Here is a 72089-nt window from a genome sequence, read left to right as displayed (position 1 = left end):
TTTGTGCGCACAAGAAGACTCAAATTTTACCTGCAATTGCAGTTAAAAATAATTCTTTCCAATATTTCTTTATGTAAATAAAAGTTACAATATATGTATCAAAAGGGTAAGTGCCCACCAGTAGCAAGTAGTACAACAAAAGAAACATCAGCTGCCTTGTGCTCAGAAACGGCTCCGCCAGCAGCAGGTTTTACACTCATAGTGACAGCTGCCTTGTGGTTGGAAGCAGCCACACCAGCAGCAGGCAGTACACTAATGGTGACAGCTGCCTTGTGCACGGAAGCAGCAGGCATTACCCTAAAGGTGACAGCTGCCTTGTGCTCGGAAGCAGCATGCAGTACACTAATGGTGACAGCTGCCTTGTGCTCGGAAGCAGCATGCAGTACACTAGTGGTGACAGCTGCCTTGTGCTCGGAAGCAGCAGGCAGTACACTAATGGTGACAGCTGCCTTGTGCTCGGAAGCAGCAGGCAGTACACTAATGGTGACAGCTGCCTTGTGCTCGGAAGCAGCATGCAGTACACTAATGGTGACAGCTGCCTTGTGCTCGGAAGCAGCATGCAGTACACTAATGGTGACAGCTGCCTTGTGCTCGGAAGCAGCAGGTAGTATACTAATGGTGACAGCTGCCTTGTGCTCGGAAGCAGCAGGCAACACACTGATGGCGACAGCTGCCTTGTGCTCGGAAGCAGCAGGCAGCACACTAAGGTGACAGCTGCCTTGAGTTCGGAAGCAGCAGGCAGTACACTAAGGTGACAGCTGCCTTGTGCTCGGAAGCAGCAGGCAACACACTGATGGCGACAGCTGCCTTGTGCTCGGAAGCAGCAGGCAGCACACTAAGGTGACAGCTGCCTTGAGTTCGGAAGCAGCAGGCAGTACACTAATGGTGACAGCTGCCTTGTGCTCGGAAGCAGCAGGCAGTACACTAATGGTGACAGCTGCCTTGTGCTCGGAAGCAGCAGGCAGCACACTAAGGTGACAGCTGCCTTAAGATCGGAAGCAGCAGGCAGTACACTAATGGTGACAGCTGCCTTGTGCTCGGAAGCAGCAGGCAGTACACTAATGGTGACAGCTGCCTTGTGCTCGGAAGCAGCATGCAGTACACTAATGGTGACAGCTGCCTTGTGCTCGGAAGCAGCAGGCAGGGCACTAATGGTGACAGCTGCCTTGTGCTCGGAAGCAGCAGGCAGTACACTAATGGTGACAGCTGCCTTGTGCTCGGAAGCAGCAGGCAGCACACTAAGGTGACAGCTGCCTTAAGATCGGAAGCAGCAGGCAGTACACTAATGGTGACAGCTGCCTTGTGCTCGGAAGCAGCAGGCAGTACACTAATGGTGACAGCTGCCTTGTGCTCGGAAGCAGCATGCAGTACACTAATGGTGACAGCTGCCTTGTGCTCGGAAGCAGCAGGCAGGGCACTAATGGTGACAGCTGCCTTGAGTTCGGAAGCAGCAGGCAGTACACTAAGGTGACAGCTGCCTTGTGCTCGGAAGCAGCAGGCAACACACTGATGGCGACAGCTGCCTTGTGCTCGGAAGCAGCAGGCAGCACACTAAGGTGACAGCTGCCTTGAGTTCGGAAGCAGCAGGCAGTACACTAATGGTGACAGCTGCCTTGTGCTCGGAAGCAGCAGGCAGTACACTAATGGTGACAGCTGCCTTGTGCTCGGAAGCAGCAGGCAGCACACTAAGGTGACAGCTGCCTTAAGATCGGAAGCAGCAGGCAGTACACTAATGGTGACAGCTGCCTTGTGCTCGGAAGCAGCAGGCAGTACACTAATGGTGACAGCTGCCTTGTGCTCGGAAGCAGCATGCAGTACACTAATGGTGACAGCTGCCTTGTGCTCGGAAGCAGCATGCAGTACACTAATGGTGACAGCTGCCTTGTGCTCGGAAGCAGCAGGCAGGGCACTAATGGTGACAGCTGCCTTGTGCTCGGAAGCAGCAGGCAGTACACTAATGGTGACAGCTGCCTTGTGCTCGGAAGCAGCATGCAGTACACTAATGGTGACAGCTGCCTTGTGCTCGGAAGCAGCATGCAGTACACTAATGGTGACAGCTGCCTTGTGCTCGGAAGCAGCAGGCAGGGCACTAATGGTGACAGCTGCCTTGTGCTCGGAAGCAGCAGGCAGTACACTAATGGTGACAGCTGCCTTGTGCTCGGAAGCAGCATGCAGTACACTAATGGTGACAGCTGCCTTGTGCTCGGAAGCAGCAGGTAGTATACTAATGGTGACAGCTGCCTTGTGCTCGGAAGCAGCAGGCAACACACTGATGGCGACAGCTGCCTTGTGCTCGGAAGCAGCAGGCAGCACACTAAGGTGACAGCTGCCTTGAGTTCGGAAGCAGCCGGTAGTACACTAATGGTGACAGCTGCCTTGTGCTCGGAAGCAGCAGGCAGTACACTAATGGTGACAGCTGCCTTGTGCTCGGAAGCAGCAGGTAGCTCACTAACGGTGACAGCTGCCTTGTGCTCGGAAGCAGCAGGCAGCACACACTAATGGTGACAGCTGCCTTGTGCTCGGAAGCAGCAGGCAGCGCACTAATGGTGACAGCTGCCTTGTGCTCGGAAGCAGCCACGCCAGCAGCAGGCGCCCAGGGGCTCTCACCAGTAGCGGGCGAACAGCTCGGCGAGCAGCGCTACGAGGGCCAGCGCCGCGCCGCCGGCCAGCAGCTTCAGGGTGGGCTGGAAGTCGGCGAGCGCGACGCTGCTGAAGCGACTGGTGGCCGCTGCGTCGGCTGCGCTGCAGGGGGGCTGCTCGCGCCACAGCCAGCGCCTCTTCTCCCGGGACACCAGCCCGTGCTCCAGCAGGCGCAGGAGGCTGCGTGGGAGAGGCAACCCCGTCCTCTGCTTCCCATGTGAGCGGGTGCTATCACTTTGCTTACAGTATTTGGTTTTTCTCAAATTATTTTAATAAAGTCATAAAATATCCTTTATCAATCGTTAAGTGTATTGTACCATAAACATATTAATATTTAAATGCCAATTTATGTGTCAACCCTTACATGAACTAAGATCTTTTATTCTAGTTGTATACAGTTTTGGATTAATGTTTGTGTGCAGCCTTTTTCGTGTAATACTTAATTTTTTTTTTTGGAAATCAATCATAATTGTATAAGAAATTGGTTTTACAACAATCATAAAAACACAGTGTTTTGGAAAACAATTTTTTTTTATAGATTTATGAATGATATGTACAACAAATTTAGTAATGCATGACATAGGTTGCAAACAAATGATTAGGTAATATAAAATAATATTAAACACGATTCTTGCTAGGGTTGACTTAAACGTTGACCTTTAAGTTTCTAAAAACCATTAAATAATTTTCTATTTAATTTATAAACCACTTTGTAAATAATAAAGAGTTGTTATATGATTTTATTTAAAATAATGAGCTAAAACACGAAATTATAGAAACAAATTAATATATGATACCACCTCCTAAGGTGGCCGCTTGGCTAGGCCCGTGAGCTCTAAGAGCGTGTGGTCAATAAGGGTGTCACTGGCTCGCACATCACACGCCTCCTCGTCTCTACTCTGTGAAAATTTTCACGTGAAATTTACGAAGAATGCAAATTAGCCAGGTGTCTTAGTAAATTTTTCTAAATTTGTCGTTATCTTTGTAAATTTACGGATACTGTGGTCACTTACTTTAAAAATGAATACACAAGAATAATATTGGTATACATGCAAAACATTCACAAACTAATAGAAGACTATTGCAGAAACACAATTATTTCATCCACGCGTATTTACACCGAAAAGCAGAACTCTGAAGTTCGAAATACGGCACTGTTTCTACGAAGACCCAGTTATGAGATGTTACGAAGAACTCTTTGTTTATTTGAGGTGAATACTTCGTTGATAAGTCCTTAAACTAACTGTAAGTTATTGCAGTGTATGCGCCAGGCACCGAACTATCGATAACGCGCCTCTATGAGTCTTTAAGTGGAGACCCTTTGATGTTAAGTTGGAATGTTAAAGATAAAAGGCTTCTTGCACATCCCGATTTTAATAGCAATACTGTGCTAATAATTTTTTTCATACCTGAAATCGCCCTTGAAAAAAACTGTTTGAGCGTTTTTCACTGACTGAAAAAATAAATGTTAAAGATGAAACCGTGAAACTAAACTTGTATAGACAGATGAAATTGCTCTTAAATGCTGTTCGAAGTCAGACAATGACAATAAATCTGGAGTGGTTTTAAAGGCATTTGGGGGCCTGGCCAGACGGACAACTTAAAATTTTTATTAAAAAAATAACAAAATCTAGTGTTTTATGACACGCACGTTTTATGGAAGGGACATGGAATCTAACAACTTATTGACTTCTGGGTCGAAGCCACGTCTGTAGAAATGGTGGTGCGCCCGGCGTTTCGCAATCCCTTCTTGCAGCTAACTTTAAGGGCACCATTGAAGATATAAGTAACAAGCCATTCCCTAAACATGTGACACAACTTCAAGCATACAGACGAGGCATAAGCTTAAAATCCAAAGAAGTAGGCTAGTTAGTGAATCACCCCACGAAAGACTACAATGCAAATTTAACTGACGTGGATGTTAGCGTTAATTCTGTACAAAAAAAATGGATCCGTGACCGCCACGCTGTGTTAGAAGTGAAACTTCACAGACATAGGGATAGGAAATTTGTTGAGTACTCAAATATTTGTATTTCATGTACAAGTGTGAATGAAAGTATACAAGAGTGCATGTGAGTTTACACGTATGCGACTATTCAAGAATGTGTTCCAAGTATCCGTGTGTGGAAGTGGGCGCGTGAGCAAGTATGCGCTTGATCAAGTATGCTATTACCCAAGTATGGAAGTACACAAGTGTGAAAGTATGCCAGCCCGACTAATTTATATAAACTTCCCGATTTAAGATAATTTTTTTAATATAAATATACATTTAATCAGCTAAGTATTTCTAAACACGTCAGCACCTAACCGTCTTCATATAATTAGGCCGTCAAGTGCAGTAAATTTGTGGTTTAATCTGATAGCAGTAGATTCAACATGGAAGTTAAATTTCACACTCACTTCTGTGTAACCATTGAGAAGAATTCATCAATAGTTTATTCCTTTTGTCATTACTGTTTGCAGTTAGATGTATTGAAATGTCACTGTAATACTTTCTAGGTTTAACAATTAAGAAAATGTGGAAACAAAGAACTTCCCTTTTAAACAATAAATCTTCAAGGAATGGTGTGAGTCAGTATATATATAATGTGCTCTTGAACTATGATACAAACATTGAACTTAAGAGTATTTAGCTGTATTTAATTAATAAGTGGCAAATTATCATTCTGAGCAGGTGCCTGGAATAATGTATATGTTTCTACATAATTCATGTAATTGTGGCTTAGGAACTTTGAACCATGACTTTTTTTTTTTGCCCTGGGTCCATGCTGTCGGAGGTCCCATTTTACCACTAAGTTAGAGAAGAAACTGTTGTAACAAATAATTTTTTTTTCTTTCTGAGGCTACGCTATTTTGCTGTCTCCGTTAGAAATTTTGCCTTATCTATGCATTTAGACATTATGACTCGCTATTTACATTGTCCATCGAACATAGTTTATGAGTAGCTGGTTTGTAAATACCTTAATTTTAAACATGGCTCCTGTGTATAGTTAAAAACGTATAGTTTTATTTTTGCAAAAAAAAATTGGTTGTCTATAAAGTCAGTTTACGGACGATAGTTTAACGTGACGTCATAACAAAACATTGATGAAATGATTGCATACATACTTTATGAATAAAATTGAATCATTTTTATTGAATTATCACTATTTTGTATGGATACAAAGGAGTGAATTAATTGATAAATTTACTTTTATTTGCACTCATTAATTCAAATATGTTTATTACTTTAACGAAGAGATAATTTTAACTATATCTTTTATACATGTTTGCTATTTAACTTTTTCCAATCTGTGTTATTCTGACGATGATAGGAAAAGTAGAAACCAATGGGAGTGTTTCTGGTTGAATGTGCCTCGAAAAAGTCAAATCGATGGTTGTTCCAATTGAGTGGAAGAGAGATAGAGGCGGCGCAAGCGTACAATGAGCGTAACGGGACACAGCGTAACGGGACAATGTGCGTAACGGGACAATGTGCGTAACGGGACACTTTTTCGTGTGTGCAGCCGGCGTTCATCGATTTATTAGACGTCACGTCAATAAAACTGTCTAGAATATTATTTTGAAAAAATGCAAGAGCTTTATCGTCACGACGAAGACTCGCTGCGTGGAATTATCGGATGGTTGAAACGTTTCGTCTACATCGAGATCTTTCGGGAAGATGAGAAGGGGGATGAGCTGAGAACGGAGCATCGACGGAATGATTGTGCGGTTGAGACGGGAGTAAGTAGGTACTCCGATGAAACCCACCAGCTCACAGCAACATCCGCTGCGTTACCAACTTGCGGAAAAAAAATCGAGTTTGACTACTCTGGAAATCGAGCCACATCGCTTTTGTGAGAGTCTAGTGATACGGACCTTTTTTTTTTTTATGTTTGACTCGTTTAAAATTTTTCATTATCATGACAACCACGCGTTCATTTATAACAAGGCTGATATCTATTTTTTTTTTTAAATTTGGAAATTTAATGGCCGTGAGAGAATTTTGACTTAATCACACCCGTGTTTTACCCGGACCTGAACCAGGAACTCCTCGCACTGAGGAGCTTTGGTCATAATAGTTCTGATAGTTTGGTCAAGCAATAATTTTACTAACCAGCTTAAAACAACTTAAGTACTGCTTAGTTCATGTGCACTGGATATGGAAAATTAAAGAGTGCCAATAACATTGTAACAGTAGACTACCATAACCACTGGTAGTCACGTCCTAAGAATTAAAGCTTTTGAAAAAGCTCTTTAAGGCTCGGTGTCACACGTCATGCTGATGTTGCACTTTCTCATAATCGCTTTTTCTGAAATTTCAACTGGATACATCACTTGAATTTGCTGTCCTGTCACAAATTTTCCCAACAGATATTCAATAAGTGTAATGCGATGATGAGTGTCGTTTCACCCATTACTGGGTGTGGCGAGCACATTCAGAGGTTTGGCATTTCTGCTGGATACAAGGGAAAGAGGAATCGGCAGACACGCAGTCCTGAACCCAGGGGAGAATGTTTGTTAAAAATAATTTCCCCGGATAGGAATCGAATCTTTTGACGTGATAACGTCTAATAAATCGATGAACGCCGGCTGCACGCACGAAAAAGTGTCCCGTTACGCACATTGTCCCGTTACGCTGTGTCCCGTTACGCTCATTGTACGCTTGCGCCCCATCTATCTCTCTTCCACTCGATTGGAACAACAATCGATTTTACTGTTTCGAGGCACATTAAACTTTAAACACTCCCATTCGTTTCCTACTTTTCCTAAAATCGTCCTATCCTTAACAGAATAACACGGATTGGAAGAAGTTAAATAGCAAACATGCATAAAAGTTATAGTTAAAATAATCTCTTCGTTAAAGTAATATATATTTGAATTAACGAGTGCAAATAAAAAGTAAATTTATTAATTAAATTGTAGACTTCATTTCACTCCTTCTTTGTATCCATAACAAAATAGTGATAGTTCAATAAAAATTGATTCAATTTTATTCATAAAAGTATGCAATCATTTCATCAATGTTTTGTTATGACCTTTGTCACGTTAAACTATCGTCCGTAAAACCGACTTTAGAGACTACCAATTTTGTTTTGTTTAAAACCCTTTGTTTCATAGTGGTATTTCTATGATACCACTTTTTATAAATATGTTAATATTTGCAATGTTCCAGCGTTATTGCCGAAATACCTCGCGTGAGTAAGCCTTGTGCTGCTATCTGGCGATCCTGACAAGAACAAGCGACATTGGCTGCTTTAATTTTTTCTTAAAAAGTTACACAATAGATTCTAATTTATTTTTAATATATTTATGTGTGCCTCAAAGGGTTATCGAAGTGGTTAATGTCGGTACTGTCGCGTGGGAACAGACGCATGTTTTTGGTTCCCCGGACGCACCGCCGACAGTGGCGTGGCTAAGAGGGTGGGGAGGAGGAGGGTTCAGTCATCCCTGACCAGTGGCCGCCGAGCAGCGCGCACCCCCGGTCCAGGCGCTCCGCGTGCGGGAAGTCGCGCCGCAGCGGGAACGCCCTCTGGCGCGCGGGGCGGCCCAGGAGCGCCAACTCGCCGACGCGACACAGCTCGTCCTGCGACTGCCCGCCGTCCAGCAGCTGCGCGTACGCCTCCGCCCTGTCGGCGCAGAAGGTCGCGGCGCCCTGCGACACATCGGCCGGCTCGCTGCAACGAGCACGAGCTTTCTAAATTATCTGCGAATCAGGGCCGGCGCGTCCGTACAGGCGAACCAGGCAACCGCCTAGGGGCGCCAAGTAGCTGGTGGCGGCAACAGCACGATACATAACACCTGATATAACATGTTTAACGATTATTGAAACTAGATGAAAATGGATTTTTGTAACATTTTGGAAAGTTTATATTGATATAAGTAATTATTTAAAGTCCACGGTGACCTGTTTATGATTTGTAATAAGTAAAATAGTAAAAAAAAAAACACAAGCCTGCTTACATTTGATTGTTGTCAAAATCTTAGGCTTACATGATGTATTTTGAGGCAAGGAAAATTTTTTTTTGGGGTGTCCGGCCCGGAGGGGGGGAGGGGGAATTAAGGTTTTTTGCCTAGGGCGCCAATTTACCTTGCACATTGCGAACGAAACAACATGTAAAATTACAGATACTTGCACGATAGTGTTCGCAGTTGTACTTGGTTCGGATTATAACCCGGCCATTGTACTTCGTGTTGTTCCAGTACCAGTTTACTTGTAAACCGTTCTTTGAATAGCTTTCCAGTATTAACTGCAACACGTTAATAAGAAAGAAAAAGCGAAAGAAAGTCCAATTTTTGAATATTCGATTACCTTTTATTTTTTTCCATGGTTTGAAAAAAAGATAATATTATGCTTGAATGAAACATCAATTAAAATGTAAAATTACGCCCAAATTTTCGTTATATAAATACTCAGTATTATCCCAGAAAATATATTTAATATATGAAAAAAAAATAACATTTGCCATGTGTTGTACAAAGTTACAATATATTTGTTGTAGTATTGGAATATATTTCTTGGTAACTGGTTTCTAAAAGAATTTTCTGTAAAAGTACAGAACATTTTTTTTTCTGTGTACTATACTCAATTTTCTGCTACCTATCTTGTGTGCATTTATTTTTTATTTAACATAATTTTTTTAGTGTTATAAATTTTCTAATAAATGTAATACTCTATCTTGCCTAGATATATAATTTGTTCTTTTAAAAAGTTTACATTAAAAATAGTTAAGGTATTTTTTGAGTGTTTTTGTATTTTTGACATTTTGTAATTTTTCTTTTACATAATATGTTTAATATAGTTAAAATACCGCTGGTAGCATAATGAGAGTATCAGCACTCAACACACAATATTACTATTGTAAGTGGTGTTAAATTTCCTTAAAAAATTATTGTGATTGTGAAAATGATGTGTAAGTACATAAAAGTTCCCCAAATTTTACATTTCTCGAAATTAGTACCAATGAAATATGTATTATTGTTATTTTGTTAACTGTGTTTGTAAAAAATTTAATGTGGTTGTCACGCAATCATGTATTTGTTTGCAAGTTGACGGCTGGGAAATGGCTATAAGTGATACTATCCCCAAGAACTGTCAAATTTGAGACAAGTTATAAAATATTGTATTTGTTTCCGCCCACTCTTGCAAATTTTGGCACCACTAACAGAAATACTTTGCGTTGGATGATTTTAATTTTCTATCACCATATGTGCGAGTGCTTCCAGCAGAACAAACAAAAAAAAAAGTACTGCCCAAATGTATCCTAACTCTTGGCAATTCATTCTGGGTTAAAGAAAGTAATGAGTTCACTCTTATAATAATAAACCATGCTGTAATTTCTTAAACGTTTAGCTTGAACTTAGTCAAGACAAGAACCTAATCAATGTAGTAGCCCATAAAATAATTTGGCCATGGTCTTTTGTCTTTTGACTGAAGAATCATCGTAGTCTTGGGTTATTTCGGGAAACTGAGATCAGTATAGCTGGACCAAATTTGAAAACCTTCCCGGTGTGCATGTTCAGTGCTTTATCACTAAAGGACTCGGTGAGAATGCATGTGTAATTGTTGTTTTTAGAGATTTAAAGCAAAGGAGTAGGACAAATCTCGCTCCTGAAAGCGGGTAGCAATGCGGGACGTACCTGTAGCACGTGTCGCAAGCCTGCTGACAAATCCAGGTAGGTTGGTGTCACGTTGCGCTCTGTGATGTCGCGAGAGACTGCGTTGTTCTCCATCTGTGAATGTATCAGAGGCCTTGTACAGGATTAACAGAGATAAAAAAAAAAAAGAACATTTTCAGTGGTAATTTGACCAAAACTGATAATGATTTTACAATGGATGGAAGAAAAGTTCAGTGTAGAAGGGAATAAACAAAATGGCACTTGTTAAAGAATAACGCGGGTTGTGCCAAAGTGACATGCTTTCAGATAGGACTGAAGATTACGTGCAACTCATTAAGGGTCCCCTGAACATAATGGCGGGCGTTAAGTCAATAATTCTGCAGATATGAGTTTGCTTACCAAATAATAATTTTTTTCAGAGGTGAAATATGTAACTAATTTATAGCTACTAAATTTTTATATTTTCACCACTATTTTTCGGTTCCTGCGAATTGTAACTTGAAATGATACCCTAGGATGAAGCAACGATGTAATTCAGTTACACCGGTAACATCAACACGTTTCCCACATACCAAAATATTAACTATGATCACATGGGGACTGGACTTTTATTGCAGTAGTTAGGTTCCTATTGCTATTAAACTTCATATTTCATACGTATCTGTACCTTGAAGGCATAAGACACTATGTCCACTTTTGTGCAAAATTCAATTTTAATCACAAACTTGACCACAGTTTGACGTTATTTCTGTTGGCATACAACACTTATATCTACGATATTTCAAAAATACAGATATTTTGGGTTAAAAATGTTTGAGTAAATAAGTGAAGCTCTAGTTAAAATTATTTAAACTGCTCTCACGAAAATTTTAGTTTTTGTGTCACAGTGCCTTCCTCCGCAGTACAGATATATTTCCGTCACAATCATGTTTCATAGAGTTGGAAATTGGCACAATGCTAAATTCTTATTTCAATATTCATGCCCAAGTGTTTCAAAGTCGTACGAATTTGGTATTTTCTGACTAGTTCAATAGAATATGAAATTATGAACGTCAGCTACTGCTTTACAATTGAACAATGAAAACCAAAGCGCATGTTTCTTTGAGCACCGACCATAAAACAGAGGATTATGTCACTGTTTTACATCAGTAGATTATTTTCACGTTCAGTAATCCAATCCCACGCTAAACGACAGGTAGATACTTAGACGATCAGACTCGGGATGTATCGTCGTCAGTCCGAGCACAGACTACATACGAATAGACAGAGTGGAGTAGAGGAATCGTGCTTCATTGACCGGCTTTTTTTACCAACAGAATCGTCAAAAAATATGCCATATCAGAGTGCTTAGTTGAGTTGCAATATAGAAGTGTTGGGTGTTTCGTTATAATTGCATTTAAATATGATCTGTGTAGAAATACCACACAACCTTCAAATCTTTAAATTAAAATAATATGTAAAAATGGTGCAACGTTAGCGAAAAAATCCATTGCTATGTTTACATCAGTTTAAATTGACCCTTGTGTTGGCTAATCGTAAGTGAATTATATCCTCGTACTCTAAAGACAAGAATCGATCTCTATCTTTGATGTAAAACTTCGAAGAGTGCATCTGTACGCAATATTTTCCATGCCAACTTTCCCGTTTACCATATAGATAGTTACACAATTTTTTTGGTAATGATGAACTTTAACTTTAATTATGGGCTGATATGTTGTCAACATTCTTGTTTAACAATACTCACTTCATGATGAGAATCATTTTACGATTTTTTCCTAGCGAGTTCTTTTCAAGCAATCAAACAAACTTCTAGATTTGCATTTATAAAAATACGATATGGAATGGCAGATACAGGAATTTATTCCGGGAAGGGATTTAAAAAAAAATATTTTTTTTTGTATTAAAAATCTTACCTTAACAACAAAGGGTTTGGACAGTTACATTATCTTTCTCTACACACTTCTCTGCATTGGTGGTTTGTGATTCCAGGTATTTGTACAGCTCACCTTCCATAACCCAAAATATACTCCATTCACCGAGGTCTCACATAATGTTTTATCATTTTAGAAAGGGCGGAGAGAATATTCCCTCTATGATCCCTGCGTCCAACACTGACGTGATTTTTTTTTGTAAAAAAAAATTGTTAACAGGGGTGACTTAAACTTTATAACAGACATACACTCCATGGACTAAACTCTTCATGAACCAGAGTGATTACAACTCCATAACAGACACCCACTCTTTGGACTAAGACCTCCAAGAACCAGAGCGACATTCAAACTTTATATATAACTCTATGAACAAGAGTGATTTCAACTTCAGAACATGCACGCACTCCATGGGCTAATAGGTACTCCATGGTCCACAGATAGAAACCCGGAATTTTCGCGAGTTAATGATCTGTGGGTTAGACTCTCGGGCTTTTTTTTGATTAGATGATTGGCCGCTCTTCTCCAGAGAAGGCATCTCTTGTTTCAAACGTCTTGAATGCGATTGTTTCGTTCAGTTGCTACACTGGCCTGTTGTTGGTCTGGACTGACACGTGACGTGTCAAAACAACTGTGTACTAATTGAAGACGTCTTTAAATAACTCACGTATAGAGGCATGCATATTTCGCGAAAAATATTTCGAGACTAGCTGAAAGTCAAAACAATGCAGCGCCGTCTGTGTGTTCCGTGATTGGGCGAGTTTCTTTTCAGGTACATGTCGATTGTTACAACACCAATCACATGAAGTCAGTGCGGAATCAAACGCGTCCTGAGTGGCTCGGTGAAACAAGGCGACGACTTCTCTCGCCAGATGACCGCCAAATCACAAGGAAGAAACCGCTGGTGTGGGTATAACCTTGTTGCAGTCTAGTAGACGTTCAGGTTTTTTTTTTTTCGCGAAAAATGCCTGCCCCTACTCATGTATAGAGACCTGCAAAATTCGCGGATTCATTTCGTGATATGCTACAATTCAAATAATTATACCTTAGCGCTGCTTCTGCAATTGGTTCACTGTTAATCTGGAGTAATGAGGGCCAATTAGAGACCCTCGCTCAAAGAAGTGTCGAATCACAGACACTCGGTCGAGACGACTCACAAGTCAGCAGCAGCCAATGAACAGGTGGCGTTTGCCCGAGTGTGCAGAGTGTAGTCGAGTCTATCCAGGAGGTCATTGAATACTGCAGGTCTCTACTCATGCAGTTGGTTGACCTCGCGCCACGCAGAGAGCCGGCGGTTACCGGGAAGTGCGTGCGGAAGTAGAGGGTGTCGTGCAGCGCGGGGCGCATGCGCAGGACTGCCTGCGCGGCGTCGCCCGCGGGGTCGGCGGACGACATGATGGAGATGACGCCGGCCGAGTAGGACGTGTAGGCCACCACGGCCAGCAGGAAGGACGCGATGAAGAGGATGCGCGCCGCCAAGGTCACCGGGTCCCGCGGGCAGCCTGCGAACACGGCCTCCCAGGGTCTCCGCCCTTCCCACCAGGGGCGCATCAACAGGGGGGGGGGCAAGGGTATTTTGCCCCCCCCTCCCCCCCTTCTGAAACTTTGAAGTGGTGGCAAACGGGGGCAAAGAAAGTTCTGTGTAATCAATTATTAGATAATAAAACTGCTTAAATAGCACCATTTTCCACCTTGAAATACAAATTTTCCCGGGGGAGGACCCCCAGACCCCCCTCCCCCACTTCAATAGGGGGGATCGATGATTCTTTATAAAAAAGGTATATTGCCCCCCTTTTGGAAATTTAGTTGTTGCGCCCCTGCTTCCCGCCGACTTGTACCTGATCTGATGAAGTACTAGAAGGTTATCTCACATCAAGATACGCTCTTTTAAATAAACACGTAAAGCCACTGATCAATATCAAAATAAAAAAGGGCAAAACTCTACTAAAGAGTTGTAAACGTCTATGAGATTTAGGCTTCCGCAACAAAATTAAACGACGCAATCACAACGCACTTCAGACGTAACTTAGTTGACAGATATTATCCGAATCAAGGAATGGTGGAGAAGCAAGTTCACAGATATCATCAGCCTCTTGGAAGAGCACGATAGATAGAAATCAAACTTGATGTATCGCCATAAGCGGAACAAAAATGTCTGAAATAGAGCAAATCATATTTGATACGTGAAATCGTCCTCCTGAAATCTACGAAACAAAAAAAAAATAATCTAGCGTTTGCTATTCTAACCATCTTTGGCTCTACCTATTCACGTGAAAAAACATTCTCTTCAATGAATCAACTAAAAAATAAATTAAGAATAAATTAACCGACAACTTACAGTCATGCCTAAAATTGAAAATAAGTAGTTACTTGCCAGACGTAGCTTAGCTTTCGAAAGTGATGCAAGGTCACCGTTCCAACTAAGAAATAAACTTTACAAAGGATATGTGCTTTTTAATTTTGTGTACCATATTTTTTCAGATGTACGTGTTTTTTTTTCTTACAAAGCAGCCTTTATTTGTAAGACTTTTTGTTGAACGTGTGAATAAAATATTTGTATTTTATCTAGCTCTTTTTATCGCCTTACAATTCAGTGTAGTTACAGAAAAAATACCTGTTGCGGCTCTCTAAAAAAATAATAATATAGAATCTATTTACTTAATATTTGGCTCATCTAACTCAAAAGTATACCGATCCTGTTCTAGTATATTTTCAAATGATAATGCAAATTTTGCGAGTTCCATACCAAGGAGTAGGCCTACGGTGCAGTGAGTTCGTCACAATTTAGTCCAAACCTGCAGTGAAAAGTAATACTGGGTAAATATTTTGGTCTCTGAGCCCACAGGATACCAACTGACAGCTCGAAAATTATTAGCGATACCTAAGGAGCAGCAAAACTTGCGTAGTTTATTTTGGTACCAGGATGATCTCCACACACAAATAGGTCGGTATTCATCGTCCATTGGACGCTGCCGCGTTACACATCCCGTTGATTGGGTCATTTGAATTTTGTAATGCTGTTATTGGTTTCTCGCCCTACGGGACTTGAACTCAAAACTTGTTATGGTCCGATGAGAACGCAGTTCAAGTGTTCAACAACATGAATTTCAGCTTTTTTTTTTGCGATGCACTAACCTTGTTGGCAAATAGCGCCAATCGTGACCAGCATAACTTCCGTGAGGTCCCACGGAGGTTGTTGGTACCTCTTGTCCTGCGGGTGGCAAAGGCAGTTTGTGAGAATGGCGTTTACACGCAGACACCGGAAAAAAAATCGCGTATTCACTTCGCGACACGCTAAAATTCAAATTGTTATACATCAGCGCTTCATCTGCCATTGGTTCACCGTTTATCCAGAGAACTGTGGACCAATTAGAGACCCTCCATCATAGAAACACCGAATCGCGAGTTACCCAGTTGAGACGCCTCACAATTCAGAGCAGCCAATCAACAAGTGACGTCTGTCTGAGTAAGCAGAGGATCGTGGAGTTTATAATGGAGATCACTATACGAGCGAATGTTTCCAGTCTTTATTGACAAGTTGAATAAAACCACATTTGGCATACACATTCCGATAAAACAAGCAGCTGATCACACATGGTAAAAATGTTTTTTTTCTCGCTAACAGGATAATTTGGTGAAACAAAGTAAAAAAGCACAAAATTCTTTTAAATTTAAGAATCCCAGAATTTCTATAAAAAGAAGTCATTTAGTAAAAGCTCTCCCGAGAGAGTTAGCGAATTTTACACGTTCTTAGTAATCAAGCGGCAAAATATTAACTCACTCACGAATTTAAGAATAGCATTTAAAGATGCGCTGAAGTTGGATGAGTAGTTCTGTTTAATTTTTTTAGTTTTAAAAAATTTATTTTTATAAGATTGAAAAAAGACAAAAAAGCTTATTTTCAGAGTAATTTTTTGGCATGGAAAAACCTGAACAGATTCTTGAAAGAACTCAAGAGACTCGTGTTATACCTTTAGCTTAGTTTCTCCGCCATATAATGTTACCGTTAAAATCTCATAGTTTCCCTACGCATGACGAGAAGAATGCGCGCCAGTTCAGAGCATTGCGTTTAGAGGCTACACCGCGCTAGAAGCATTAGCGAGCTTCACACTTATCATCCCATCGCCAACACACCTCTGAATTAGGGGACCAATTAACTAATAAAGTCTCCCAATGTAATCGCACCCTAGCTACCTGGGCGTCACGAGTTCTCGACGGTGAGGTCAGTAGAGACGGGCTTACGAAAAGAACATAGTGCAGGGAAGTAGGCCTGGGCTTGTGATGAGGTACCATCGCAGAATATCACAGGTATTTCGAGGCCAAAGTCACTGACAAGCTACTGCTTGGGATTCTGGGTTGAGGCCATGCCCATGGTAACTACGGCGTGCCCGATGTTTCGGCATCACTAGTTGCAGGCATCTACGAAGATAATCAACTGATGTCCTGGTGTTACGGTACAGTATATTCATGTAGGGTGTTTTTTTTATAGTTCCCGTGCGCGGTTGTTATTGGCAGAGGGTCTAGTAAATTAAGATGAGTTTGCTTTTCTGTGACTAATTCTTTAATATTGTGCTCCTACTAAACAGTCTCGTATGGTTGGCCACATTGTCCTCCAAATACGGTCACATAACAGGGACCAATCGCAGCTTGATTTTGAATGACTCTACATAAATACTGTGCCAGGACACCAGCGCTTTGTTTCGCAAAGACAAAAGTTGATTCATAACAATCAAATCTTAATAAGTGTCTGTAAAAATAACTAACCATTGTGTTTCACAAAGGAACAAGAAAATTACTAGTTATTACAAGTGAAACCTTACTAGTTTACAAGTAAATTGCTTGTTGCTGAAAAATTTACAGATTGGTTAGTAACAAGGTTAGGTGCCAAACTTGTAGTTGACAATTGTAATTTCCCAAATTATTTTACTAGTATTGAAAGGAAGGAAAAAAAAACCTTTCGATTACAAAGTGATGTGGTTCATTTAAGGTTGACTAGTAAACAAGCTAACATAAGGTGAGTAAGGTTATGTAAGGTGTTACGAAGCACATATTTTGTTAATAAAGTAGGGGACTATTTTTGTGTTATTAATCAAGCAAAAACCAACTAAAACATACGTCATTGTTGACGATTGAGCGAGATATTTTGTTAGTACATAGATGCATGAAAAACTACCCATTTTTGTTTTCATATTTTTTTTTCTCACAACACATCACAAATAAGTCCTGTCTATGTTCGGTGCCACTTAAGGGAAGCCTACGATTCACTCTTCCTTCTGGACATACCCGAATAAGTACTCACGTTGGCAAGCCTTCTTTTCACAGACGAGAGAGCCAAACCCGAAGTTTCCCGAAGTTCATGCTCGCTTTTTTTTCCCCGTACCACAACAGGTGTATTTATTTGGGGGAAACCGTTTACATGATTTCACAGTATCTTTAACCTAGCTATCCTAACCAAATCAACCGTCCACAATGTTTTAAAGTATTTATAATGTAGCTAACCTAACCTAATTGACCATTAGTTATCATGCGTTGTATATTTATTTACAATGAACAAAAAAAAAAAAAAAAAAAACCCGAAGATGCACGATTGGACGTTTGGCTCTCTCGTCTGTTGAAAGAAGGCTTGCCAACGTGAGTATTCGGGTACGTCCAGAAGGACGAGTGAATCGTAGGCTTCCCGCCACTTAACCTACAGTGACAGTTTTTGTCCATGGAAATGATCCCGATGGTTCGGCCCTGTGATACGAGCCGTGGCTGAGACTTGGAGCGCGGGCAGGTACCTACCTGCGCGTGCACGGCGCGCTCGAGGCGCCCCTCGCGGCCGAGGATGAAGGTGAGCGCGACGGTGATGGCGCCCAGAGCGCAGCACAGCGACGCCCACACGCCGCCAGAGAACGGCAGCGCGTACACGTTCCGCTGCAGCGCGGCCGAGCGCAGCCGGTACAGCAGCCGCGGCCTGCCAACACGCAGCCCGACCGACCGAGGGAAGAACAACAACAAGAAGAGTGAGTGAGTCTGCCAGTACCAGCCTCCTAGCCGCTGGTCACTGCCACGAAGCTCTAATACCTTCCCGATCAACTAACAGGGAGCGATACCTAACAGTTCTTGTTTAAATTCATTGCTCCGGAATGTATACGGAGGACGAACTGGAAGTTTCTCCCACCCTACCCTGATGGGGCGCATATGTATGTGGGAGGGGAACGTGAGAATGCCGGCCGTAAGGTCGGAACAATCTCTCAGTATCTACTCGCCAGTAACGCGTAAACATCCAACATCGGTAAAACGAGTTCACGCCGCAAATAAAAATAACTCATAATACGAAACTCGGACACGAAATTTAACGTAGAATACTTTAAAATAAATAAAATATCGTGCTTTAAAAAAAAAAAAATATTTCGGATGCGAATCACACACATGTATACTTTCTGCGCTCGCCGCTAGAATTTGCTGTCTGAATGGTAAACGTGGCTTGCCATCGTCACGTGCAGATATCAGCACTAAACAGAAGAAACATTTTTTTAAACTATCAGAAACGACCCCAATAAAAGCGAAGAAAGTCTTGAAAAAAAAATTGCTAAACCCCAGGTTAGGACATGATATTCGACAGGGCATTTTATAAAAATACTGCCCATCTTGTTCAAATTCACTAAGCAGTTAATACTATAAAGTTTTAGCACACTTTAGAAGTTATACTTTTATGACATTACTGAAACATTAACTTGAAACATTTTAAAACACATATAATACTACTTATATGTTAATATATAACATTATTGAGCTGATTCAACATCATTTTTACATAATATTATATTTTGATATTAAAAAAAAGTATTTTTTTCCGAGCTTATTGGGATTTTGCAAGGAGAAATATAATTGTAATGCCGGTTTTATCACACATTAAAAAACTTAAAATTACTTTGTACTATGACTATGCTAGTTTACTAGTTTCCATTATCATAAAGTTTCATCTGGCTCACCATTACGTTTGGCATGTCCCCTAATGTTCACGAAAGTGACTATGCACGGGTAGGTACATGTTGCTACACTTGGGTCTGCCATCTTAACGACTTCGGCACCGTGGTCACATATTTCCGTTCATTCCCGAAATTACTTCCACCAAACTTCCTTACATTGAGAGAAAAAAGGTTTACACATCCAAAAAAAGAAAAGATCGATTAAAAGGCATAAACATATGAAATACAAAATAAAAATTACGTAAACTACATCGAAAACTGAAAAGTACGTAGCATGAACATTGTAAATAAACAATGAACACACACACACATAACCAAATGTGAATTAAAATTAGGATATCATACACTAGTGACAATTTTTGAATTTTTTTTATTGTTTGAATATTTGACGAACGTCTTTTTTTGAAAGACGTTGAGTGATAACTGGTTCTTTTCATGCGTGGAGTCGCGCAGAGCGCGTTAACGCACGCAGCGCGCGTCTCCGCCCAGAGCTTGCAAGAATCCGGCGCGCTTCAGGGTCGAGAGAGGCGACGGGACGCACGGGAAGCCTACAACTCACGTAGTTTCGGTTCCCTACCACGTTCGTGTAACTTCGGATTTCTCTCAAAAAATTGAAATTTAAAAAATAATAATCGAAGGGTTAGGTTAGGTTAGGTTAGGTCAGTCACAACATGCTTGTTTTCATTGGAAGCTTCTGATTTAGCGGCTGAAGTGGCGTTAGTACCAAAACGCAAAACTTCGGAAATCTTCGGAAATTCTTGCGGGGAACCGAAACTACGTGTGCTGACTGGCGGCGGAGTGAGTGGTCAGTGCAACCACTCACCACCAGGGGCGCTTGCGTCCCTGGTCACTAAATCCAGTACTGGACAAATAGCAAAGCGGACCACGAGTCCAAGTGCCCAACCCCCGCATGGTAGACTCTTTTCTACTCTGTCCAACACTTCATCCAGACCATCCTCTGTCTCCTGTAAATTCCTTCACGTAATGCATGCCAATTTGCATCCCGCATGAATGCGCCCAGGGTTTTCCCTGTGTCTATGCAGGTTTTACCTGGGCCCAACCTATCTATAGTTATAGTTTAGATTTAAGAGTGAGGGGAGTTAGTCATGGCGCCAAACGCTGCCATGGCTGGCCAATCCCCTCCTAGCACATGATGCATGCGACCCTCTCCCTGCATGGCTAATCCCAGCATGACTAGGCGTATAGGCTTCGGCCTGAGACGCACCTAGGTCCCTCCCTAACCCGGACCCCTCCAAAATACACTTAGTTTTAGTTAGGTTAGGAAAAATCCGAAACTACGCGAGTTGTAGGCTTCCCCCGGGAACGCACCTGAAGCTGTCGACGGCGAGGCTGAAGCGCGCGAGGCGCCGCGCGTGCGGAGTGACGACCATAGTGGAGGGCCCCACGTCCAGCAGGGTCCGCAGGCTCCAGAGCTCCAGGTCTCCGGGCGAGGCCTCATGGCTCTCGGGCTGGAGCCTGCGTAAGTAAGTAAGTAAGTAAGTAAGTAAGGTGTGGCACAGCTGGCCTACCCTCCGAAGCCGTACAGAGTGCGGCCCTGCCTCTTCAAGGCGTACACGACGTCCATTGCGGTGACGGTCTTGCTCTTGGCGTGCTCTGTGTAGGTGACAGCATCGCGGATCACGTTTTCCAGGAACACTTTGAGCACGCCTCGTGTCTCCTCGTATTTGAGGCCCGAGATGCGCTTTACTCCACCGCGCCTGGCCAGCCTACGAATGGCCGGCTCGGTGATGCCCTGGATGTTGTCACGCAGAACCTTCCTGTGACGCTTAGCGCCCACCTTTCCCCCAGACCTTTTCCGCCCTTTCCGCGCCCGGTCATGTTTGCGTGCTCCTGTTTCAGCTGGGAATGGGCTGGAGCCTGCGGACCCCAGCGGGTGCTGTAGTGGTGGAGGGGACATGTTTTCTGGATCTGGTAGTTTCAGTAAGGCGGGGCTCTGGACTATACAGATCTGTAAGCAGACTCCCAATCTACCCTTAAAGGGCGCACATTTGGGAGGGGCGGAAGGAGGGTGCGTTGGCCTTCGGGCCTCCGAAAACATGGAGCCTGCGGACCACGGGTTCACTGGGTGATTGAGGAGTTCCAGCGTGGTGTGGGAGAATTGGGTAGGCGCCAGCAAAGCTGCACCTTTTGAGCTTAGGGGTGCAGCCACTTGTCTGGTTAGCTGAGTGAGGTAGGGGGGACTGTGGTGGTGGTGCCTATGCTGGGATGGGTAGCCTCAGTCTCTGGGCATAGCCGCACCTCTAACGCCTTTCCATTTTGCGTATACGGCGTATCCGTATCCGTGCCCGTGGGGGCCCCAGCCTTAAAAATCCTTATAGGCATGAAGGCTGGGTTATCAAATAGGAGGAGAGATCCTCAAAACTTGGAGCCTGCGGACGAGTCGACCCCGGCCATTCTGGTCTCGTCTCTCCACTACGGACACATCCCTGTGTAACATCTAACCTCGGTAACTAGCAATTCCGCGTGTCCTCACGTTGCAAACACACAATAATACGAAACTCGGACACGGAATTTAACGCAGATATATATAGTTTTTAAAAAATAATGCCGAGCTTGAGAAATATTGTCAAAATGTGTTGTTTTTTTAAAACTACATTTCTTGACTCAAATCACACGTGGTTTCCGCACCCGCCGCTAGAATTCGCTGCCGGAGCAGCTGCGTCGACTACTGAATCATTCCATTTGCAGAGCGAAATTTTAAACTATGTATATAATGGAACAACGACGATGAAAGCGAAACCCCTTGAAAAAAGAACTAAGCCCCAGCTTCGGACCTGATTTTCGTCAAGTAATTCCGTCCGCCACAGATGGCAGCATCGTTCCTTGACTTCCGTCGCATTCACAAAAATACTCCCATCACCAAATTCCGATAGCTAAGATGTTACACGTCAATAAAGTTTCAACACGCAAGTTTTTACTACAAACATATAAATTAAATGTCATAACAAAATACAATATTTAAGCTATTTTTCCACACAGTTTCCCCCGACACTGATACATTTTCCATACCCTTAAATAAATTTCAAGAAACCTTTCGGATAAAATTTTTTTTTCGAGCGATTTCAAAAAGTTCTTCGCATCCTATTGTACCCCTTCTTTTAAACCGCAGTCCCACGTACCCATATGGTTGCTTGAATGAGTTTCAATGCTGAGTTGTAATGATTCGCATGAGCCTGCGTGGTGACTTAGATTCATATTAAAAGGTTGAGATCTATCTTAAAGGTATTTTACTGCTTGTCATCAGCTAGTTTCTTAAATGCGCTTTAATGCATCCGCGCCGATTTGAACACATAATTTAACTACTGGTGAATAGTCTAATATACATACCAATTGAAAACAGCAGTATGTTAAAAATATACGGTAGATTCACATCTAAACGTACAGGTTTTTCTAGTCCACATTATAGATTTTTTGGAAACTGCTTCAGAAATACTTTCGGCTCAAATTGTTTACTACTTCATTAAAAAAAGCATTGGTATGGGTTGCTGACTTGCGTTTTTGCAATGTAACCATGAAAATGGGAAATATATAGATAGCCTACTTAAACATAGAATCATTTCCCCTGCTATTATTATATTTGGGGTAGAACAACTAAAAAAAAAATATTAACGAATTGGCTGAACACCATATGGGCGTGTTTAATAGGCAATGAATACCTTCATCCATCTGTAGCAACACATATGGTTATAGATTCTCTCATGTAAAATTGTCTCAAATTATACAGTACCCAAAAGGACATAGAACCAATTGTCTACGTATAACTATACCACTGTTTTTGTTGTTTTGTCAACGGTGATTTTTAAACATCGGTTTTTAAACATCACGTGTTTTTCAGAGCTAGTAAACAAACACCACGTTTGCTTTTGAAAAATTGGCACCAATGGTACTACTTTTTAGATCTGTCAAATTCGAGACGAATAACATGGTACAGACTGTACCTGAAGTCCAGGAATTCAGCCAACGTGCGAAGTACAGACTGATCGAAGTGGTATCTTCGTCCTTGATAATTTTTCTGTAATGAGAATAAGTTAATATTTATTAAAGAATCGCATAGAACAATTTTTTTGTACTTTTACAAAAGATTCCTTGGGAAACCAATGACCATTAAATAATTTGTAATAGTAAAAGCAAAATGTTATATACTTCTATAACACATTGTTACGGTTATTTTCGCACGAACGAAATACTTTTTTTTTTTAATAAATACTGAATATTTACTGTCACGCTTACGAAAAGTGGCACATAATTTAAAATTTTCATTGATTTTGTACGCAAGAAATAATTTTTTAAACCATAGAAATTATATCAATATTCAACAATTGAATTCTATTTTGTCTCATAATGTCGATTAATGTACACAATTAACATTGGAAAGCTATACAAGAAACGGTTTACTTATAACTTTGACTAATGCAGGTACTGGGACAACACATAACGATAAACTTATATATACCTATACATATACTTTTAACACTTAATTAAATATTACATCGCTAAATATTTGGCTCAGTAACTACTGATTGGCAAAATTTTAGTCACGCTAATTTTTAAATGCATACTGCACAGGAAGTTGATGTTTTAAAATGATACAAAATATATGTTCCTCCCCCCCAGACGTAAACATTAAATGTCCTTCAATAGTAAGCGAAGTTGACGCACGTAAATGGTTGACGTGTGGCTCTTCTGCTACGAATATTGCCACGTTTCATTATATTTTGTTGTATTTTAGAGAATATTTCTGCGCTCACCTTCATGCCAGAAGGTTTCGCATGGACGGCCTAAACGCCAACTTATCTTAAAGCCAGGGGGCAAAAAATGTTAAAAAAGTAAGATCTACAAGTAAAACTGTCAAATATGGCATCACTGTGAAATCACTTACGACTGCTGGGCTCCTAAGTCTTGAAAACCTCTATCATTTATGTAGTTAATGACTGGCCATGAAAAACTGAGATCTAGATTCAATTCTCTTTATGTGGTGAACATAGATCCTGATACTATAGACAACTGGACAGACTGACAATTATTATGTATTCTCCTCTAAGAACACAAGTAAGAAGCAGTTCAGTTAAAGACTATGGCCACGAAAGCCTTACGAACTCAGTAGAATACACACGAAGATGCCCAAATAAGGGAAGAAAACAATACACATACATACATTATACACATTCTCATAACTGAACCGGCATATGCTAAAAGGACCCAGTCACAAAAAAATGGCAAAGTGAGCTAAGCATGAAAATCGCATGTTATAGGATTGTTTCAACTATCTATGCTACAAGGGATTGAGTTATACGCGCAGTGTGGCCATAGGCGGCATGGCCACTTGATTTTAGATTTATTTTAATTAATTTTGAATTTTGGCTGTTACGTAATTTTAGTTTTAATATTTGCCCCTTTCTTTTTTTTTGGTTTGTTATAAGTTTTGTAAATCTTATTTTTAAATATGTTTTTATATTCTGTTATTTTTTACATTAATGGTTTAGTTTCTTAATATTTAATAATAACGCTTTGAACTTTCAATCAAAATACTGTGTGCGACGCTCCCCCGCTGTGAGCATGCAAATGGACTGTTCCAAGGCTATAAGGTGGTGGGGGAAATACGTCAAGAAAAAAGAAAAACACAGAATGAGCTGTAGGCGGAGTCTCGTCAGCTGATCGCCGTGTGGCGTGTGTGCGCTTCGAGCGTAACGGGCGCGATGGCTCGTGGTATTGGGCCTGGGCAAGCTCGCGAATACTTTTTCAATAAAATCAGCTGACGTGTATTCAGCATTGGGGAATACTTACGTCGTCACGGGTGCCGCCAAGAAGAAGAAGAGTTCACGCTACATTTTCCGTTGATTGCAGAGTTAATATGAAGCATTTAGCACCTCTGCTAAATTACAGCCCGCTAAACTCCAGGCCAGGAGGTCCGGGGTGTGATTCAACGTACATCGTTCGTCCAAGTAGGTGATTCCGACCCTGAACTTTTGCCCCTGTAATCCCGGGGCGTTGATTTGGACTTTGCCAAAATAAGAGTGAATAATCCAAAATTAACTTCTGCAAAAAGACCCTGCCCACAACTTCGAGTGTATGTTCCATCGTGGTACCAATTTTAACGAACCTTGTATCATGCTTGCCGCGAAGTGTCGAAAATTAAAGATCACCCGGGTGTAATTAAGACATTTTAGAGTGACATTTATTTTTATTAACTTTTATTTAAAAAGAATTGTAATTCATTATATATATATATATATATATATATATATATATATATATATATATTGGAGCAGCTTTTCATCAATGTCTGATTTTATTTATGGGTTTATTACAGTATTTATTTATTGGTATATACTAAAACGTGGCTCTATTAAAAGCTTCTGTAGCTCTATAGGGCAAAAGGTTATAGGTATTATTGTAATCATTTTGAGATTTTGTCTTCAATTAAATTGCCTGCCATGTTCATGCGCAAGTAGTCCTATTAAAGTTTTTGGCATTTCAAGTAATTACGTGTTTTTCGTTTTAAATACTATTACTCTGTTCTCTTCCTTTTCCAAAAGGTCTTTGAATAATTTACTTAAGAATTTTGGGGCACCGGTTTATTGGAGCAGCCCGCAAAATAATAATTTGAAAAAGATTAAGAATTTACGTGGAGTGTTTAAGGCTGTTCCCAGACGGGTGTCTGACTTGTGGTGGTGTGACACAGGGGGTGCCAACCACGACAGCGGGTTAGCTAATATAAGCTAAGGAAATTCTTAACGTACGCTAAAAGGTTTGCTTAGACAGATGTATGTATGTATATATATATTTTTTTCAAAACTGGGTTCCTTAGACTGAGGCTCTTTTAGCATGTGTCGATTCAATTGTAGAGAGATGTATTTCACGGAGAAAATAAACGCGAGCGAGTTTTTTTCAGTACTCGCCAGAGATGTGTAACATATAATCTCCGTAACGAGCAAATTTATGTTTTATCATGTTGAAAATACACTTATAATACGAAACTGGGACACAAGCTTTAACTTAGAATTCCTTGATAATAATTTCGAGCGTGATAAATGTTTGCAAATTGTTTTTTAAATTACACAGCTTGACGCGAATGACACGTTGTTTCCGCACCCGCCGCTAGAATTCGCTGCCGGAGCAGCTACGTCGACAATTGAATAATTTGATTAGCAGACGGCAATTTTAAACTATATAATGGAAACGTCTCCGATAAAAGCGAAAAAGACAAAAAAAAATTATAACCCCGGATTTGGACCTGATTTTCCACAAGGAATGTTATTAAAGTACAGCCAATTTGGTTAATGTTAATGCCATTAAGTTACCCCTTCGTCATTGTGAACTTTGGTTCTCGTCATCTGACACAGATGACAGCATGGTGGTAAGACGTTTCCGTTCCTTGACTTCCGTCACATTCACGAGATTACTCTTGACAAATGCCCGATACCGAGACCTCAGATGTAACATATCAGAAAACTGTCAGGCGGGATGGGAGGAACACGGGTCCGTGGTGCCGAAGCAGGGACGTCGGAACGTTTTCATGAGTGGGGGGGTGGGGGGAGGGGCCAAAATATGTATCACACTTACCTCAGTCCTAGAGCGGTGGGTCCGGGGGCCCTCCCCCGGAAAAATTTTGAATTTTAGATGCATAATTGTGCTATTTAATGAGTTTACGAACCAAAATATTAAATATACCATTCCGAGAATTTGATGACGTGGTATGTATTAAATACTACCTGCTCCGACAGTAGATGTAGTACAATTTAAATAAAATACCATCTAGGAGTTTCCAATAATTTTACAGTATACGGACAATCATAAATTTGATTTTCTAATCAATGTGATCACACCAATGCAACGTTTGGAACTACTGGTTGAGAAAAAATACTACTAGGACCAAACATTTATTCTGGGAAAAGGAGGTGGGGCGAAACGCTACTCTCGCCCCCCCCCCCAATGCATAACAGCACGGGGGCGAATCGCCCCTGCTGCCCCCCCGCACCCCCCCCTGCTCCGACGTCCCTGTGTCGAAGTGTGGTTCTACTTACGGGGACGGCCAGCCTGAGAGCGATGCGGCGGGAAGGCGGCTCGACGGCGGACAGCGAGGTGGTCACTTCAGGCAGCGGCGCCGAGGCGTTGGTCAGCACGAGCCAGGAACAGCCCTTCTGCCGCAGCCGACCTCGCTCCTCCAGCTGTCGGCACAGAGGGACCAATGCCGGGCGTAACCCTGCCGCAGTGCATCCTCAATTGCATGTATGGGGCCAGAAATGGTGGATTGGCTGAATCTGCGGGCAACAGCAGATGCGTTTGAAACCTCTCTGGGGGAGGTTTCGACTGCTGAGCCTCGGCGTTTCGGGCCCAAAGGGCCCCATAGTGAATGGATCAGGCCTATGGTAACGGACGGACCGAAAAAGGCGCCGCCGTGTTCGGTTGCACTCGGGCTTAAAAAAAGACCTGTAAACTGCTCGACTAGGTGTGATACGTTCCCCTAGTCCAGTGGTCGGGGGAGGTACCGAGGTAACCCCGAAGCCCTCCTGCGCACGCACAGTTGGTCTGTCATTTCTAGCCAAGGCTTCCTGCGATCGCCGCCGGATGAGTTCAGGCACTTCCGGGCCTTAACCGGCTGTAAACCTGCCGGGCCGAGGTACGGCAGGTCGGAGGGTAGTCCGAGGAGACGAGGACATCCAGTGGAGTAACTCTGAAGAGTGGCAGTCGGTTAGCTGCTGGCGAACGGTCTGCCGAATCGACGCCAAGTTGGCAGTAGTACGGGAAGAATCCATGAAAGATTGAATGGTGTCCCTCTGAGGTTTCCTCCAAGGCCCTGGATTCTGATTGGGTAGGACTTGTACTTGGTAGTGGTGCTCCGATCGCTTGGAATAGGCTCCAAGGGTACTCTAGCCCGATGCGGAGTCGAAGTGGTGAGCGACGACACAGCTCCGGTACTAGCCTGGACAGCTAACAGAGGTTGGATAGGCCTCCACCGGACCACGGGTTCACTGGGTGTTTTGAGGGGTCCCAGTGTGAAGTGGGAGATCGGGGAAGGCGCCAGCAGTGCTGATAAAGTCCTAGGACTCAGGACACAGCCAACTGTCTGGTCAGCTGAATGAGGTACGAGGCTGAGACGGTGACTATGCTGGGTTGGTGGCCCTAGACGCTGGTCATTGCCGAAGCTCTAATACCTTCGCGATCATAAAGAGGGAGTGATCCCTAGCAGTTCTGTAAAAATTATATAGTTCTGGATTGTATAAAATGAACTGGAAAATTCTCCCACCCTGCCCTGATAGGGCGCATACGCGGGAGGTGACCGTAAGAATGTCGGCCGTAGGTTGGAACAATCTGTCGGCACACCGCGGGGTGTCTGAAGAGGTCCCCTCCCCGCAACCAAGGGCGGACGACACAGCTCCGGTGCTAGCCCGGACAGCTAGTAGAGTTATGGATGCAGCTCGGCCAGATCACGGGCCTTCTGGGCCAGACTTGGTTAAGCGTCTCGTGGCACCCTCATGACGGGGATTCCTCCGGGTCCACCACAGGCTAGCCGGATGTGTGGCAGTGATGATGGGATGGGTTTCTCCAGCCTCTCTGTGTATCTCCTCCTCAAACAACTCCAAGTCGCGTCGAAAATGGTGTATCCATATTTCCCCTCGGATCTAGGGAGCCCGTGCTGGCGGCGATCCAGCCCTTATCAGGGAGTGCTTGCCATCAATCCAGCACGTGAAATACAATATGCAGTTGTAGTAGTTGTAGCTGTAGCTGTAATCTGACGGCACACCGGGACACAAGCTAGTGCCGTGCAGGAATGTGTCTACCAAGGGCTGGTGCAATGAAGTAACACACCTTTCATCGTCCTTTCGATACAAAATTTGCAAGTTATACTTCTTTAGGTGCTTTATGAAAAAATATTAAAGTGAATTTTTACGATGCGTACCTACGCACCATGTCACGAAATATCAACAGGATGAAAAAAGGCTACATACAAATAAAAATTATATATTTGTTTTAAAATCTCAAACTTTAGTAATTGATATAGTTAAAAAAATTGTTTATTGTGAATATTTGTGATAGAAATTGTGTTTATAAACTTTCTCAAGTGTATTTTAAAGTGTGTTTATATAAGTGTAGTAATGTTACCTTATGTATGATTTATTTCCGTAATAAATTATGAATAAAAAATATTTAATAAATAATTAACATTAATTAAATTGAAATAAACTTTCAGCATTTTTATTGTTTTCATTATAAATAAAAATTTATCTCAATTATTTTCATTATTAAATAATTGATTTTATAGACGTGTTAATATTATTATTGAATACCGAGTAATTATTTTTTTATTTGATAGAATTTAACCATTCTGTTGGGTCAACAAAGTCTTTCCTACGTATAACATAATTGCTTGAACCAACCGTGGGCCTAAATATTTGTTTCGCCAAACAAAAACAAATATCAATTGTTCAGGCAAAAATACCTTTCCCTCGGTGTAAGAGCGTTAGGGAAATGGTTATACTATTTCATTGCGATTTGGAGCCGGTAAGGGACAGATTGTGCCGAATGGAACGTATGTACGCTATAGGCATCATGAACTTCGAATACACAATGCGTGTAGCCTAGGTGTAGGAGCTTAGTAAACATCTCCGGAAAAAGTTAAAGCAATCTCCGTACTCGAGTCGAAAAATGATGGTTACTTTTTTTTGGGACGAAAAGGGCTTCATTTGTGTTTATTTAATGAATCGTGGGTCAACAATGACAGGAAAATGAACCAAATCAGTATTTCAACTGGTTTAATTTCCAGGAGGTGAACTTCTTTGCAGAGGGGTTAAATAAACTGGTAGAGCTTTGCGAAAAGTGTTTGGAACTGAACGGCGACTATGTGAAAATGTAATGTAGATATATAGTAAACTAAAACTTTCAATAGAACTTTTATTTTCATGAGTTTAATTTTTTTTAATGACGAAACGGTACTTACTTTCCACACACGACTCGTATATACCGCAGGAGGTTGTTTTCCCGAAACTGTGATTGGAAGGAACTTAATTTCTAGAGATCTGCAAAATTCGCGGATTCAATGACCTCCAGGATAGACTCTACTACACTCTACACACACGGGCAAATGCCACCTGTTCATTGGCTGCTGACTTGTGAGTCGTCTCGACCGAGTGTCTGTGATTCGACACTTCTATGAGTGAGGGTCTCTAATTGGCCCTCAGTCCTCCAGATTAACAGTGAACCAGTGGTAGAAGCAGCGCTAAGGTATAATTATTTGAATTGTAGCATATCACGAAATGAATCCGCGAATTTTGCATGTCTCTAGTAATTTCTTAACTAGACGTGAGATTCAACTCTTGTGACTTTACCTCCAAAAGTTGTGGATAATAACAGCATGGCTTCTTCAAGGTGCGCAGAAAAAAATCTGTACTTTTACAAAATATTCCTTTGAAAACCATTTGCCAAGAAATAGTTTATGATGCTACAAGAACAAAAATGTAAATTTGTACATTACATGGCTATGGTTATTTTTGCATACATGAAATACGTTTTTTTGAGATAATAATGAATGTTTCTTACGAGAATTGGCACATTATTTTATATTTTAACTGATGTTTCATTCAAAAATAACTTTTTTAAACCACGGAAAAATTAATCGATTCATAAATTTTTCATTTTGTTTTACAGTGCTTATTAATATGCGCAGTTAATACTGGAATGATAATCAGGGAACAGTTAAAAAATAACTTTAACTAACCATTGGAAGTACTGGGACAACAAAAAACATAAATTCCTGGAAAAAAACCGAACTGTGAACTTTTTTTTTGTAGCGATACAGTTGCTTTCATGTCTTTTCAGTTCCATTAAAACAAATATTTTACAGCGTAGCCTTTTTTTTTGCATTTCTGCGCCATTACTTTTAATAGAACAATTCTTCCATGTTTCACTAACGGCTATTAGCATTTCATATTACTTTGTTAAATTGCGAATTTTATCGCCAGATACGAGCGACACGTTATTTGCTATTTGTGTAAAGTCAGGAGGGTATTCACAATTGAAAAATTTTGCCCGACTTAATCGTTTCACGATATCTAATTGGATGTACTTTTGTGCGTTTTAACAGTTGGGTGGTTATGAATCCTTAGATTCCATAGTCCCATTAACAAATTATTAATTAATATTTTGTTAAAAATGTTCACATTTAATGTGGCCCTCTGGATACTTGCCTTTTTAATCAATTTATGTTTTTAACTTAGTCAAAGTTGGCAAAAGTTTTGCCAATGTTTATTTATATTCCCTATTTAAAATTTTTAATTAATATTGTACTTTTAATATTCATTTTGCCTTAAATGTTGTTATTTAAAACTTTCGTACCCAGTTTTTAATATTACAAGGCTGGCGTTTTATCTGAAAAGTTGCCGTTGGTAAAAGATATCACATTGTTGTGACTAACACGCCAGCCTCTTGATTTACTGAAATCTGTAAACCATGTAGTAAGTTTGACAACTGAAGAGATCCAAGAAGATCTAAACATGGATGCTTACATTTATGAACCTTGAGCAGCCTCAAGGTATAGGTGCAGAAATCTGGGTTGTAAAACCACATTCTCACGCATAGTCGTGAGTACCGCACGGAGTGCAACATGCTCTGAATCTCAGCATCATATTGTAAACAACACCAGCTATTGGCCTCCGGCCGATACACCACTTGAAGTGGGGAATAGGTAATGATCCCAAAGTGGAATGAGGTACTAGTGTTAGCGCTGGTCTTCTCATTACCACTGTTCCTCAAAATGATGAGTATTTGTTCACAATCGTTTCGACTTCAGCAACAGTTTATCGTTGCATAAGTCTCATCAGGCGCACCATTGAGTGCGCGACGATGTAGTAATCTCTTAAAGACAGAGGCACATCTGTTAAGTTCTAAAGATGTAACTCTCTGGCGGTATGATTAAAGGTACCACATTGTTGTGCCTAACACGCCAGCCTCTTGATTTACTGAGAGAGAATTACATCTTTAGAGCCGTTGGTAAAAGATTGTTTCACCGGGCGGCCGCTGGGAGCGCGACCGAAGGACGGTGACGTCAGGCGCAGCGCAGCGTCTCGAAGTGCTCGGACGTGTATGGGCCAGGGTGGCGTGAAATGAGCAACGACTGAGAACTCTCCACGGACATCTGCACGAGTTGAGTTGGTGGGCCATTTAGTGCAGAGCGCACCGACCAATTAGCGGACGTCTCACCTCCAACCATCACGGATCACGTCCACCCTAGTGACTTAGTTCCCCTCCCCTAAGCCACACCTCCCGACAACTTTATTACAAGTCAGTGTTTACTGGTAGTTAAGGAATTTCCAGGTTTTTATCAATTATATATGTTTATTTATAATATTTTAATATTAATATTTGGTTTATTTAATATTGTAATTTATATACAGGTAGCATTAAAGTTGTAATATATTCTATGCTCCCAGTTAATCACCACTTACATTTTACAATGTACATTTCTTATAAACTATGTGCAAATTTAACTCTATATAAATAATGTTGATACCTATGTCATTCGATTTTTGTTGCGGGCCTCTAACAAACCAGCCTGTGCTCTGATATATTTACGGGTGTTTGGATATTTGCTTTAAGTATCTTTTGCTCGAAATCGTAGCTTTGGACGGGTTCACAATTAAGTGCTGATAGCAGATAATCGGCTGTTAATTTGTTGATTTTCTTAATTAAACCAACCGCCCAGTGAGCGTTGGTATAATGAGAGCCGATTCAAAATATACGAATAACACTGGTTCGTTTGTCATATTTACTCATTTATGAATAACGTAAGTTTTCGAGATAAAAAAAAAGTAAGAGGCTTTAAAACATAAAATGGCTGGACCAATGGCAACGTTCTCAAGCTTTCACCTCATCTACCGTTCTTACTCTCCTTATCCTTTCGCAGCCTATCACCATCTTTCTATCTCTCTCTCTCTCTCTCTCTCTCTCTCTCTCCCCCCCCCCCCGTTTTCCATACTAGGAGGAGATAGCATTACCGAAGGGGTATATTTATGACTCGGAAACCGTCACAAGCTGTCGTTTCAGCGCTATTTGAGTTACTACTTTCCAAGGTATACCTTTTTGATTTGACAAATGTTTCAATAAGGGCGTAGGCCTAACTACATTTTTTATAAGCTATCTCGAAAACTATTAGATATTCGGAAAATTGCATGCGCGCCAAACAATTCACATTTCAAAACACTTTCTCACAAATAAAATTATACTGGCTTTCTCAATTATCTTGATCCGATTTCAAGATATAGCGATTTCCTTTGGCCACGTCTTGGGTCGCCTTCTGCTGAGAATTGGGATGGGGGATTCCCCGCCCCCCCTCCTATTGGATAGAGTCTGAGAGGGACTTTGTATCGAAGCATTATCAGCCACAAAAAGGTAGCATGGTTTTAAAAAAAAAGTACATGTGCAATTATTTAGATGTAAATTCATATGAAATGTTGATACATAAATATATAAATTTTTGGAACTGTAAGTTATTATAGGGTATTTGTTAGTATGCACAATATAAGATCAATTAAAAGTTATTTTTTCTACTTCGATACTGTTCCCAAACCTTTTCATCCTTTCTCCTTCACCATATCTCAACTTTTGTGTTTTTTTTTTGGTTCGTCGTGGTATTTGTTTCTCACGAGGGGTGACGGGGGGGTTCTCCCCTCCCCCACACTTGGAATATTCTGCACGCCGTTAGATATAATCTTAAATTTACGGATATCTTCTCAAATTTGGGTATAGAAACTAAGTTTACTTTCTTTGAACACGAATAGCTAACAAGGATCATTTCGTAGTATCACCACAAACTTCCGAAATTCAGTTATCAGCAACCACGAAGAAAATTTTTTCTTTTGTTTTGAGTCGCATTATTAAATAAACCTGATAGTGTAACAGCCTGGAATTAGCAAAGTTAAAAAAAAAAATTGGTTGTCTGTAAAGTCGGTTTACGGACGATAGTTTAACGTGACAACGTCATAACAAAACATTGATGAAATGATTGCATACTTTTATCAATAAAATTGAATCATTTTTATTGAATTATCACTATTTTGTATGGATACAAAGAAGGAGTGGAATTAAAGATACAATTTAATTGATAAATTTACTTTTATTTGCACTCATTAATTCAAATATGTTTATTACTTTAACGAAGAGATTATTTTAACTATAAATTTTATATGTGTTTGCTATTTAACTTTTTCCGATCTATGTTATTCTGTTAAGGATAGGACGATGATAGGAAAGGTAGGAAACGAATGGGAGTGTTTCAAGTTTAATGTGCCTTGAAAAAGTCAAATCGATGGTTGTTCCAATCGAGTGGAAGAGAGATAGATGCGGTGTAAGCTTACAATGAGCGTAACGGGACACATCGTAACGGGACAATGTGCGTAATGGGACAGTTTTTCGTGCGTGCAGCCGGCGTTCATCGATTTATTAGACGTTGTCACGTCAAAAAGAAGGGAAAGTCTGGTGGTTTGGACGCACCTCCTTCAGCATCCGAGCGGCGCAAGGCGCGTCCACTGCCACTGCGGTGCTGGCGGCGGGTCGCGGCCAGAGGGCGGACCCGGGGGCGGCCGCCCCGCCCCCGCCACCCCGCGGGACGACGGCCGCCGCCGCCAGCCCCCTCGCCCGCCCGGCGGCTGGGGACAGAGCGTGGCGCTCGAGAGGATTCTCTCTGCCAACCCAGAGCTCGTTCACTTCAAATGTAAACTAAATAAAATCAAAACTCATAGGCGTGTGGCCACCAAAAAACTACAAAGTGTTGAAGAAGATATAGAAAATGCAAGAAATATGCTATCAAATCTCAAAACAAAAATCAGTAAACTCAGAAAAGGGTGGCAAACCGTAAAAAAAATGATGAAACTGAGCTTTGCTTAAAATTAATTGTTCCGCCCCACTTTCCCGTCTCAAGAATAAGAAGGAAGAAAATTTTTTTCGATGAAGTGCAGGTTGATGACCCAATTATAGATGAAGAGAAGCGTTTTCAAGTTTAAGTATTCAACTGAAGCTTGGACATAATAAGTACCCAGGTTATAGAGCGTTTTATCGAGGTCAGTAAAATCTGTTCAACTTTTGGCCCTCGTTTTTAAAGGACTCAAATGATGAACAAATATTATAATCTTGCATAGTTTTAGTACAAAACTACCCAGATGATCTCTCTTACAACCTAGGCCCACAGGCTGTTAGATATAAAACTTTTTTTTAAGTCACATTGAAGAAATGAAAAGTGTTAGGCACCTAATGGATACAATAATAGTGCGTGCACAATATAGTTCCAGCTTTCCTGGTCTGGTCAATACGTGCTTAATTTTTTTGACAATACCTGTTACAACTGCAAGTGCCGAGAGGTCATTTCCAAAACTGAAAATCATCAAGAACTATCTAAAAAGCACAATTTCGTAAGAGCGGTTAAGCTCCTCATCAACGATCTCTATTGAACATGCAATAGCCAGAACCATTGGCCTAGATGACGCCATAACACAAAGAAGCATCACTAAAAACCAGGGGCGCAACAACTAAATTTCCAATGGGGGGTACTATACCTTTTTATAAAGAATCATCGATCCCCCCTATTGAAGCGGGGGGTCCGGGGGTCCTCCCCCGGGAAAATTTGTAGTTCAAGGTGGAAAATGGTGCTATTTAAGCAGTTTTATTATCTACAAATTGATTACACAGCACTTTCTTTGCCCCCGTTTGCCCCCACTTCAAGGTTTCAGAGGGGGGGCAAAATAACCTTGCCTACCCCCTCCCCCATCCGCTTGTTGTTGCGCCCCTGCTAAAAATCCTTTAAATTGTGACTAGTTAAGCAAGCCTCATATAAAGTATGTTTTTTTTGCTTGTTTCTAGTGTAAATATGTTATTATTGACTTTTGGATGCGCTCTTCTACAATTTAAAATCCTTTGCCTTTTTTAAATTCATTATTTGAGAAATTTTAATTATATTACATTGATTTCACAATTAAATGAAATGAGTGACAGTTAATATACATGGTGTTAAAATAAAAAAAATTGCGTATTTTATATTTAGTGTAGAAAATATTACCTGTTACGTACACGTATTCTCGTACAACACACGGCCGTGTCCATGACACAGCCACACCCCATTTTTTTTTTTTAAATGTTAGACTCCAAATTTAACTGAGGAGCGTTACGCACCATGCAAAATCCGAAGCTGAGGCCGTTCCTGCGTGGTTGTTCCTCCCAGGGCGCGTGCGCAGCAGAGCAGCAGCAGCAGTAGCAGCAGCACCGGGTCCGCGGGCGACATGGCGACCGCAGCGGCGCCAGGCGGGCCGAGCCGGAACTAAGGCGGCCCCGACCCTCGTCTGCTGCCGGGAACAGCTGCGGCCACGGGCACACACCAGGCAGCAGTGGCGGATCCAGAGGTTCACCTCGGAAGGGGGCACTCTAGGATTTCAGAGTAGCCAGAGAAAAAAAAATGTCTTAAAATTACTAAATTTGTATTTAATCTACTCACACTGCACATAACATCCAACCACCAGATTTTATGATTCTACAAGAAATTAATTAATTATATTAAAATATTTTATTGGTTTCAGAAACAATCATTTTTGTCGGCAATATTAATGTAGCAGACAAGTGGTTTTTCGGGGGGGGGGGGGGGGGCACTTACCCCTGGTGCCACCCCTTGGATCCGCCACTGCCAGGCAGGTCTGCCAACTCACATTCGTTCTCCGTCTCGCCGCCCGCTCAGCGAAGCTCGTCATTAACACTGTATTTAGTGGGCATTTCGTTTGTATAATACTATCCCTAATTCAGTCTCAATTTTTTTTAAATTTCCACAGATTACTGTTTTTTCCCCATTCAATTGGGTAAACGTCTAATCTGTAACAATGCCTTAAATGTTTGACACATTTGTTAGTTCTTGTATTGTGCCTAGTTGTAATGAAGGTTACGGCTCAAAAACGTCAAATATTTTTTGTTTTTCTACGTACTGGACTCTGTTAAAAGATAATAAAAATGGCAAGCTGCAATAGCAGGAAAATTAAGGTTCAAATATTACATTAAAAAAAAAACTGGATCTCAAAAATCAAACATTTGAATAAATTACATTTACTTGAAGATTAAAATGTATATCTTTGATTAAAAAAAATTAACATTTAAAACATGCTTTCTTGTGTGAGATCTTAGTTTGTTTTTTTTGAGATCCGCATTTTCAACACTCCAAATTTTAACTGACAATTATTGCGGAAACTTTACAATCCCTACAAAGCTTCCAAGTAAATGAGAAATCCTAAACTGTAACCGACGTTTTAAAACTAAAAAGAGCTTATAAAAATATGCCCACTTTAACACGAAACTCCCATTTAAAAAAAAAGTTAATAATGGGTACCAATAAAACTAGCGCTGTTAGTTCGCAGGCCGCTGCAAGCTTCACTAAGCCGACGGAGAATGAAGGTAAGTTGCCAGACTTGTCCATACGACTACGCATAGTTAGGAACGGCTCCGTTACGGAACTGTCTGACGTAGCACACGTCATGGCGAAGCACACCCTCCCTTCCCCGCAGAAGCGCATTTTCCTCGCGGGAAGAGTTATGTGGAGGATATTGTTCATTAAATATTCTGAGCGCTTGATATTGTAAACGCACATGTGTTGGGTGTTAATTAAGGCAGCCATCTCAAAATACCTTCTTATTTACTATTTTGCCATACTTTTGAAATACGAATGTGAAAGGGACTGTATTGATCGCGAAAATGTTTCGAGACCACCTGTGTGTTGCCTGTGCTTTATGATTGGTTGAGTTTCCTTTAGGTGCACCCACACTTTCGGCATACTGATCACAGCAATTCTGTACGGAAGCGAATGGCTCGGCCAAACAGAGCATTTGTCTTCTCCTGCAGATGGCAGCCAATCACAATTGAGGAAACCTCTGGCGCGGGCATACATTATTTCAGTCTAATGAGTGTTGTTCTTTTTTTAGCGGTGTATAATCAATCACACACTAAAGTAATCTATGGTCTGAATCACAGCCGGTATGGATGTGTTTGTAAACTTCACAAGAGTAAAAAGAGCGTGAAAACGCAACACGCAACAAACGCAAGAAAACTACTGTTGCGTGTAAAACAAGCAAGTTGCAAACAAACCACCACCAAACCTCCAAATCAGTGAATCACTAAAATAAATGATATTCGTGATAATTTGATTTCAAAGTGCATTTTTCTTTCAGTGCGCATTCGTTTAGTATGTGAAAAAATAATGAGTGCAATGAAAATAAAAACGTGACCATTTATATACGCATTACGTCTACATGTTTAAAATTTTCCAGGAGACTTCACTTCAACAATAGAAGGTGAAATGCAAGTCGAAACGTTAGAAGTTAAAAGTTACCCGAAGTCTACGTTAAGTTTCTGGGCTTTGCGTGAATTATGAGCATCGTTACATAACTTTGTTTCGTCTTGAGTTCTTTGTCTTCTTGTGTTTCAATTGTAGTTTATAAACCTGGTCTAAGGCCTGTCAGGCATCTGTTAGCAAGATTTCAGTGGGAAGTGGCACGATCAACAATAAATGGAAATAATATTTGGATTTTTCCTGGCAGGGTTGTGTAAGAAAAAAAAATTAAAAAGGGGAATCGACCCGCATAAAGAGTCTTTATCGCGTATAATATAATTTATACTATAAAATCATAAAATATTTGAATCTGCTCATGCAGAAAGGCATTTAGTCAATAATTTTGCAAGATCAAGTTTTACCTTAAATCATTATATGCTGAAGGTTTTTCTTTAAGCATATGTTCAATGCTTAAATGTCACGTAAGAAAAATATATACTTTTTTTCACCAAGTATAAACATTTGTCCTTGAGATTTATTTTTTCCCACAGACATTCAGTAACAGAAGTCCTTTCGGCATGGACAGATTCCATGACGAGTGCTCCAAGGTAAATTTATTTTACTTTATTTATATACTAAATCAACATCAATACGGTTAAATTTTAAAGTTTTAGATAAGGGATATATTTTGTTTATATGAGGGAGGGTGTCAAAAAATTTTAAATGCGACCTTCTCAGCTAATAATGGAAACGAAAAATATGTAAAATATTTTTATCTTGTCATAAAAAAAATGAAGCTACATGAAACGTCTAAAGAATTTACAGTGTTTAACCAAATATCGTAATGGGGACAATATAGAAAATGGGTGATAAATGCGCGGGACAAGTGATTGCAGCGAACCTGGCGGCGCGGAGTGTACCTACGTTTTCAAGTGCGTAAACCCAGTATCTAGCGGCGTGGAGTGTAAACAGCAGTAAAGTGTCTCGCGCTTCACCAATTCTATTCCCCCAGATTTTCTCATATTGTCCGATATTAAGATATTTGGTTTCACGCAGGGGCGCAACAACTAAATTTCCAAAGGGGGGACGATATACCTTTTTATAAAGAATCATCGATCCCCCCTATTGAAGCGGGGGGTCCGGGGGTCCTCCCCCGGGAAAATTTGTATTTCAAGGTGGAAAATGGTGCTATTTAAGCAGTTTTATTATCTAAAAATTAATTACACAGCACTTTTTTTTGCCCCCGTTTGCCCCCCACTTCAAGGTTTCAGAGGGGAGGGGGGGCAAAATACCCTTGCCCCCCCCCCCTGTTGTTGCACCCCTGGTTTCACGTAATCATACCACGATGAGCGGAAAGGCGCACGCTACCTGGAGTCCTAGATCCTCTGTCCTAGCCCACGAGGAGCCGCGAATAGCGCGCTGACGTATATATATGAGGCGGACAGTCTTCGGACCCACCCCCGTGCAAACATGTCTCGGAACTCAGGAGCGACGCTACGTCCGTCTGGCGTCCCGCCCTGCGCAAGCGAGCCGCCTCACGCGAGAAGCCTTCAGAGCGCTCAGCAAACACTCTTCAATCTGTCACGTCTCTCATTGTCACGCCGCCCATGTCCCGCGCGCAGCTTAGGATTCACCAGGCTTCAGTTACACGTCAGAAAGGAAAACCGACGACTAATACCATTATTCATTGACCTCGAGTCGGGACCCCATGAAAAAGTCACGTTTCGTGCTCCTTCTTAGCTCTAGGTAGACTGCATTTGGCAGGAGTAATTTCGTGAATGGAGTGGAAGTCAAGGAACGGACTTGTGTACCAACCACGGTGCTGCTATCTATGATATATGGTTAGAACCAAATTTCACAAAGCTAAATGGGAAACTTTATAGTATCAACTGTTAAGTGAATTATAACAAGATGGAAAGTACCTATTTAAATAAAATCCCTGGTTGAAAACCAGGTTAAAAGCCATGTTTAGTAAATTTTTTCCAAGTCTTTTTCGCTTTCACCGGAGTCGTTTCATTATATAGTTTAAAATTTTGGTCTGCAAATGGAATGATTCGATAGTCGACGTAGCTGCTCCGGCAGAGAATTCTAGCGGCGGGTTAGCAAACTACGTGTGATTCGCCTCCAGAAATGTAGTTGAAAACACAATTTGCATATATTTACCACGCTCGGCATTATTTTAAAGAATTATCTATACGTTGTATTTCCTCAGAATTTCGTATTATATGTGTATTTTCAACATGAGAACAAATCAATTTTGCTCGTTACCGAGGTTAGATGTTACACTTCTCTGGCAAGCACTGAAAAATGATTCCCTCACTGTTTTTTATTTTTGTAAAACTAATATGTAGGTTTAGTTAGGTCTGTAACATGTAATACATTTCTCGCGAAAATTCTTTCTTAATTTTCTTCCTTGAGGGTAGGTCTACGTACTTCTGGGTTTCGTAAGAAACATAAAATGTTAGTTTTCTTGAGTAAGGTCAGTTACACAAATACAAGTAAAATGTTTAAGTATTGAAATTATCGAGGTTAATAGTTCTTTTTTTTCCCCTGAGAGGAATTTTTTTTCGCACTTCTAGGTGACAGTTATTAAAATGAAAGGTTGCTTATGTTATGTCAACATCATTTTATGTGCTCTAAAATAATAATAAAAAATTGTGACCTCGCATAAAATGTGGTTTTACTCATACCGCAAAATTTTGCGAGCTAGCGAAAACTCAGAATATGTTCGGGACTGATTGGTGATTATTGAATCGCTGACTACCTTTACAAAAATTATATTTTTATATCGTGGCCCTTCCAACCCCCCCCCCAACTAAACTTCTCTTTTTTATGCTAATCTAAGAGTTAATGACTAGAGAAAGGTGTGTTAGGTTTCGTTACCCACTTGTAATGTATATATAAATCTTTATGTTTCCCATAAGGCACAATTAAGAATTTTCAAAAACGAGAATATTTTCGGGCTTGTTAATAATACTGCGAATTAAAATAATTCTACAGGTGCGATGCGACGGACTTGATGCGAATAAAATGATTTCCTAATCAATCAGGTTCTGCACAATTCCGTGAGGTCTACGCAACAAAATTCGCGGACGGGACAGACTTTCCGATAAGAAAGTTTTTTTTATTACCATCCCGAAGTTACTGCAAATAACGACATTATTTTGCTTTCCAATGTTGTTAAACTGGCATTAGCAATAAAACTATCATTCGCGTTTTTGACGTGACAACGTTTAATAAATCGATGAACGCCGGCTGCAAGCGCGAAAAAGTGTCCCGTAACGCACATTGTCCCACTACGGATGTCCCACTACGGATTTGTCCTGTTATGCTCATTGTAAGCATGCGTGGCATCTCTCTTCATGCTCATTGTACGCATGCGTGGCATCTCTCTTCCACTCGATTGGAACAACCATCGATTTGACTTGTCAATCATATTTTCGTCGTTTGAATTATTAATATTATGTAATTTAACGGTCGTCCACCGATTTTCAGCACAATCGGTACGGTTATTTAAAAGTAATGTTGAATATTCAAATACGTTTTAAAACTTCCACAACACAAAACAAAATTTTTATATATATTATATCTGAAACGGCCTCGTGGCCGTGCGGTGAGCATCGCTGACTACCAAATCAGAGGTTGACGGATTGAATCCCGGCAGCTGCAAAATTTCTTTTTGTACTTGTAAAAATAAATACGGCGCGTGCGACACTTCAAAAGTAATAAATATATTTGAATTAATGAATGCAAATAAAAGTAAATTTATTAATTAAATTGTATATTTCATTTCACTCCTTTGTATCCATACAAAATAGTGATAATTCAATAAAAATGATTCAATTTTATTCATAAAAGTATGCAGAGGTAGAATTTATCATACAAAAGATAGAAAAATTAAAAAAATTCCTTCCTCAAAGAATATAAAATTTTTAATGCCTAAATGGTTTGGTTGCAAAAACCTATTACGGCTCAGTCTCAGGCCGAATATGATATTTCATTTTCTTCTGGATCAACCATTTCATCAATGTTTTGTTATGACGTTGTCACGTTAAACTATCGTCCGTAAACTGACTTTACAGACAACCAATTTTTTTGATGGAGTTTTATTAAAATTTTCATATATTTTTTTAATATCTATGTTTAAGTACAACGATTTTTCCGGATTTATGTACACATTTTAACTAAACAGACATTTCTAAAACATTGACGTGTATTCTCAATGTAATGGCAAGAAGAGTTACATCACACTCTTTTTATTTCTGTTTGTCGCGTGGTTAAAAATCACCATTGTTCACAATAATGAGAATTTTTTTGACGTACTGTATCCTTCGAATCGCGTCTGTAGCTCTTTTGTTATTCTAGCATAAGTATCCAAGATTCTTAAGGGCCTTGCTTACCTGGGCACACATGCGGTTTGCAGAGCTGCAGAATACACAACGCGATTCGAAAACTGCTCAAGATATCAAAGTTTGTCTGTTTACGAAAATCATTTAAGAATACTCTGAGAGTAGTAATAGCCGGTCCTGAAACTGGTTCCGGTTCGAGGAGATTCTGACGTCACGGAGACCACCTTGAATAAACTTGACCTTGACATTGATTCAGCGGCCATTTTGGATCCGCCATTTTGTTTTTCCGTAATATAGGTTAAAGTCATTTTGAATTATAGAACTTTCCGCCATATTATGACATCATAGTTGCATTTTTCATTACAGCAGCAATCTTCGATTCCGTCTAACCCTTTTCGTTATGGTTGCCATCTTGTTAATCTATAGTTTACATCAGAAAAAAATTGGGATGATTATTAAAACATATAAAATTTTTTACTTAATACAATTCTAATAAAAATACATCCGCCATTTTGAAAGTAGTTTGCCATGTTGAAAACGCATTAATATTATCCAATTTTAAGTAAAATTTTTAAAAGTGATAAAAATTTTAATTAATAAAATTTCAATAAAAACACACATCATGAAGCCCTCGGTTCAAACCAGGCGAGTTCAATCGACTTGATTTATTCCAGGTGGACCTTGTTGAGATGATACCATATTACTGTATGAATAAAGGTTTCAAGTACATGTTGACGGCCATCGGTGTGTATAGGAAGTTCGCTTGGTCTAGACCTGTGAAATCGAAGAATGCAACCGATGTAACCAAGGCCATGACAGACATTTTGCGTAGTGGACGTGTACCATTGCTCCTGCAAATTTATCTCGGCAAAGAATTCTACAATGCAACCTTTAAGGCTTCGATGAAGAAGTTTGGAATCAAACATTACTCTACATTTAATAATGTCAAAGCCTCTGTTGTCGAAAAGTTTAAAAGAACTTTGCGCACCAAAATGTGGTGTCAGTTCATGGCTAATGGAAAATACAAGTGGCTGGATATCTTGCCGAAACTATATAATAAGCGAATACAATACCACGGTTCATTCTACTAAGAAAATAAAGCCTAAATATGTAAAAGAAGATCACTTGCTTCGAACAGTGTTTTCGAAGACGAAAAGAAAGATCCACGAAAACCATAAGCTAACGTTGGTGACATTGTGCGGATCTCCAAGCAGAAAGGAGTCTGCGAGAATGGTTTCATTGCAAATTGGAGTCCCGAACTTTTCCGTGTGACCTATGTTCGCGAATCTGGGCCTAGCACCTACTACCTCGAAGATTTAGAAAACGAGCCTATTCGTGGCGGTTTATATGCCGAAGAGATTTAGCCTACGATGTATCCCGATACATACTTGGTGGAGAAGATTCTCGAACAGTAGTATAGTTTGGTTCCGCCTGGGACACGGGTTCTGGGTGTGGTGTGTGGCGGCTTCTGCTGCCTTGGAATCTACATCTCCGATGACGTCACGGCGGCCATCTTGGATGATCTTGACCTTGGAATTTGACCTTGACCCTCAAAATTTGCCAAAATTTGCCAAAATTTACCCAAAAATCGCCAAAATTTCGATTTTTTTTGGAAAAATTTCCGTCAAAAAATCCCACAAAAATTTCTCAAGTCAAAAATTAAGATTTCAAAAAAACTCAAAAGTCATTTTGGCTTAGAAAGAAAACAATGTCCTAAAAACGGCTTAAGAATCCATGTCTAAAGCCTCCGATAAGCCATTTCTAGGAATAAGTATACCATGACCGCCATCTTGGATTATAACGTCACCGCTGCAATTTCCGTTACGGCCGCCATCTTAAAAATCCGTACTATTAAAGTTAGAAAATAGGGAAAAATTAAAAAAAAATCATTAAAAATATTAATAAATCAAATTTAATAATACAAATTTAATAAAAGATTATTAAAAAAAATTAAATGTACAATTATGCCATGGAGCTTGGAGTCCTCGATTCAAACCCGACGAGGTAAAAAAAAATGACGTTAGGTCCTCCAGCAGACGAAAACAATATGGTGGCAATGTCCTCTAGCAGGTGGTAGCTACTGGTAGCATGTACTGAACACAAAATGTCGGATCCATGATGGTCGTCAAGGTTAAAGTCAAATTTCAAGGTCAAGGTCAAATTTCAAGGTAAAGGTCAAATTTCAAGGTCAAGGTATATACCAAAAGTCGAGGTCAAAGGTATGGTGAACAGAAAATCATACTAACATGGCATCAGCACACTCTAGCAGACGAAAACAAGATGGTGGCCTCCAGCAGACGAAGGCAAGATGGCGGACATGACATTATACCAGCTGACGATACATACCTTGTTATTGGTGGTGAGAGGTCAGTCTATGCGGCTTGAGTGGAGGTAGGATCTGTAGTTTTTTACTTTTTGCTCTTAGCGGTTTCGAACCAAGGACATTAATCGAGCTAATCAATCAGTATTCTAATAAGTTAACTTTCTGATGAATTTTGAACTTTTTTCATTAAAATCGGACAATAAATAAAGATTTACAAGATGGTGTCCGTAACGATAATTGATACAGTGGTGACATAATTCAAAATGACGGGTGTGCCATAAGACGAACTTATTACTTTTATTGAGAATTTTTTAAATACATTAATTAATAACTGGTTTACTCTCGCCGGAAATCGAATCGAGGACCGAAATCGTTTAAATAACTAAACATTTAAAGTAGGCATTTTAAAAAATACTTTTTGGATTTTTTCCGGATTTTCTATTATTGAAATTACGGATTTTCAAGATGTCGGTCGTAACGAAACATGCAACTTTTTTTTAAAGATTTTTATTAAAAAAGTATTTATTTATTTTATAAATTTTCAAACTTTTTTCATTAAAATCGGATAATAAATAAAGATTTCCAAGATGGCGGACATGACGTCATACTAGCTGACGATATATACCTTGAAATAAGTGGTGGGAGGTCAGTCTGCCAGCGGCTTCCGTGGAGGAAGGATCGGTCGTCATTTTGATTTTATTTTTGACCTCACCGGGTTTGAACCGAGGACTCCGAGCTCCATGGCGTAAGTGTACATTTAATTGTTTAAAATAATTTTTTATTAAGTTTTTATAATTAAATTCGATTATTATTTTTTTTTATAAATTTTAAATTTTTTTCCAATTTCCTAACATAAAAACTATGGATTTTCAAGATGGCAGCCGTAACGGAAATTGCAACGGTGACGTCATAATCCAATATGGTGGTCATGGTATCCTTATTCATAGAAATGGCTTATCGGATGCTTTAGACATAGATCCTTAATCGGTTTTTAGGACGTCTTATTTCTAAGGCAAAAAGTATTTTGAGGTTTTTAAAATCTTAATTTTTGAATTGTGGAATTTTTTTGAGAGTTTTTGGCGAAATGTTTTTCCAAAAAAATTGGATATTTTGGCGAATTTTAGCTGATTTCGGCGTTTTTTGGCTTAATTTTGGCTAATTTAAGGTCAAGGTCAAGATAAAATTTCAAGGTCAATGTCATCCAAGATGGCCGCCGTGACGTCAGAGATTGACGTGATGTCAGAGCTGGGTCGGTCATTGACCCCACCACACACCACACCCAGACCCATGTCCCAGGCGGAACCAAACTATACTACTTCGATCGAAGAAATGGTTGATCCTATGTAAAGTGGTGGGGCTTCCCACCTCGCTTTAATTCGCGAGTAGCAGATGCATGAATCGAGAAACGCAAGTAATTTCCATGTATTTGTAGTAGAGTAGATATTATGTAATACAATTTTTTATTTGAAGGAAAAAAAAATGTGTTGTTTTATTTCTTGAACTTGTCATTTTATTTATTTTTGGTAATTTTACTTAAAATTTACGTTTTTTGTATCAGTCTAGGATCGAACCGAGATGATTGAATCAGCCAGTAAATAAGTTATTGATTTTTTTTTATTAATTTGGGAACCGCGCCGCGCGCTCGCCTGTGTTTCGGCGGTGGGCGAGCTCCTAGCAGCCGGGTTGGTGAGTGGGGAGGAGGGGGAAGGGTAATCACAGGTCCTGCTCCCACGCCGGCCTCCGCCACGGAAACTTGTGAATCCCAGCATCGCTGCGCCTGGCGCCACTCCCTTCACCGCAGAGCCGCTGCTGCGATCTTCGCGTCTCCGGAAGCGACTGCGATAACCACGCCGGAGGAGGAAAATTTGCCATTCCCCACGCTTATTCCCGACCAGATAATACCTCGCGGCTTCGCTCACGTCATTTTACAATATTGCTAAAAAATCTTACCTTTCGAAAGAAGAAAAAATTGTGAATAATTCCAAACAATTTTTACTAAATAAATGGACACAAAATATTATCAAGTGCATAAAATATTTTTTATAACAAAACCATTGAAGTATTATATTTTTTTAAGTGGTTAGATGAAAGAATTTTTAATTTTCACCATTGATTAAATATACGATATTAAATCTTCTGTTTTATAGAGTTCGAAGATATATTATTTTACCTTGATGTTATCACACTTACCTCCTTTTCATTTAATTAGGTAGAAAATTAAAAAAGAAAGGTTGTACACGAACCATTTTTTTTATTTTAACTAAGTTTATGCCATCGTTTACACGAACACTCTCATTCATTATTGTTAAATTTATGCTTAGATTGATTAAATAATTTCACCTCATAACTCCTCATTATTGAAGAATTTTTTGTTACAATCGCATCTTTATTTGAAATGTAGAGTACCGATACCTATCACATTTATTATCCAACGTATTAGTTGTTTCTTATTTTGCTTAAATAAAATCCCTGATTTTTTTTAACTCTCTCCTCTTTTCCCGCAAGGATGCCAATACAAACAAACACTCAGAACTAAGTAAATATGGCAATATCCGCTTAACCAAACCAACACCAAACTCTTTCTTTTTACCGCAGATATGAATTCCAAAATAATTATAGTAAACGTATATTTATATTGAGTATAATTTTATCTTTCCGATATTGATTCAATGGATTTCATAAGTTTTTAATTTTTAAAATAATATTAATCCCCGTTACAACTTAAGATGTGATATTTCAGTGAACGATGAAAAGAGCAGGTATCTGAAAGTATGTTTATTTATCATTTGTAAAATTAAGTTTGATTGTATTAGACTATACTATTTTTGAATGTTAAAACTACATTTACAATGTGTCACCTTTTAAACAGTAGAACTTCACCAAGTTGTAAAAAAGAATTGGTAGATTTTGCAATTTTATAAAAATCATAATGTACATTCCGCTTGATTAGCTTCTAAGATATGACTTCTGCAGTAAAAAAAATCGACCGCCTTTTCACTTTTTTTTTGCGGTTGAATATAGGAATATGGTAAAGGTTAAAACATTATATTATATCTTATTTTTGTACGTTATTATTGCTCAGTTGCTTCTCTATCTTAATTTGCTTGGATTTATAATTTAGTACTATAAAAATAACGTGCCCCAGTTTTACTCATTGGCATTGGAATTGAATATCAAATAAAGTGTAAAAGTACTTTATGTAATTAATTATTGCGTTATTCATGCAGTGTTTCTTACATCCAGCTTTATTTGATATATATTATGATTTTTTATGATTAAACAAAAATTACTCCCTTTTCGTTTTCACATCCTTAAAAGACGTAATCCGGAAAGTTAAAAAAATAATATAATTCGTAACTCTATACGCTTGTTCATGTTTAATACAGAACTCTTAGATCTAGTAGATTCAGAAATATGTATTTTTTGTCTTTAAACCATACTTAACCCCTTCACTCTTTATGGACGGACTCTTACAAATAAGTAAAATAATAATTTTATTTTGTTAGATTTTTTTAATTTTAATCCATCTTAATTAGTTTCAGAGATACTTTGGTAAATATGTAGAGTAACGGTATTTGCGGAAAAAAAATGTTAAAAATTCGAAAATACTTTTATTATATGCTCTTTCACTTCCTCTTTTCATTGAACCCGACGGAGATAAGAAATTCTAAATACTTTAGAAGATATCGAATTTTTTTAATTTTCATAGTTAGGCGATATTTGTTAAAAAAAAATTAAAAAATTCCGAAAATACTTTTATTCTAAGCTCTTTAACTTCATATTTTTATTAAACCCGGCGGAGATAAGAAATTCCAAATACTAAAGGAGATAACGATTTTTTATTTTTCATCACAATACCTGTTCATTCATGCGGCGTTGACATTGTTCATTGAATGAAATTTTTTTTCTTGCGGCGCTCACCATTGTTTACCCGCCTATAACTTAGGTGAGTTTTTAACGTTTCAAATTGTAATGTTTTATTTGTTATTTTGATAATGTTGCGCAAGTTGTGCTGCTACTAGTTTCAGAATGCACAGAGTGTAATGATTTATTTTAATGATATTATTATTTATAAAAACTTATTATATTGATTGTTATTATTATGAAATTTTATTATTTAATTTGTATATTTTTCGCCCGCAAAAGTTATTTGAAATATATTCTTATTAATTAGGTATATCTACGAGAGCTATGTTCTATGTAGTGGGGAAGACATAAATGGACCGGCAATTAGATATACCCCTCTAAGGACCAATTGAACAAAACGTATAAACTGTGTTATTATACGTGTCATATACGAAGGATGTGGCATTTTTGGAAATTCTGTTTTTAAATTCAATTCAGTTTTGTGTTTGCAACTTTGTTAATACCTTTTGTTTACAAGATGTGATTTTGTAAATTTCGTTAACGGCATTCCGCCCCGGCCAATCAGAGGCCATGTTTCAAGTAGAAGGCGTCTGGAACGTTTCTATTTGAGAAAGAGTTATGTAAGAATTGGCGTCCCAGTGAGATGCAGGGGCGCGGAGCCTGTTAAAAATTCAAAAAGGAAAAAAATATATTAGCTATTTCAGACCATCCGCAACAATGGATGAGTTTTATTTCGTCGTGTTGTAAAATGTTTACTAGTTTGTTAGGGCATATTCTGACGAATATATACCCAGGAGTGATTAGTTTATATAAGTAAAAACCCTCCATACCATGTGAAACAGCGCCATACTAAAGTTGTTATAGCGACGAACTAATTGAAAGAACATTGAGTTTAAATATATTATCAACATTTTAAAAGACTTTAAATAACCAAAAACAGTAAAGATTATTGTAATTGTAAACAATCTAATTTATCAATTTTAACCCAGAGGTGAAACGAGAGAGATAGTTTTGTGTTCTACCGATCGTAAAACTGAGCTAAAGCCTAAGTACACAAACTCTACAACGAACTGAAATTGTTATTTAAATACTTGATTTTGTGGATTGCTAACTCGTTGATCACGCAAAAGTGCAACATAATATTACGTATTTTTGAATGGACCTAAATGAACTGTTGTATCGTAATCAAATGTGCGACGTAAATATCCAGATGATTAACGAACATGATAGTCATTCCACAACCCAGTTCAGTAATTTATTGATAATATTTATATTTAAATATTTTTATTTAAAATTTTTGCAATTAATAAAGTTTCAACGTATGTTAATTTTCCTTACCAATTTACCGAGTTATGAATGAACCTGTCATATTAACCTATGCTTAGTGTTGTGTCTAATACTCATTTGTGTTAAGTGGGTTAGGCCCTTGTGTAGCAATAGGCGCCGATGTAATAAATTGCCACACATGTAATTAAATATTACACATAATTACCAGAACCTGAATAATATCTGTGTTGTTTGACCTACCCTTATACACTATTTCAAATTATATATATACCTATATATATATATATATATATATATATATATATATCAATATCGGCAGAAAGTAATAGTAACCAACAGTCAAACCTATCTAGCATAATAATAGTAGAAAGTAGCTGAGTGGGGAAGAGCACAAAGTAATAAGTAAAAAAAAATTACGTGAGTTCCTACTGTTCATCCTTTGTCCCGGTTTGTTAGGTCAGGATAAATACATTAAAACTAAACAACCATTAAAAATAATTCATTTTATTTTGAATGTCTGCTTAGTTTGAAAGTATTTATGATGTAACTGACCTGACCTAATCGACCATTTTAATTAATTAGGCATTCACGAACACACGGCAAAATAAAAAAATGTCGGCGGTCGAATGATAACACAGGTCTTCCTGGAATTTATAATGATGATATTTATTGTACATTTGTGTTGTTTTACTTTATCATGTATTTCTTTTTAAGCACGAAAGAGCTGAGTCAGCTGGAGCGTGCTATTTTCTTTGCTGTTGTGTTCTTTGTAACTGTGTATTTTATTGCTGAAATAAATGAATTTCAAACTAAAACTATAACTAAACAGGTCTTGTTTTGCAAAATAAATCGGCGATATTTCCTAACATATTTGGAATTTCTTATCTCCGCAGGCTTTAATGAAAAGAGGAAGTGAAAGAGCATATAATAAAAGTATTTTCGGATTTTTAACATTTTTTTCGCAAATACCGCTACTCTACATATTTAACGATACTTTTTTCTCTCAATAAATCTAAACTTACCTCGTTTTTAAAAAACATACACCTTTTTTACCTCTTAAAGGTAAAAAAAAACCCTCGTGGTTGGTAGTTTTTCTATGTTGTTTATTGGTACCTAATATCTTTTCTGCAGCTTAAGTAGTTTCAGAGATAAAATTAATCATCTTAAAACCATATTTACCAATTTCAACCCCCTTAGCAGTGGAATTCGGTAATTATATACCTATAGTCTAGTTTTTAAGCTAGCCAGAGTCTTTTGTAATAAAAAAAATGTTCATAAAAACCGACAAGTAGTTTTTGATTTATGCTCGAATGAGCAGACGAAAATAACTATATTAAAAAAAACAAACTATATTTTGAGTTCTCAATAATGAGAATAGCCATTTCCAAAAGTTTTTTTCGTCCTTTCATCCAATGTACGGATTTTCTTTTGCCTCGAACAGTTTTATTATGAGTATAAATTACAACTGTTGTCTAAAAGAAACTTTAGTAAAAAAAAAAAAAGTTTTCTGTGCGTGACCCGGTCTCCGGGCAGTTGCTCGAGAAGCCAGGAGCAGAAGAAATAAGAACAGGGGGGAATTCCCTGCCAGTTGTGATATGCAGCGCACGCGGTGACGACAGGCTATTGCTTGAGCGAAGCCAGTGACGACAGGCTATTGCGTGAGCGAAGCCTGTGACGTTTCTTCCTCGTCGTCACCAACGTCACCAACTGCGGTTTTTGTCAGGAGGGGGGGGGAGGGGGCGGTCAACCATTCATGATTCGGTTCCCCCCCAATTCCTCTTCTACTTCCGTACCATGCACACACTCCTCCTGTAATCGCCGCCGGATACGGAAAAATAAACGCATCTCGTGTTTGCCGCAAACGGACGGTTATTTTTAAAACACGGTGTCCTTGAAAACAACAAAAAAAAAAAGATAAGTAACCTACCCGGCGATGCTACGTCCAAGCGAGTAGCGATCGAAGCTTTTGGAACGACTTCTTCAAAATATCAAAAATTTAGATAATATGAAATTGCAATTTTTTAAAATTTAAAGTATTGACGATACGGTTGCTGATCAAAAAATTTCGATGCAATTGATTTAAAGACTACGTAAAATAACTATTTAAATAATAATATTTAAATACATACATCGTAAAGGATATCTTAATATAGGCTGGAGTGGATGTACTAATATCATCGTAGAACACCTAACAAATTAAAATCTTGGCTACAGCACTGATTTTTATGATTTTCTTTTTAATTTTTGCATTTTACGTTTCGTAGACAAAGAGGTCGTTATAGACGTAACAAAAATATATCAGGGAAGGGATCGGCCAATGCATATTCTTAGTAACCATCCCAGAACTTAATTTAATGTTTTCGGTAAACCAATGAAAAAAAATTAAGTTTTGCTGGATTGGGTATCTAACCCAAGCCCTCTCGAATGCAAGTACAATGTTTAATATTGAGCAACCTCATCCAATGCCTGGTTAGTGTTATGAGTAATTAAATATGATGTATTTTGTTTTGATGTTTAAGACAGCGTTTCAGAAAATTTTATTGTAGACTTATAAATTGGCCACCTAAAAGTTTTAAATTATCCCAAGTGTTATTTTATCAACTCTAAATAGTTAATAATGCGCCAATAAAGGCGTCAATACTCACGTCTAACCCGTAACCTCGGCCATGGATGACTGGCTGATATTTTTGTGCCAATTTTTTAATAAATGAGTATTGCAGTTAATATTTACTTTTAAATTAGCTTTACCTGGCCACGAGTTTCTGTGGTTCAGTCTGGTTGAATAAAAAATAAAGAAAAGAGAAAGAATAATTTTCTTAAAATAGGTCTGAAGTAGGTACACATAAAGAAAGCATCCCTCGCTATCTCTATCTCTCTATACATGTTTCTCTATAAATCTCACTATATTCCTCTCTCTATATAATTTTTTTTTTCTCTCTCTCTCTATATATATACACATATAAACCATATCTCCCCACATAACTCTATCGATGTATCTACGTTTCTATCTATATCCCAATTAATCTCCCTATATATATATATATATATATATATATATACATTTCTATATATCTATATATCCTCTCTTTCTGACTATACCCATCCATACCTCTATCTCTAACATTGTTTCAGAAAAAAACTATATATAAAAAAGAGAAAAAAAATTAATATTTATAAAAAAATTACATGTACATAAATTACTACAGTTTACAAAACCTTACTTACATATTATAAAAATCTCTTCATCAGTCAAACTATTCAGCCAAAGATTCGCATTTTTTTTTAATTTGAAAATAATTATTTTGTTTACAATTTTTCGGTTTCCCGAAATGACTCCAGGTTCGCCACATCAAGTCATGGAGGATCAGACTGGCCTCAGAATGGGGTGAAAAGTGGGGATGGCGTAGAGAGCGAAAGCCCCTCTTGTGATCGAATTTTAATGTTATATTTATTTTGGAGGCAACAAAAATGTTAATTTTAATACTCGAAATCATTTGCAGATCCATAACATGAAAGTAAATCTTTCCTTCGACAAGTATACTTTGCGGAACTTCAAGCGGTAACCATATTACTTAACTGAGTAACCAGCTCTGCTATCCGGCTTCGCATGTGTGGATAAAGATTTTTAACAAAATTTTATTTTGAGTATTATTAAAAATAAGAGCGCGTGTAACTAAGTACACGTAATAGAAGTGAAGTGAAATTCCTTTACCAATTCAGATCATACTGATAAGTATATAGTAAGGGGGAAAATTTCGGAGAAAGAAAGATTGAGAATACATTATCCTAAATAAATGTGAATTAACAAAATTATTACTCGACTTCAAAATAAGCTCAAACCCCGTTGTGTTGAACTCTGGCCTTACTATATGCCAGCAAGTCTGGGTGGCGTCAGACGCAGGCGGCTCCCTACCGCCGCGACCCGCCTATCCCTGCAGCATGGCGGGGTTCAACCTGAGCCGCACGCCACCACGCACCGTCCGCAACCTATTCTCTGTCCTTTTCGCCTCGCATAAATTTCGGCCTTGAAATTATACTCCAATCGCGCCCAAAGAAGTTTGTCATAAAAAAAATTGGTTGTCTGTAAAGTCGGTTTACGGACGATAGTTTAACGTGACAACGTCATAACAAAAGATTGGTGGAATGATTGATCCAGAAGAAAATTAAATATCATATTCGGCCTGAGACTGAGCCGTTATAGATTTTAGCAACCAAACCTTTTAGGCATTAAAAATATTATTTTCTTTGAGAAAGAATTTTTTTTTTTAAATTTTTCTATCTTTTGTATGATAGAATCTACCTCTGCATACTTTTATGAATAAAATTGTATCATTTTTATTGAATTATCACTATTTTGTATGGATACAATGGAGTGAAATGAAATCTACAATTTAATTGATAAATTTACTTTTATTTGCATTTATTAATTCAAATATATTTATTACTTTTGTAGTGTCGCGCGCGCCGTATTTATTTTTACAAGTACAAAAATGAATATATTGCAGCGGCCGGGATTCGATCCGTCAACCTTTGGATTGGTAGTCAAATCAAATTCAAATTAAAAAGTTTTTTATTATGCCTTTTTCATACATTAGCACTTTTTCATGATACATTTGACATGCCAGCACTCTGTGCTCTTTTGCCAAAAAAATATATACAATTTAAAAGGTGAACATTGGTTTTACATAGTATATACAGATTGACAGAAGTTTCAATTGATTGTCTTTGAAGGAAATTTTTTTAAATACTTCAGCGTTGCTAACCGCACGGCCACGAGGCCATATTGGAAACAAATGTTTCAGATGTTATATAACTATATATATTTATAAAAAATTTGTTTTGTGTTGTGGAAGTTTTAAAAACGTATGTAGTCCGCCATGTTTATTTCTTATAGTGGTAGGCGGGAAATTAATAACCTTACCGATTGTGCTGAAAATCGGTGTACGATCGTTAAATTATATTATATTAATAATTCAAACGACGAAAATATGATTGAAAAGTTAAATTGATGGTTGTTCCAATCGAGTGGAAGAGAGATGCCACGCATGCGTACAATGAGCATAACAGGACACATCCGTAGTGGGACATCCGTAGTGGGACAATGTGTGTTACGGGACACTTTTTCGTGCGTGCAGCCGGCGTTCATCGATTTATTAGACGTCACGTCAAAAAAACTGATGTCTAAATCAATGTCGTGTCCGACTCATAGATACTCCATTAGACGGTTCGCATTTTCAAAGTTGATCGCGATGTCCTGTACGCCGGCTATCGTTGAGCAGCCGGATACAGTACGGTAGTTCATGCACGAGAATGTGGAAACAAAGTGGTCTTTGCCGTGTAGATTTATTACACTGTTAAAACTTGTAATCTACAGTGCAGTCAAATTGGTATTTTCCTCTGGTTTTAGTTACCAATGTTGCTATATCCCTCGGAAACAAAATCATTAAAAAAAAAAAGACCTTTACTGATGTACACAAGTTAAACTTATTTTCTTTCATAAACTAAACTATTTTTAAATACAGCTCAATGAATATATAGTAAATTATAAACACATTTAAGCTGAAGTACTCTGTATTTCTCGGGGATTAAGAAATGTTAAGACTTTTTTTTAGAGAGTAATTAAAGAATATATGTTTTACTTCATAAATTTCAACAACTGGTGAATGGAAGATAGAAGAAGATTTTTTTCAAATCAGATGTAGACAGTAATATTATTGTCATATTTTGAATATCAAGTGTGCAAAATTTCATTGAGAAGTACGAAAATCCTTTGTGAGAATGTGGGATGGGGCGGTTTTTAATCCCTTATGTAGACAGTGATCTTAATTACCAGTTTTTAAAAATTAAATGAAAACAGCTATTTTCGTCGTGTGTGCAAAATATCATTAATAATAACAAAAATTATATTTTAAGTAGTGGAAAAAAGGGATAAGATGATTTTTCTAAATATCATGTATACAGTGATTGTCCTAGTTTTTAAAAAAATAATTGTAGACAGTAAATTTGGTCAATTGTTAAAGTTTTATTAAGAAGTACCTAAATTGAGGTAAAAGGGGTGGCTTATGGGTGAACTTTAAATCACCAACGACCTAACCAACCCAAATATGTTAAGAGAATTAAGAATTTTACTGTGACGTAATTTAACTAACCTATAAACTACTTAAGATAAAAGGATCAACATATTCTTAATTTAAACATTACTAATAGATTTTCAGCCCTTAAAAAATGAAATTGATACAAGAGGTAAAAATTTATTTTTTGTTATCTATTTCTTGGATACGCACTAAAAATTTATCACTTCGTAATTTTCATTAACTAAGAATTATATGACATACAAAAAATTAAATTCTTATCAAAGAAGGAACGAAGTTTTCTTTATCAAAAGTGTAAACATAAATACTTTCCTATTACTGTGTTTATGAAAAATATTATTTGAAGCACGACATCAGTGTTTCAAAGCATTCTGTGTATTTTAATAAGACTACAGTTTTAAATAACTAAAAAAAAAACACGCTAAATGGGTAAGTATTTTGAAAAGTAAAAACTATATCACAAGGTAAAAAATAAATTATTGCTATAGCGAATAAGTATTTTTTTGTGAATAAATCATTTGATCACATAATTAAAAGTTAAAACAATTTTATATTTTTAAATTCAGTAACTGTAGTTTAATGTATTTTTATATATATTGTGTACTGTTATTTAAGATTTTGAATTGCTGTTCATAGGTAAATTTTCAGTATTAAAGATAAATATATTAATTATCAATTTTTAATCACCAGAATACCAATGTATACAATTCTTAAACGTTATATTTTAACATATTTAACACAAAATAAGTTTAATATTTCAAATGGTTTTTTTTGAGTGAGTTGAATATACCTATAAGTTAACTAGACGATGCCATATAAATGCGTGAAATACATGAATGGAATAGTAACAGTTGTTCCCATAACAATAATTTTTATTTTTTAAACAATTAGTATATTTTTTACTTCTTTTAAATACATTGTAATAGAAAAATAAAGTAAAGTGAAGTATTTTCAAAACAATATTGGTCAAAAATTTATTACTTGAAAACATACTAAATATTTTCCAATTAATGAAGTCATAATCAATTCGTTAAGTAAAAGTTTACAATATAATGTTAATCAAAATCCGGAAAAGATTCAAAAACTTGCTTGTGTTGAATTTTTAAAACATCATTATAAAAGATCACAATTTAATTTTTTTGGAATTTTTTCATTAGATAGGCCTACTCATTACTATTCAAAATTTTTTATTTTTATTTTGTACATTCTTCATAGTTATGGTCATATTAAAAGTTTAAACGTCAATATTTAAATGGAAATTTAAATATTTCCCTAAAATATATAATCATAATTTTTTAAGTGAAAATTTGAAACAAAAATTGTTCTTAGAAATAATGATATAAATTCTTGATACATTTTTGAGGTATGGGTAAGATCTAAATTCAAACCTTTTATCGCAAGGATAGAATTTTTGTACTTTATTTTGAAAATATTTTTATAAAAGTAATTTATTTCTTCAGAAATATGATAGTTATTCTCAACTAACATTCGGCAACATAAGTTTTATTGAGAAAAAATAATTATATTACGTCACTTAATTCTATTAAAATTAGACCAGTTTTGATATTAACATTTTTTTATTAAATAAGATGAATATTTAAAAACATTCTAAATATTAAAGACAGTCATTACAAAATATTAAAAATATAAATGTGTTTCTATGAATTATTTATACTCACTTTTCTAAAGACATTGCTGTTATGTAATATATTTAAGTCTAACAGTAAACATTTTATTACCAAAACTAAGTTTTACAGGTAAAAAAACTAAAAATGCCTAAATAACATACTAAATTTAAATCTTGTTAAGTGAGTATTCAAATTACAATATATGATACATAATTATGTTGATGTAATTACTCAAAACAGTATAGTTAATATAAAGAAGGTAAAAATATAGCATTTTTAGAGTTTAAATTTTATCACTCACTTGATACAATGTGAAATTTTTCTGACGATTTAACATTCAACAAGTAATCATGAAGTTTGAGCCTTAAGTCAGTATAGGCGAAATACGCTTCTTACGAAATTTCATCCAAATGTGTCACCGAAAAGAATTAAATAATAAAATATTTTATCAAAATTGGGTAAATAATTCAAATCAATCACAAATATTTAGATTTTTAAAAATCTTTTCTTTTTAGTCATGTTAATATTCGGAGATATTTAAGGACATTTATTGTTTGCCTAAAAGTAATCTGTATTTTATTGAGAACATATTTAAACACGATAAAATACAATTATTCATTAAAAATAGATTGACTAGAAAATTTAAAAGAAAAAAAAATTTGTTTGAAAGGAAAATTGATCAAATGCTTGAGAAGTTTTGTGTGTTATTCTGACATGAAATCAGAGCAAATATTTTTTTTACAAGTAAACAGTTCTGGTACGATTTATAATTTATACATTTATTTTTGATTAACCAATTTTAACATAATTAAGTGTTAATTCATGCAAAATCAACTGTCACCAAAAAGTACAAGATATAAAATTTCTTTATAAAATTTTTTGTTGATAAGTTACCTAATTAGAAAATGTTATTTGATATGCCAAAAGAACAAAAAAAGGTAAAACTCAGCATAAAATACTGTAGGGCCGACTATGGTTTTGGTATCTTGCCAAGGGCTTCCATTCTTTTGGAAGGATTATTTTCCCTCTACTACTGTTATCAGAACTGTTTCCGTAGCGGTGACGATGCACGGTAGACTATTTGCGTAGTGATTCTGGGAATGCACCTACATTTAGCTACGTGCTTGAACGGGTGGGCGAAAGAGCAGGGTCTGTGGTTACCCTTTCCAACCACACCGTCCACGCACTATGCAGAAAACTCGTATAAAAACTGCAGATCCCGTACCCAATGCACCACTGTCTCCTCAGCCATCACATCGCCATGTCTGCCATCCTCAAGCTGACTCTGCTGGCGTGCGTTTGCCTGGTCCAGCTAGACGCAGCGCCCGCCACCAGCTACGAGAGCTCATCTCTGCTGCAGGCTCAACCGCTGCGGAGGGAATCGTGCGTCGAGATGGGCGAGCCGCTGACCTTGAAGTACGGCGTGAAGGTGCAGACGCGGCGGTGCAGGAGCATGGCGGGTTGCTGCAAGGAAGGCCTGCAGGCGCAGATTCACTCGCCGGTGTACGTGGACGGCGAGCTGGCTGGTGTCTTCCCCCTGGGCTGCGCCTGCGTCACCCAATAGCCGCCACCTGCCCGTATCCTCTGCTCACGTCGACAACTGAAGCACGGCGTGAAGGTGCAGGAGCATGGCGGGTTGCTGCGAGGAAGGCCTCCAGGCGTAGACACACTCGCCGGTGTACGTGGACGGCGAGCTGGCTGGTGTCTTCCCCCTGGGCTGCGCCTGCGTCACCCACTAGCCGCCACCTGCCCGTATCCTCTGCTCACGTCGACAACTGAAGCACGGCGTGAAGGTACAGGAGCATGGCGGGTTGCTGCGAGGAAAGACTCCAGGCGCAGATACACTCGCCCGTGTACATGGACGGCGAGCTGGCTGGTGTCTTCCCCCTGGGCTGCGCCTGCGTCACCCACTAGCCGCCACCTGCCCGTATCCTCTGCTCACGTCGACAACTGAAGCACGGCGTGAAGGTGCAGGAGCATGGCGGGTTGCTGCGAGGAAAGACTCCAGGCGCAGATACACTCGCCGGTGTACGTGGACGGCGAGCTGGCTGGTGTCTTCCCCCTGGGGTGCGCCTGCGTCACCCACTAGCCGCCACCTGCCCGTATCCTCTGCTCACGTCGACAACTGAAGCACGGCGTGAAGGTGCAGGAGCATGGCGGGTTGCTGCGAGGAAGGCCTCCAGGCGCAGATACACTCGCCCGTGTACATGGACGGCGAGCTGGCTGGTGTCTTCCCCCTGGGCTGCGCCTGCGTCACCCACTAGCCGCCACCTGCCTGTATCCTCTGCTCACGTCGACAACTGAAGCACGGCGTGAAGGTGCAGGAGCATGGCGGGTTGCTGCGAGGAAGGCCTCCAGGCGCAGACACACTCGCCGGTGTACGTGGACGGCGAGCTGGCTGGTGTCTTCCCCCTGGGCTGCGCCTGCGTCACCCACTAGCCGCCACCTGCCTGTATCCTCTGCTCACGTCGGCAACTGAAGCACGGCGTGAAGGTGCAGGAGCATGGCGGGTTGCTGCGAGGAAGGCCTCCAGGCGCAGACACACTCGCCGGTGTACGTGGACGGCGAGCTGGCTGGTGTCTTCCCCCTGGGCTGCGCCTGCGTCACCCACTAGCCGCCACCTGCCTGTATCCTCTGCTCACGTCGACAACTGAAGCACGGCGTGAAGGTACAGGAGCATGGCGGGTTGCTGCGAGGAAGGACTCCAGGCGCAGATACACTCGCCGGTGTACGTGGACGGCGAGCTGGCTGGTGTCTTCCCCCTGGGCTGCGCCTGCGTCACCCACTAGCCGCCACCTGCCTGTATCCTCTGCTCACGTCGACAACTGAAGCACGGCGTGAAGGTACAGGAGCATGGCGGGTTGCTGCGAGGAAGGACTCCAGGCGCAGATACACTCGCCGGTGTACGTGGACGGCGAGCTGGCTGGTGTCTTCCCCCTGGGCTGCGCCTGCGTCACCCACTAGCCGCCACCTGCCTGTATCCTCTGCTCACGTCGACAACTGAAGCACGGCGTGAAGGTGCAGGAGCATGGCGGGTTGCTGCGAGGAAGGCCTCCAGGCGCAGACACACTCGCCGGTGTACGTGGACGGCGAGCTGGCTGGTGTCTTCCCCCTGGGCTGCGCCTGCGTCACCCACTAGCCGCCACCTGCCTGTATCCTCTGCTCACGTCGACAACTGAAGCACGGCGTGAAGGTACAGGAGCATGGCGGGTTGCTGCGAGGAAGGACTCCAGGCGCAGATACACTCGCCGGTGTACGTGGACGGCGAGCTGGCTGGTGTCTTCCCCCTGGGCTGCGCCTGCGTCACCCACTAGCCGCCACCTGCCTGTATCCTCTGCTCACGTCGGCAACTGAAGCACGGCGTGAAGGTGCAGGAGCATGGCGGGTTGCTGCGAGGAAGGCCTCCAGGCGCAGACACACTCGCCGGTGTACGTGGACGGCGAGCTGGCTGGTGTCTTCCCCCTGGGCTGCGCCTGCGTCACCCACTAGCCGCCACCTGCCTGTATCCTCTGCTCACGTCGACAACTGAAGCACGGCGTGAAGGTACAGGAGCATGGCGGGTTGCTGCGAGGAAGGACTCCAGGCGCAGATACACTCGCCGGTGTACGTGGACGGCGAGCTGGCTGGTGTCTTCCCCCTGGGCTGCGCCTGCGTCACCCACTAGCCGCCACCTGCCTGTATCCTCTGCTCACGTCGACAACTGAAGCACGGCGTGAAGGTACAGGAGCATGGCGGGTTGCTGCGAGGAAGGACTCCAGGCGCAGATACACTCGCCGGTGTACGTGGACGGCGAGCTGGCTGGTGTCTTCCCCCTGGGCTGCGCCTGCGTCACCCACTAGCCGCCACCTGCCTGTATCCTCTGCTCACGTCGACAACTGAAGCACGGCGTGAAGGTACAGGAGCATGGCGGGTTGCTGCGAGGAAGGACTCCAGGCGCAGACACACTCGCCGGTGTACGTGGACGGCGAGCTGGCTGGTGTCTTCCCCCTGGGCTGCGCCTGCGTCACCCACTAGCCGCCACCTGCCTGTATCCTCTGCTCACGTCGGCAACTGATGCACGGCGTGAAGGTGCAGGAGCATGGCGGGTTGCTGCGAGGAAGGCCTCCAGGCGCAGACACACTCGCCGGTGTACGTGGACGGCGAGCTGGCTGGTGTCTTCCCCCTGGGCTGCGCCTGCGTCACCCACTAGCCGCCACCTGCCTGTATCCTGTGCTCACGTCGACAACTGAAGCACGGCGTGAAGGTGCAGGAGCATGGCGGGTTGCTGCGAGGAAGGCCTCCAGGCGCAGACACTCGCCCGTGTACATGGACGGCGAGCTGGCTGGTGTCTTCCCCCTGGGCTGCGCCTGCGTCACCCACTAGCCGCCACCTGCCTGTATCCTCTGCTCACGTCGACAACTGAAGCACGGCGTGAAGGTGCAGGAGCATGGCGGGTTGCTGCGAGGAAGGCCTCCAGGCGCAGACACACTCGCCGGTGTACGTGGACGGCGAGCTGGCTGGTGTCTTCCCCCTGGGCTGCGCCTGCGTCACCCACTAGCCGCCACCTGCCTGTATCCTCTGCTCACGTCGGCAACTGAAGCACGGCGTGAAGGTGCAGGAGCATGGCGGGTTGCTGCGAGGAAGGCCTCCAGGCGCAGACACACTCGCCGGTGTACGTGGACGGCGAGCTGGCTGGTGTCTTCCCCCTGGGCTGCGCCTGCGTCACCCACTAGCCGCCACCTGCCTGTATCCTGTGCTCACGTCGACAACTGAAGCACGGCGTGAAGGTGCAGGAGCATGGCGGGTTGCTGCGAGGAAGGCCTCCAGGCGCAGATACACTCGCCCGTGTACATGGACGGTGAGCTGGCTGGTGTCTTCCCCCTGGGCTGCGCCTGCGTCACCCACTAGCCGCCACCTGCCTGTATCCTCTGCTCACGTCGACAACTGAAGCACGGCGTGAAGGTGCAGGAGCATGGCGGGTTGCTGCGAGGAAGGCCTCCAGGCGCAGACACACTCGCCGGTGTACGTGGACGGCGAGCTGGCTGGTGTCTTCCCCCTGGGCTGCGCCTGCGTCACCCACTAGCCGCCACCTGCCTGTATCCTCTGCTCACGTCGGCAACTGAAGCACGGCGTGAAGGTGCAGGAGCATGGCGGGTTGCTGCGAGGAAGGCCTCCAGGCGCAGACACACTCGCCGGTGTACGTGGACGGCGAGCTGGCTGGTGTCTTCCCCCTGGGCTGCGCCTGCGTCACCCACTAGCCGCCACCTGCCTGTATCCTGTGCTCACGTCGACAACTGAAGCACGGCGTGAAGGTGCAGGAGCATGGCGGGTTGCTGCGAGGAAGGCCTCCAGGCGCAGATACACTCGCTCGTGTACATGGACGGCGAGCTGGCTGGTGTCTTCCCCCTGGGCTGCGCCTGCGTCACCCACTAGCCGCCACCTGCCTGTATCCTCTGCTCACGTCGACAACTGAAGCACGGCGTGAAGGTGCAGGAGCATGGCGGGTTGCTGCGAGGAAGGCCTCCAGGCGCAGACACACTCGCCGGTGTACGTGGACGGCGAGCTGGCTGGTGTCTTCCCCCTGGGCTGCGCCTGCGTCACCCACTAGCCGCCACCTGCCTGTATCCTCTGCTCACGTCGGCAACTGAAGCACGGCGTGAAGGTGCAGGAGCATGGCGGGTTGCTGCGAGGAAGGCCTGCAGGCGCAGATACACTCGCCGGTGTACGTGGACGGCGAGCTGGCTGGTGTCTTCCCCCTGGGCTGCGCCTGCGTCACCCACTAGCCGCCACCTGCCTGTATCCTCTGCTCACGTCGGCAACTGAAGCACGGCGTGAAGGTGCAGGAGCATGGCGGGTTGCTGCGAGGAAGGCCTCCAGGCGCAGACACACTCGCCGGTGTACGTGGACGGCGAGCTGGCTGGTGTCTTCCCCCTGGGCTGCGCCTGCGTCACCCACTAGCCGCCACCTGCCTGTATCCTGTGCTCACGTCGACAACTGAAGCACGGCGTGAAGGTGCAGGAGCATGGCGGGTTGCTGCGAGGAAGGCCTCCAGGCGCAGACACACTCGCCGGTGTACGTGGACGGCGAGCTGGCTGGTGTCTTCCCCCTGGGCTGCGCCTGCGTCACCCACTAGCCGCCACCTGCCCGTATCCTCTGCTCACGTCGACAACTGCTGCATGTATTTATTGGAAGAAAAAAATTAAGAAATAATTATATCCCTTTAGGGAAACTAAAAATTTGAGAATATATTGCTTAAAATTACATGTTAAATTAGTAGAACTGCTGTAATTGAAATATTGAATAAAAATTTAATTTGGCCTTATTTAAGACAATATTTTATATTAAATTTAAACTGTATTTGTAGTCTTATTAAGTGACTAAGCTTTCAGAAAATTAATTATATATATATGAATGCTGCCAAAGTTACATTAAATATTTGGGGTATTAAAAATAAAAAATAAAACTACATATTTTTTAGCTTTCAATGCTATAATAATGGCTAGGCTACTTCGTATTTCGATTTCAAATTTCTTGAATCTAATATTTAATTATTTTTAATGCCTTTAAAAATTTTCAAAATTGTTAAAACCTTGACGGATAGGTCAAATAAAAAAAAATTTTATTTTGAAGAATCCTGTAACATTGTCTTCACATCTAAAAATATTTCAGCCGAACAGCGTATTGAAGTTATAACAGCCATAGAAAAACATAAAGGCTGAATTAACACATCAAATTATTTTCTCTAAGTAATATTCTTTCCTTTTATATTCTTCAGAAATGTTCGGGACCCCTTTAAAATGGTTACATGCTAATGATGAGGAACCTAAGCTTCTTTTTGCTAGCGATTCTGCAGCAGAATTGATTTTGAGACGTTCGTCAAAAATCTCTCGCCATCTCAAGGTTCTTCGACGAGGCTCGGAACAGACTAGCTCAAGAGTACAGTTTTCCATCAGTCGTATTCTCGATTGGTGGCCTGACTATGAGATGATGGCAAGGGTAAACGTGTGCGGCATTTGCGATGGTAGCTTTACAACAAACTTAGGTCTCGATTTTCCTTCGTTTATCATGCTTAATATTGTTTCATTCTAATTTTAAAATTTCAACTTATGTCGGGTACCACATATAATTGTTAATGCAATTTATTTAGCATAAAATGTGAAATAACATATATGATTGGAAATAAATTTTGTTTCATAAAACCAGTGTTATAAATGTTCTAACTCTAATAGGATGCAGACATATTGGATGACATTATTCTGTGATGTGCATGTTAGCAAAAATAATGTTGCATTGTTATTATTTTTATTCATAAAATCACCTTTAAAAAAATAACCAGTTCATTATTGTCAATCTTAATGCTTGAACTTACTTTGCAACATTTACAAGAATTTGAGCGTGACACAAAAAAGGGGAGAGAATAGCAACTGACGAAAAGAAATTTAACTTATCCTTTAAGTTTAAGTGCCATAATTTAATTCAATATGCATGCTGGCATCTTTACAATCCATCAAATGATGGTTGGGCGAGAGGTTTATGTAGTCAAATAACCATCACCACCACAGTTACATAGAATTACCGAATCGGTAAAATGTTCCCTGTAATGCTGAATCACAATTTTGGCCTCCCATCGGTGTCGCAACGAGATACGTTCACTCGAAGAGGGCCGGACATAAATGCCTCAATGCAGAACGACAGCGTGCTTTCAAAGCCCTTGCAGAGCACATGAACGCTTTGAAAAACCAACCTGAGAAAATTGGAACCTTTTCAGACGAGGCGACTAGTTGGATCCCACTAGTTGAACGGGCGGGTATCGAGGAGAGTGTGGCCATGTAGCGAACCCCATTCACTCGCTGTCAACTCGTCCGCTCTAGCGGGTGTGCCTCTCACACTCTCATCCCCACCAGTAGACTCGGCGCAAGAGACACTACTCGGCCTTCGTGCTTCACACCAGTCGCCTAGTCCAGTCCAGCGAGGTCGTGATGGAGGGCGTTTCACCTGTCGGTTTCAATGTGGAGCAGTTTGTAGTAGTCCCGCGATATGGGGTATGAGGTGTGATTAAAATATAAAACAGTACATCTTGGAGAGAATGAGCACGAAAATGCTATGCCGATTTTAACCGCATGGAGTGTGCCAACCAAGTGTTTTATTTTCTTCTCTTCTTGCAGAAGAGCAAGCACATGAAGTGCACCTGCTTCCTAGGGTTCTAACATCGTACTGACATTCTGTTGGGAAGAGAAGTTGAGTCCACAAGTTGCTTGGCGTAAAACCAGCCCCCCACCCAAAAATAATCTTCACGCGGCAGTCAACAAGTTAAGAGTCAACCAGGCAACTTAGTTGAATAAACCAAACCACCTAGTCTGAAACATGCTTTTAAAAAATCATATTTCTGCGAATGAATGTAATTTACCTCGTCTGGTATATATAGAGTCAATGAGAAATGTTTTCCAGCACGCGATGGCTTATTGCTGAGGTGATGATGAAAGTGGTGTCCCTGAAGTGTGTTACCTCTGGGTTTATACAATGCAATAATGCTGTAGAAGACTGGCTATACCGTGGAGGTAAGAAGTAAAGGAGTTGGGTGTGTACAATATTTGCCATGTTAACACTTGAAATGAAAATTTGGACGAAACTTCACCCCTCCCCCCCCTTTTTCCCCCTTTTTGGTTACAATGAAGTTTAACGGTAATTTTTTGCAGAAATGTTGGTATTTTGATTGTTTAGCAATATTCACTACATGGTGGCATCTTTACGATTCTTTATAGCTTTACCTATATACAGGGGCCCAACAACTAAATTTCCAGGGGGGGGGGGCAAAATACCTTTTTATAAAGAATCATCGATCCCCTCTATTGAAGCGGGGGGTCCCGGGAAAATTTGTATTTCAAGGTGGAAAATGGTGCTATTTAAGCAGTTTTATTATCTAAAAATTGATTACACAGCACTTTCTTTGCCCCCGTTAGCCCCCACTTCAAGGTTTATGAGGGGGGCAAAATACCCTTGCCCCCCTGTAGTTGCGCCCCTGCCTATATATAACTCTCTATATCAATCTATATATCTCTATATCTCCTTATATATCTATCTCATTATCTATCTTTCCCTCTACACCTCTATCCCCTCTATCTCGCTATCTCTCTTAACTCTCTGTATCTCCCGCTATCTCTCTATCGTCATATACCTCTAACTGTATCACTCTATCTCTCTACCACTCTATACCGCTTTTATAATTAATCCAATTCATTTCTGTAATGCGTGTGCACTCATACACAAAAAAAAAAAAAAACCAACTGCCCCTATACTATACGAAATACACACATTTGTTGCAACGATTCGCGCGCCACCTATTGTAAAATGGTTGCACCAAATTAGAAACCTTCGCGGGCATACACATAACAACTCACCACAGATTCATAGCAATCAAATGAATGGTATAGGAACTCATTTGAGACAAACAAAAAAGCAATGATTTTAAGATGCTTTTATTAGCTTCAATTGTAATTAATAAATATGTAATAAAATATTGTATGTCGATTTAAACTTACTTCTAATCATCGTAACGGTTTGAAACTTTGCAAGTATATGTAATTCCGATGAAAATACAAAAATTTATGACTATGACCCGAAACGAGATAATGACATTGCCCTAACAAATAGACATTAATGGTAGAAAATTTAAAACAACTGATATCAGGCACCCTACACTTTTTTTCATTGAAATTATTTGTTTTGTTTATTACTTGCTACTTATTTTTAGCATATTAAAAAAATTTTTATACAGAGCTGTAGTTAATTCTGTATTTGTTTAACAAATTACTTAAATTTTAAGGTAATTTTTTTTTTACTTTTTAGTTAATACAACAATAGTTAGAGCGTATTTTCTTAGTTTTTTAAAATATACTTTTACTATATGTAGAGAATATACTTTATAAAACTCCGAATTGTTTGCTATGCAGTTGCTAACCAGTTGACTTCAAATTCAGAACAGTCACCCAGTCCATAGTTATTCCCCACCAATTTACCATTTCGTAAAGTCGGGCTTCACGTCAGGCTGTGAAGGATATTGGGGGAAGAACAGGCAACGGCTTGTAATAGGGACGATACAGCATTTCCCCTGAGTGACCCCGGAAAGCCACGAAGAAATGAAATACAGGATAGCCGAGTGTTCCGGTACGGGAGTGCACCGTATTACCACTGCGACTTTCTCGCTCCGATCCCGGCCAGACGCTGTTAGCGCGTGAAAACGAGTCGTGAGTTTCCAAGCCAGTGGTCACGTGGCGGAAGTGTGTGCATTGATTTGAAAGTAGACCTGCTTAATGTCAACACTAAACTCACGAAACTGCTGCAAAATCCAGGCAGTAAATTGCCAATATTACAATTTTTGTTTTTAAATTTTAAAATTACCATTAATAAAGCATTTGAAAACAGACTTGCATAGAAATATCTTTGCTTTTTTTTGTACATTAACAGCATGGGTGAAAGAAATGTTTTTGAAGTGAAACTACTTTGCTGAGAGGGCTACAATTTTCGAGCGTTACGAAAATTCCGATCGCATGAGGGGAATAGTTAGGTACGTGGTGGGGAAACCGGTAGAGGAGAAGAGTGCGTAAGCGGTGACGCCACTCCAACGCATGCGCTAGCGGTAGAATGGGAAGACCTCAGGGGAGTAGTAGAAATGACGCAGCAGTATTGCTATGGAATTCTAGTTACGTTGTCTGTGTTTGTCTAATCCTCAGTTTTCGTAACGGCTAACGATTGACGCTACTATATATTTTTAATTTAATTCAAAGTATCTACAATTTACTTATTCGTGTGGAAAAGAGTTATTGACATGTGCCATTAACCGTATAAGTATAATTAATTTTCATGTGTATAGTGTGAGTAAAAATAAAAAAAGACACATAGACTTAATATGATAGTTTTATAAGAGCAATTAATTTTTAGTATGTGAACACAGTGATTTGAAATGTCAAAAGGACTTATAGACTTGCGTGATAGACTTTATAAGTGTAATTTATGTTTGATTGGAGTGATTTTTTTGTTCTTTTATTTTATTCACCTTGAGATCGTATTTAACATGATGCCTAAAAATAATTTAAAAAAACGCGGGAGCAGATAAAAGGTAGGTACTATCAAAGGTAACGTGGGAATAAACCACCAAAAGAGGCGGCAAAAAGTGCCAGTGAACGGGTTCAAGAGTAAGGGGTACAGAAAAGGGCAAATTTCATTATTTTTCATACCCGCATCCTTATTATTCTCAATAATTATCTGTTGTTCAATCAAAAAATACTAGTAATTATCTCTATCAATACCTAATAAGCAAGAAGTTTCACTTCAGTCACACGTGGACTCCACGCACATATTTTTTTTGGAGGAACGAATAAGCGTATAACGATTCGTTAACTTCAAGTTAATCAGAATTCGATAACGGCTCACAAGAAGAAATGAATCAGCGACGTAATGCGTAGGTGTGGGAGAAAATCCACAGCGCCCACCACGTTTCCCATTTCAGCAAAATTCCCGTACAATTCACAACCCCTCCCTTACTTTTTTCTCTCCAACGAAAATCAAGCACGGTATCTCGTGTTATTTAAATAGAAGCCAAAATAAGGAAAAATATTTATAGACAATAATTTGATGTATTGATTTTTCCTTTTTGTTTTTTCTCTGTCTGATATGAATTCAGTACGCTGTTCGGGTGAAACATTTTTAGATCTAAAGGTAATGATACTAGATACTTCATAATCATACATTTTCATTCGTCAAAAGAAAAACAGTTTTGTGAAATTATACTTCTTTAGGTGTGTTATGAAAAATTGATGAGTGTGAATTCTTATGTTGCGCGCGAAAAATGTAACGAAATTTTCACAGAATGAAAAAAAATCGATACACAAAAATAAAAATTATATGTGTTTTTAAATCTTATATTTTAGTAATTTATATTTAATATGGGTCCATATAATCAAAAGCATCTATTTATTTTAAATATTAGTGATATTAATGGTGCCTTTTGATGTGTATATTTATAAGTGAGGTTATGTTCCCGTATGTATAATAATGTCAGGTTGTTTGTAAGTTTCTTTTGTCGGTGGTAGGGAGTGTCTGTGGATGGTTTAGTAGTCTCCTGGCTGTTTTTATGTGAGTGTTTGTGAGGTTATGATCCCATATGTATAATTTATTTGTACTAGAAAATGTGAAACTGCCATTAAATTAATACAGCCTTTATTAGATCATTTCCTCAAGTGAGTACTCAAGATTAAGATTTTTACGAAATACCACTTTTGTAATTTTTTTTTATTTTACTTTGATTTAAGTTATATTCATAGTATTACCATCGGCAACACTAAGCTTGAAAAAAAATTACATTTATAAAAAAAATGGTTTTTTGAATGTGCACTAGACGAGTTTAATGTGGAGACGTACCTTGCAATGGTGGCTTAACGAACGATGTTACTGAAAATAAGGAAATAATTATACAATTTTTAAGGAGTTATTTTCACAGTAGAACTACATAAAAAAATGTTTATTATTTATTCCAACACGTTAAAAGTATACGTTACAATTCGGCAATTTTTTTTTATCTTTCAAAAATACTTTCTACGGAACTTCACGTCAGTCGCCGTCTTTTCTGGCTCACTTCACACACTTCTCGAGGAGCTGATGTATGTTTTTTTTAACCGCCGCACCGATTAATTCACAATGAAATTAACGTCAACATACAGTTCGAAACAAAAACAAGATTTCATAGATCGTCACCACTTTTGAATTTATTTTTTTTTTCTCCCTTCAACGTTGGAGCGCACGACTCGACGACTTCTCTGCGCTCGTTCGGTCGGACAGGCTGTCTGTCCGGTTCACTTGCGGTCTCTGCTCCGGATGCTGCCCCTCCACGGACATCGCTGCATCTCCGGCGAGGGCTCCGTGGAGGCCACACTCGAGTCCAGCTCAAACGTCGAGTCTGCGAGAGGAAGCACCGCGCAGCGTGACACACGAGACCTCAATAAACATTCCCTGTGCGTTTACAAAATATTCCTTTGGAAACCACTTGATGTAGGCTTTTGGACACACGACATTGCTTAGCACATGTGTGTCTGCAGAAGAAAACTACAAAAAAACACAAATGACAAAAAACACAAATTAAGCAAAAATTGCTGTGGTCAGGATTTAACGCCACACAATATTCCACAACAGGAATATGGTAAACAAACAAGGAAAAAAAAAAAAAAAAATGGACTAACAGAACGAAAAAACCCCCACAAATGATGACAGCACAAAAATTCCGAACCCAAAAAGATTCAACACAACAGTTGAAACGAGACAAAAACACAGCAAAACGAAAAGACGAAACAAACACAATAGTTTTCCAAAAAAACAAAAAACAAAAAGAGAAACGAAAAAACCCCCACAAATGATCACAGCACAAAAAATATTGAACCCAAAAAATTCAGCACAACAGTCAAAACGAGACAAAAACACGACCAAACGAAAAGACGAAACAAACACAACAGTTTTATAAAACAGAAACAAGCTGAAACCAGTTGCCGAGAAATAAGTGTACTTTGATAGAAATGAATTTCAATGATTAAATGTATGAATTGTAACGAAATAAATCAACGGAAAGAACTAAAATTGTGTGGGAATGTTATCTACTTGAACGTATAAATGTGAAATAACCGAAATAATCTTAAAACAATACCAATGGAAATGAAATAAATCCGCATATACCGAAATGAGACGAGGAACTAATACATCAAACAAAATCACTCGGTACAATAGAAATATTTTGAATAGTACCCAAATGTACTTAAATAAATAAAATGATGTAGAAAAACATCAAAATAGTTTGTTACACCAGAAATTTGCACATCACATGGCTATTCATACGCGCAGTTTATACCGGAGGGAACAGGTTTGCATATAACTTTAAATATTGGAGGTACAAGGACGTAACAAAGGGAAAAAAAAATGCCCGGGTAAGAATCCGAACCCGGTGATACTGCGTACACTCTTTTGTAGTGACAAAGTTGTTTTCATGTAAAAGCACAAATTTAAACATATCTGTAATTATAAATGAGTATTTGTTACATAAAAAAAATTCACTGTCTAAGCTGGTAAATGGT

Source organism: Bacillus rossius, chromosome 5 (genome assembly GCF_032445375.1).
Source record: "Bacillus rossius redtenbacheri isolate Brsri chromosome 5, Brsri_v3, whole genome shotgun sequence".
In the NCBI taxonomy this organism is placed as follows: Eukaryota; Metazoa; Arthropoda; class Insecta; order Phasmatodea; family Bacillidae; genus Bacillus; species Bacillus rossius.
Note: the sequence above shows the minus strand (reverse complement) of the source record.